The sequence below is a fragment of the Polyodon spathula genome, chromosome 6, assembly GCF_017654505.1.
Source record: "Polyodon spathula isolate WHYD16114869_AA chromosome 6, ASM1765450v1, whole genome shotgun sequence".
Taxonomy (NCBI): domain Eukaryota; kingdom Metazoa; phylum Chordata; class Actinopteri; order Acipenseriformes; family Polyodontidae; genus Polyodon; species Polyodon spathula.
This window is the reverse complement of record NC_054539.1, coordinates 22,898,279-22,968,921: the sequence shown is the minus strand read 5'-3', so window position 1 is coordinate 22,968,921 and position 70,643 is coordinate 22,898,279. Positions and strand designations below refer to the sequence as shown.

At 37.1% G+C, this 70,643-nt stretch overlaps 7 protein-coding genes across 13 annotated transcripts in view; 3 read left to right on the top strand and 4 right to left on the bottom strand.

Moving 5' to 3' along the window:
- The window catches only part of LOC121317037 (E3 ubiquitin-protein ligase TRIM9-like), a 19,334-nt gene extending 11,169 nt beyond the window's left edge, over positions 1-8,165 (bottom strand). Inside the window, exons 1-3 of the mRNA XM_041252584.1 lie at positions 7,390-8,165; positions 2,933-3,028; positions 2,496-2,618 (exon numbers count right to left, since the gene is read on the bottom strand). Of these exons, the coding sequence (XP_041108518.1) occupies positions 2,496-2,618; positions 2,933-3,028; positions 7,390-8,136 (966 nt within the window). The 5' untranslated portion in view covers positions 8,137-8,165. The remainder of the gene's footprint in view (positions 1-2,495; positions 2,619-2,932; positions 3,029-7,389) is intronic.
- A 2,295-nt stretch (positions 8,166-10,460) lies between these two features.
- LOC121317036 (exocyst complex component 8-like) lies at positions 10,461-18,435 on the bottom strand. Of its 2 annotated transcripts, XM_041252582.1 has the most exons (2): positions 16,227-18,435; positions 10,461-12,390 (listed from the first exon to the last, which is right to left on the bottom strand). In XM_041252582.1, the coding sequence occupies exons 1-2, from the start codon at positions 18,266-18,268 to the stop codon at positions 12,324-12,326; spliced, it is 2,109 nt and encodes a 702-aa protein (XP_041108516.1). In that variant the 5' UTR covers positions 18,269-18,435; the 3' UTR covers positions 10,461-12,323. The 2 variants fall into 2 exon arrangements, with proteins under 2 accessions (XP_041108516.1, XP_041108517.1); XM_041252583.1 differs by lacking the exon at positions 10,461-12,390 and having other exon boundaries at positions 15,600-18,274.
- Positions 18,436-22,329: 3,894 nt separating this feature from the next.
- LOC121317035 (protein FAM89A-like) lies at positions 22,330-25,377 on the top strand. The gene is made up of 2 exons (XM_041252581.1): positions 22,330-22,887; positions 24,733-25,377. Exons 1-2 carry the CDS (start codon positions 22,627-22,629, stop codon positions 25,003-25,005), a joined length of 534 nt encoding a protein of 177 aa, XP_041108515.1. The 5' UTR covers positions 22,330-22,626; the 3' UTR covers positions 25,006-25,377.
- A 3,335-nt stretch (positions 25,378-28,712) lies between these two features.
- arv1 (ARV1 homolog, fatty acid homeostasis modulator) lies at positions 28,713-32,856 on the bottom strand. Of its 2 annotated transcripts, none has more exons than XM_041252580.1 (5): positions 32,704-32,856; positions 31,898-32,014; positions 31,144-31,297; positions 30,397-30,618; positions 28,713-29,816 (listed from the first exon to the last, which is right to left on the bottom strand). In XM_041252580.1, exons 1-5 carry the CDS (start codon positions 32,797-32,799, stop codon positions 29,710-29,712), a joined length of 696 nt encoding a protein of 231 aa, XP_041108514.1. In that variant the 5' UTR covers positions 32,800-32,856; the 3' UTR covers positions 28,713-29,709. The 2 variants fall into 2 exon arrangements, with proteins under 2 accessions (XP_041108514.1, XP_041108513.1); XM_041252579.1 differs by having other exon boundaries at positions 31,898-32,017; positions 32,704-32,854.
- A 109-nt stretch (positions 32,857-32,965) lies between these two features.
- On the top strand, positions 32,966-57,347 carry LOC121317033 (tetratricopeptide repeat protein 13-like). Of its 3 annotated transcripts, XM_041252575.1 has the most exons (23): positions 32,966-33,148; positions 35,930-36,027; positions 36,644-36,719; positions 37,275-37,345; positions 37,823-37,888; positions 38,059-38,151; positions 38,383-38,499; positions 39,394-39,504; positions 40,897-40,979; positions 41,681-41,822; positions 43,348-43,522; positions 43,769-43,925; positions 44,358-44,488; positions 44,754-44,886; positions 45,246-45,338; positions 45,590-45,673; positions 45,978-46,062; positions 46,951-47,057; positions 47,505-47,640; positions 48,475-48,554; positions 48,765-48,843; positions 52,980-53,059; positions 55,269-57,347. In XM_041252575.1, exons 1-23 carry the CDS (start codon positions 32,980-32,982, stop codon positions 55,381-55,383), a joined length of 2,481 nt encoding a protein of 826 aa, XP_041108509.1. In that variant the 5' UTR covers positions 32,966-32,979; the 3' UTR covers positions 55,384-57,347. The 3 variants fall into 3 exon arrangements, with proteins under 3 accessions (XP_041108509.1, XP_041108511.1, XP_041108510.1); XM_041252576.1 differs by lacking the exon at positions 35,930-36,027 and having other exon boundaries at positions 33,014-33,148; XM_041252577.1 differs by lacking the exons at positions 48,475-48,554; positions 55,269-57,347.
- An 82-nt stretch (positions 57,348-57,429) lies between these two features.
- On the bottom strand, positions 57,430-66,782 carry selenol (selenoprotein L). 3 transcript variants are annotated; one of them, XM_041252572.1, is made up of 9 exons: positions 66,364-66,782; positions 63,220-63,298; positions 62,858-62,911; positions 62,504-62,549; positions 60,321-60,448; positions 59,218-59,332; positions 58,492-58,614; positions 58,254-58,391; positions 57,430-57,967 (listed from the first exon to the last, which is right to left on the bottom strand). In XM_041252572.1, the coding sequence occupies exons 1-9, from the start codon at positions 66,470-66,472 to the stop codon at positions 57,839-57,841; spliced, it is 921 nt and encodes a 306-aa protein (XP_041108506.1). In that variant the 5' UTR covers positions 66,473-66,782; the 3' UTR covers positions 57,430-57,838. The 3 variants fall into 3 exon arrangements, with proteins under 3 accessions (XP_041108506.1, XP_041108508.1, XP_041108507.1); XM_041252574.1 differs by lacking the exon at positions 63,220-63,298 and adding an exon at positions 63,368-63,516 and having other exon boundaries at positions 66,364-66,449; XM_041252573.1 differs by lacking the exon at positions 59,218-59,332 and having other exon boundaries at positions 60,380-60,448; positions 66,364-66,781.
- Positions 66,783-70,265: 3,483 nt separating this feature from the next.
- Positions 70,266-70,643, top strand: part of LOC121317031 (protein unc-93 homolog A-like) — a 17,463-nt gene continuing 17,085 nt past the window's right edge. Inside the window, exon 1 of the mRNA XM_041252571.1 lies at positions 70,266-70,450. Within this exon, the coding sequence (XP_041108505.1) occupies positions 70,364-70,450 (87 nt within the window). The 5' untranslated portion in view covers positions 70,266-70,363. The remainder of the gene's footprint in view (positions 70,451-70,643) is intronic.

Genomic DNA, 70,643 nt, shown 5'->3' with positions numbered 1-70,643 from the left:
GTATTAATGTTGGTGTATATGTACTGGTGAACGGGATATAATGTGGGGTTATGTAGTACGAGTGTTATAAAATGTATATTTGTATTTAGACACGAGATTGGCACAGCCACTTCACATGGAAATTAAAAGGGGTATTTGTATGGAAGCACAGGAAGTGCACAAAGTAGTTCACATGCAGATGTACTGAGATTCCAATTGAATGATTGATTAGCAATCCAATCTCGGTACAGCTATATAAAAAGGGGAAATGTGTCACTCACTCTGGGTTGTGAGTTCGAGAGAGGAGAACGGGAGAGAGACAGTAGTGAGTAAACTTTAAAGTAAAATAACAATTGCTATTTCGTGCTGGAAGCACCAGCACGGTACTTGTTTGTTCATCCACTGTTTGGTTTTCGTCTATTTATTTTGGCCAACGCGTCATTTGTTTCATGCGTTTTTCGTTTGTTCAACTGTTTTATTTGTTAATTTACAATAAACCAGCACAACCAGTGCAAGGGAGCCGGCTTTTTCATACAGCAGTATCGGCGCTATGCGTCAGAGCGGGAGGTTAAGGGTTCACATCCCACCTCCGCCAATGAGAAACCACTGCCTCCATGAGTCAGACCAGGGAAGGACTGCAATTTTTAATTATTTTTTTCAAAGTGATTTTTAGAAGGAAAAAAAAAGAGCAGTGTGTTTTTGGAAATAAATAAATACAAAATTAACAGCTGGGACCTCCGCAATGAGCTGGAGGGCATCCTCGGTGGCCTTGAGGACCAAGGATTTCGGAAGAGAAGTCCCACTGTCTCCAGCACGAGAGCATCCAGAGCCACACCAGTTCCCAGCCGCCAAGGGAGAGCTGCACCAGTTCCCTTCAACCAAGGGAGAGCCGCACCAGTTCCCAGTGACAAAGGGAGAGCCGCACCAGTTCCCAGCGACAGAGGGAGAGCCCCCTATAAAACGAGGGAGTTGTTGTACCGTATTTGTTTTTCTATGGGTCTCTCGCTATATCACGGCCCTCGATATATAGCAGATTTATATTGGACCCCAACACCTGCGATATATCAAGTGGATGGTATACTCTAAAGAACTCCATTGCAATCAGATACAGGTCAGTCAGCGATTGGATAAACCATGGCAACGAGATGAGTGCAGGGAGGAGTTTGTGGTACAAAGAGGATGCAGTTGCGTGACTACGGCCCCATATGCTGAATTTTGATTCAGTTTTGTTTGTTTCCATTGTTGCAGAGGAGTAAGACAGAGCTGCAGCCACGGAGCTAGTACTAACCCGACACCGTTTAACTGCACAGCACCGAACAGCACAGCCAAGCACCACTCAGGGAAAAGGACACTCACCACAGGAGCACAGTTTCGTGCATGGAGGACTGTGGTACAGGAATGTGGTTGTTTTGTTATTGTTTGGGACTGCAATCCACTGTGTTGTGCTTCCCCTATACCATTGTTGGTCTAGAGGCGACCTGCTTTGATTTTGGTAATGTTTTTTTGTTTTTGTATTAATAAACCCAGACCGTTTTTGTCTGGACATTGGATTATTACACCCTTTGCACATCCTGGTCACACCATAACATTAGCGTAGTAAATGAAAAGTTGTCTGCAGCAAACACTGGATCCCTTATAAAGGTTTCAGATGGTAAAAGCACAGCAAAATGTCATAAAGCATAGGCAAGCACTGTAAAGCACAGAGAGGAATGGTAAAGCATATTAAAATAAAAAAAAACATTGCACACCATAATAAACTATGCTAAAACTGCAAAAATACTAGGGTAGACTTTTATAGGGTGGTGAAACAGGATTTTAGGTCAGCCAAATGTTAATGTACAATTGAGAATGCATAAGTACTTATAAAGTTTTTTTTATGTTAACCGCTACAGCAGGAAAGGGGTTAGATATTGTGTGCTTAACAGTCTGCACAGACCTAGTTTAGCACTAACAGGAATTAATCACAGGCTGTCTGCATAGAGCAGAACAGGATGAAACCATGTGACTGCACTAAGAAACGGGGTGGGACAACTCCAAGAACAAAGAAAGAACTTTTTAGAACAGCTCGGCCCCGTAGCCGGTGAAGACCAGCCCTTTACAGCAGATTGGTACCAATCAATGGGTGGTAACTTGGACTGCACGCCTATGCGGCCGAACTTACCCAATAATGGGAAGGGGGTGGGGGCAGGACTGAATTTGTAATTGTAATGAGGTATAAAAGGAACTGTAACCTGTGAATCAGTGAGCTTACCTTGTGTTGCACCACCTGTGTAACATCCCAGGCTCGTGATTAAAGTTCTAACCTACTACAAAGACAACGGACTGGTGTGAATTCCTTCCTCCAACATCAGGTGGTTTCAATGAGAATTTTTTTTTCCTTTGATATTCCACATGCACAAGCAAAAAAACGTGGCTACCCTGAATAAAAAATGCCTGTTTTCTGGTTTAATATCTAAACACAGCCTTTAGGAAATTGCTGCTGTTCCTCCACTACAGCGAAACACAGTTTTACTCACCTTCAACTTATATTCACGCTCCTTGGTGACCTTTGTCAGAAGCTTTGCCTTCTGTCTGTTCAGTGCGTCAATGAGTGCATCACACTGTGCAACAAGACAAGCTTCAAACTCCACGCCGTTTTCCTGCAAGCAATAAAGAACAACTGCCAAGATAAGTCAATGGATAGACTGTGATAAAAAAAAAAAGATATGTTCGCCATATTTTCCTGTTTGCCACAAACACTTGTTATCCAGCTCAAATAATCAAGGTCCAGTAAAAACAGTAAATACAAGCTGAAATGCCTTTTACTGCAAGATGTGTAGTAAGACACGTCCGATAAATTGTAAAATGACACTGCAAATTTAGCAAAGCACATTTTTAAAACTGCCAATTCATCAAAGTTTCATCTGAGCCAAAAACATGACACAGTATATGAAAATAATATTAAGTCATTTACCTGTATCTGCTGCAATAGGTTTTTCAGCTGCACCAAAAACTCCTTAGCGTCCTTGGCTTTCTCAGATACACCATTCAAGGCTTGGGATAGTTGACCCTTTAAAATACAAAACAAGCAACTGGGTTTTGCTACAGTGCAAATAAAATAATTAATTAATTTGTTTTCTTATTATTTTCTTTAAAAAAATAGATATACATATAAACAGAACAAGTACTCATATTACTATTTATGATATTAATATTTCACCATAAACAGTAAGCCAGTAACATACAGTACATACCCCCCAACAAACATATAAATAACTCATTATGATGGAAAAGCAGGTCTCATTCAGCATGTAGACAAATACAAAAACCAAACAAGTGGTTTACAAGACATATAGCTTTCTACAGTTAGGACTCTGTATTGTTACTATGAAAATCTGCATTCCCAGCATGTGATACAACTGGAACAAATGTCTGTACTGTGTCAGCACTGTGACAAATGGAATTACGTTCACAGGATGTTGAAAAACGTGTCCACACAGTTTGATCAAATTTGGGTTAACATTTATTTTTTCAACAAAAATCTAACAAAGGCTGGGTCTTTTACGATACCAAATGGTCCCCAAATCAGCAGCACTTCGTCCTTTCTAGACAGAAAGATCCACAGTTAGGCACCATGACTACTGTCTCTGAAGTGATACTTACTGGAGATTGCTATAGAAAAAGATCCAACTGGTGATTAGCATCAAACCCAAATATGTCTGATCTACATTGAGCTTTAGGTCTACACTCTTGTTAACATTAACAGAAAGTCTATAGTGATTGATTACATATGTTTTACCCTTCCCGTTAAGACCTGCTGTTGTCCCTTGGGTGAGCACAGAAGAATCAGTTATGCTAGTGAATCATGTCACCTCCCTAGCTCATTGACTGTACCATCTGGATCCACACACTGGCTGGATGGCTAACTTGCTTACTAGGAATTCCCCATTGTTGCTGGCCATGGCCTAATGCAATGTAGATATGGATCACATGCTTCCCTTGTTTTGCAAAACTGACTCTCAATTCACATTTGAATAATCTGCTAAGTCCAATGCGCAATGCAAAAATCCTGTCTCCAATCCAGCTCAAGTTGCAGAGGGACTTGGAGGAGAGTGATATCTGTTTTGTTTAAAGATGCACACATTTGTTTTTACAAATGACGAGAGCTTTTGTGTTACAGTGCTTCCCAATGTGCCAATAACCTCTACATGCCAAAATTAATGAAGGCCAAGTATATAACGTCCAAAAATATCTTTAAACAAATATTTTATCCAGTTATATAAATTAAAATGACAATCTGAGTATTCAGAAAACCTTGATGAAAGTAAAACTTTTAAATGTATAAAACATACTCTTTAGAAAGCATCTGTATTATCATATAATCTGTTACTTAATTATTTTGCAAGGGATCCCGATTTGACAGTGTTGTTTCTAAAACTAAGGCTGCAACACAGATGTTAGGAAAGTTAGGAAAAAGCTACTGCTTCTGATGTCCCATGCAAAACCCTTATTTGGTCTGTACCATAGTAATAGCCTTTACATTGTAACATTATATTGTAATGTTATTCATAACCTGTTATAGTAATGTAAAGTGGCATTTCCGTGGGACACTTTTCAATGTGACATCAGACATCTGACGTGGGATACAGTGCCAGGAACAATTTTGTGAACCCCAATGATAATTATGGAAATTCCATAGTTTTACCATGATAGCTGCCTTGAATCAAAACCAGTCTTTTCTTAAATATCCAATAGGGTTTATAGTAACCAATTCCATGTCTTTTGAAACAAAATGTTGTATGAATTAGACAAATGACGAGTAATTAAGATTCAGGGTATGTGAAAAAGTAAGTGAACCCATAGTTTTATCAGTTCAATTAAGGAGATAATTAGAATCAGGTGTTTAAATAATTAGGTAGATCTTCAGGGATGAGTTTGGGAGGCCCCACCCTATATAAAGATCAGAAACTTTGTGAGTTTGGTCTTCACCATACAGGTGTGTGGAAACACGTCATGCCATGATCAAAAAAATCTCTGAGGACCTCAGAAAAACAGTTATTGATGCCCATCAGTCTAGAAAGGGTTACCAATCCATTTCTAAGGATTTGGGGCTCCACCAATCCAGTGTCAGACAGATAGTTTACAAATGGAGAAAGTTCAAGACCACAGTCACTCTACATAGGAACGGTCACCCTACTAAAATCTCTCCAAGAACAAACCAGAAAATCATCAAGGAAGTCACAAAGAAGCCCAGAGTAACATCGAAGGATCTGTAGGCCACTCTCGCCCTTGCAATGTGAGTGTTCAAGACTCAACTATCAGAAAAACACTGAACAAGAATGGTGTTCATGGAAGGATAGCCAGGAGGAAACCACTGCACTCTTAAAAGAACAATGCTGCCTGTCTGAAGTTCGCCAAAGAGCACATAGATGATCCACAAGACTTCTGGAACAATGTTCTCTGGACAGACGAGTCAAAGGTAGAACTTTTTGGCCTCAATGAGAAACGTTATGTTTGGTGAAAACCAAACAGTGCATTCGAATGGAAGAACTTCATCACAACCATCAAGCATGGTGGTGGGAGTGTGATGGTTTGGAGCTGCTTTGCTGCTTCAGGACCTGGACGGCTTGCCATCATTGATGGCAACCATGATTTCACAACCATGATTTCTGCATTGTATCAGCAGATTCCAGAGGAGAATATCAGGCCATCCGTCTGTGAGCTGAAGCTGACCCGAAAGTGGGTCATGCAGCAAGACAATGATCCTAAACATACAAACAGATCTACAAAAGAATGGCTGCAGAAGAAGAAATTCCACATTTTAGAAAGGCCTAGTCAAAGTCCAGACCAAAACCCCATCGAAATGTTGTGGCAGGACCTGAAACAAGCTGTCCATACAAGGAAGCCCTCAAATGTCACCAAGTTGAAGCAGTTCTGTTGTAAGGAGGAATTCCTCAAAACCAATGTGAGAGACTGACCAACAGTTACAGGAAACACTTAGTTGAAGTCATTGCTGCTCAAGGGGGTGCCAACAGTTACTGAATTTAAAGGTTCACATACTTTTTCACACGTGGATATTGAATGTTGAATCATTTGTGGATAAATAAATGTTGAAAAAGTATCATGTTTTATGTCATTTGTTTAATCAGGTTATCTTTATCTATTATTAGGACTTATTATAAGATCTAATAACATTTTAGGTTTGAAATGTGTGAAATATGTGAAAATCCTAAGGGGTTTCACAAACTTTTTCTCTGCACTGTAGATGCAACTGATCAATTTCAGGAAAATCCTGCCCAGTATACAGGGGGTTGCGAGGATTAGAATTGTTGTTTGTTTGAGAAACAGCCAATGGAATTTTGAGGAAAGCAACCATGACAACCTGTTCTTCTTTGAAAGACACTGTGGCATTATTTAAGGTGAACAGAGGGGACAAAATCTCCTTTATTAGACCTCTGCAGCACAGCACCCCCTGACACTGTGAATAGGTATTGAAGTGTCCATTTTTAAATTCACCCATTCCAAAACTGGACCTTTTCTTAATGTAGCTTCTGAGAGCTGACAAGAATCTTTTTTTAATTAAGATTGCGAATTGAATTCATTTTTCAAGTTTGGGCGAAGATCTATTTTTAATACAGGCTGAAATTAAAATGTTAAATATGCATCATCAAATAGCAATGAACATTTCAATCTCTCTTCTCATTGACAGCAAAGTTATTAATATTTTAGAACACGGATGCATATATTAAAAATAAAGAATTTGCTTTTGACAGCAGGGACCTCCCCTCCCATGATTAATTCTACATTCCAAAGGTGTTTCAAATTGTTTGTCTGAACATGGCCTTTGTTAGCCTGAAGCAATCAGCAACCAGAATTAATCAAAAAGATCATCATCATAGCCTGGAATAAATTGTGCTAAGGAATGTCCATACCAAGTTTCCTTAAGTTACATATGCTCTAAAAATGTTGTTACTCGTGAACATATGGATGCCTCCACTATATCACCCTCCAGCAGCAGATAACAAAGCTGCTATCTCGTTAAGAACATTGTTTATTGGGCATTACAGTATGACCCTACAGATTTAAAATGTTCATTGCCTCCCATGTGGTATTTTTCAATATAGAGTAAAGGCTTTTTAGTGGAGTTTTCAATAAATAAGGCTAGACAGAAAAAACCTCTCAATTGCCACCCCCTTTAATTAAAACATTCATAAAAATCAGAGTAGGATCAAGTACAGTTATACTATAATTTTTTAGGTGTGAACTTTCTACACTCTTGACAATGGGTCAATGTTAGTAGGCCTTGACCAGTAGGCTACAGCGCCTTTTGATATTTCAATATTTTTAACATCGGAATTCCACAGAGACATTAATCAATTAAACGCCAGACATTCTAGAGGCGCTGGGTGGACGTGACCCCGATGTACTTACCTTGTGTTGTTTCCACATAGCTCCCAGTGCTTTCACCTCATGCGCAGCGTGCTTGCCTTCCTCGAGGCACTGACAGCACACCGGGGTTTTGCAGCTGACACAGTACATGCTGTAGTTCTCCAGGTCGTGTTCTGTACAGGTGGCTAATTTGTGGGCTGCCTGCTGTTGACTGCCGCCGGTGGCCGCTTGGCTCAGCGGGACCAGGCGGTGCTTGGCGAGGGGTCCGCGGGATGGATGGCATCTTTGCTGGCAGGGAGCGCAGTAAAACACATCACACTGCTCGCACTTAACTGTGGCTTCGGCAAGGTTACGGACACAAAGCTGACACTTGATGGTCTCTGAACGGCTTTGCTGATAACGAGAAATGATCGCCTCCAAGAGTCGGTTCCGAGGAAAGCCTCGCAATCCCCGCTCTTCCAAGGAGACGCTCCGGTGACACAGCGGGCAGGTGATGGAGCAGTTACGGTGGATCGGTGCCGGGGGGAAGACCCGCACTCCGTTAGGTGATTTGAGACACGGGGTGAAAGATCCATAGCCGCTGTCTGTTTCGCTGTACATGCTCATTTTATCCATATCTAGATAATCGTAATCTGAGCTCCGAGATGCTCGGCAGTGAGGTGACTCGCCTTCTGGGGTCTGCACAATGATATTGCGAGCACAAGCCAAGCATATGTTGTGAGAGCAGGGTAGAATGATAGGATCCCTGAATATAGAACCGCAAACTGGACATTTTAATTCCTCATCCATCTCTGCAATAAAATACACACACAACAAAACTCGAGCAAGCTAGCAATGACAACCGACCAGCACCGTTTGACAAGAACAGCTCCCGTGGACTCTCTGTACGCAGGCGCCTAAGAGAGGTATTGTTGTATTTGTAGTTCCTGTCGCCTGACCTTGTCAGGATGCTAATAAATTTACTGCATTTTACCACTTGGGTACGTCTTAAAATAGAACTACAAATCCCATAATTCCTTCGAACAACACCCTTAAAGGCTTGGTTTATTATAGGCCTAGATGGCAAAACAGATTACTGGTATAGCAGGAAATGTGGATACTGTGCAACTCACTGAATTTGCGTTGACTGGGACGTGGGGTATCTGTCATTTTGGACTGAAATGCAACATTTTAAAATAACATATTAAAACAGCTTTTTTCAGAAGTAGAAACTGCCATAACTAAATTGAAAACTTGCTGTATCTTGCCGATAAGAAAGACTTACTGAAGAAGTCTTTTTTTTTTTTTTTTTTTGTCTTGTTATCTTATTATGTGAGACTTAAAAAAAAAAAAAAAATAGTAATAATAACCTAAAACAACAGAAAGCTACATTAGATTTTAATGGGGTTGATTTAAAAAAAAAAAAAAAAAAAGTATTTAGAATAGGTTGGTTTATAAGTTCAATCACAGCATTATTAATTATAGACGTGTCATACGAAGATAAATATTTCGTTGGGTTGTGCTGGGGTAAATCAGTCGTGAAATAACTATTTTTTTTAAAAAAAAAATAATGCCTGACCATAGTAAGCAGGCCGCGTTATGCTCGTAAATGCCATTCTGCAGTTCACAGGGTCAGCATGAGATTTCACGTCCCATGTTAGCCTTATTGCATGCGTCCTGCAAGCTGAATATCCATTGGATCAATACTTTTGCTATGCCATGGCAATGAGGGTTACTAACTTAATAACTGCATTTTATACGAAGTGATTACTGCATCTTAAATATTTAATGCAGACATTGTAGCCAAGTTTATTAAATATGGACAACATAGCTCATTTATTTATAGGTTGATAATCTCCAGGTTTCCACAAAGGGCACATTTTAAATACCGTAGTAGTTTGGGAAACCTTTTGATTTATTGTAGCATGTTACCCAACACCCCCCAGGAACTTTTAAATGTTTATGCAGTAGAGGTATTGTGGTATAGTTTTATTTTTTCTCTACACTGCACACAACTCCAAGACAGGAAGCTATTAAACCCTACAGCCTTTTTTTATTTGTATATGAAGTTCACCCATTTTCAGAATTAGAAACCTATAAAATACATGGATGAAGGCTATATTTGCATCCTGAGCCATTCGAAAAAAAGGCATAATACCATAGTAGTGATGTCATAAATTGATAATTCCTCTAGAGCAGGGGTGTCAAACTCCAATCCTTGAGGGCCGCAGGGTCTTCTGGTTTTCATTCCAACTTAAGCTGTCAATTAACATTATTTCAAATTATTTGTTCAATTTGACATATTTAATATGTTGGTGATGTTACAGATGTTACAGTTGGTGATTTTAAAAATGCACTTGATTCAAGGCACACTACCTATAAAACATTTTGAGGTCTGAAGAGAAGTGTTACATTTGTCCAGTTAATCAAATAATTAGACCATTTAAGTAATTGAGAGCTCGGGTAGAACGAAAGCCAAAAGACACTGCGGCCCTCCAGGAACTGAGTTTGACATCACTGCTCTAGAGGAAAATATGCTTGAACTTAGACTCCTCGAGACCATCACTTTCAATTCAAACACAAAATGGCTCGTTTTCAATCACTCGACAACACCCACAGTACAGAAATGTTCATTAATGATCAACAAAATTGGAATAACTTAAAAAAAAAGAAAAAAGATGTAAAGCTGGTACATTCGTATCTCAGAAACTGGAGAGGGACTGGAAATTAAAACAAGGTAAAGGTAATTATCCAAATAAAGCTAAAGCACTAACGGATAACGACACAGAATGTCTGTACATAACAGTATGTTTAAAAAAAACACCAACTGTACTGCTGAACCTCGTCTTTTTTAATATTAGCATCAAAAGGGTATCCATGTATTATAAAAAATAATAGATGGGCCTTTTCAGTGAGTTACAGAAAAATAATTCCATCTCAGGTTTCTGTGACAGTTTATAAGTTACTCGACCTTCGGTCTCGTAATTTATGACATCACAGAAACCCGAGATGGAATTATTTTCCTGTAACTCACTGAAGCCCATTTATTATTCTATATCAGTTTCACTGAATCACTTGCACACAAAAGGCATTTAGTCTAATGACAGTCAGATACAGTACTGGAATGTTGGCCTATGCATATTTTTTTTAAAAATGCAATCAATTGCAATCAATCATAAATCACAGTTCATCTTTATTAAGGAAATCATTAAAGCGGTGAAATGCCACACAGGCAGAGTACATTTGCCTTCTTACTTTAAACAAACATTGACAGCAGCATTACCCTGTGGCTATAACAATGGTGATCTACTTACATTGTATAAGATTTGTGTTTCTTTACACAGGATGCTGTAATAAGAATAGGCAGTGAAGTATTTTAAATGTCAAGATTTATCCACAGTTTACCTCCTGGCATATGCAGGTACATTAAGTTATATAGTCAGCATTATGTTAGCTCTTTTCTAAGTGTACACCAGTCCTTAATACAGATAAATTCCTTTTGGATAACAGAGGAAAAACTTAATTAAACAGAATGTGGGAACCATTACTAACTAACTGATTTAGGCCTATATGTTATACTGTGTGTATACTTGACATATGTATTTATGATATAAACAATATCAATGCACATTTCTTGTTAATGGCATTCCTGTTATAGGATATTATTTGAAAATTCGTACACAAATAATTAAAATACTCAATGGATCAGCACAACTGGGGATGCAGCACTCAGCGCTATAGTTTTATATAAGTTAGCTACACCAAGGCTTTGTGCTGTCAGAGTTCAGTAGGACAGCAACCATCTCATTATACTGCTCACTTGGGCTGGACTAACTCTTTTTCATCAGCGTGAGTCATTAAGTGATGCTGGAAATCACTGACTGCTCACATCAGAGCTGTAATATGGTCACAGTTACATAAACTGTCTTTCAGGATTAAGGAATTGGTGAATGATAAATAGAAACAAATACTGGCAATTGCCTCAGGACCTTAATAAAAAAGACACTCTTAGATTCAGTCACAGTTACAATGAAATGATCGAGAACATTTATAATGGAGTAGGCTCACAAGCTTTACTTATTTTATTTTTACATATTTTAGATCCATCCATTTTGATGTAGTTTTAGTGGGGAATGAGTTTGCTTAGGGAATTGCAATAAATGACTGTATTGCAGGAGTAATTGAGTGTGGATGCAGCTTTAATTAGTGCTTGTTAACAGGGGTTAAATAGTGGGTGTTCACCTCTCCTGGTAATTTGCAGCTTTGCAGTCTGGCCAAGGTTTGGAGAGGTTAACTTATATATTCAGGTTTAAAGCGCTGTCAGATTTTCCTGTAAATGATATTAGTTTAATGATGAACAAATGACATTTCCTATTTAAATGAATGGTATATATAGTGTGTTAATTGTTACATAGTAAAAACAAAACAAACTACATTGATTTTGACCAAAATTGACTATGAGTCCAATCTTTTACCATCATGGTTTACAAAGTTTTAAAATGATTTTCTGTATCACACAAATCTTCCTTTGTCACTGCAGCATCCTCATTGTCTGTAAAAATTGATTTGGGCTTATTGGTTAGACAAATTTAAATATTGTGCATTACACAAGGTTAAATATGTTCTTTCTATTAATAAAAACAAAAACTAAATTTAAATTATTGGGATATTGTGACGGTTTCAATGAATAAATAGTGAGAGGCATCTTTTAATATCTAATTTATCAGTGCCTATGTATTGCATCTCATACAAATAAATATACATTTATACAAATTAAATATGAATGGAACTCATGTGATATATTTGCTTTCTCTCCTTTTCTTTCAGGCTGTTTCTCAATGCATTCCTGTCCTTTATTTGCAGTGTTTACTGTTTGGATTCCCTGTGCTAGTGTGTCACACAAATAACTTCCTACAGCTTCAGAGAGTAGCAGGATATGCAGGTTTGATTCAGAGGGGCAAGAAGGCTTCAAGGAGGGAGTGTTTGAGTTCTCACAGTCAAACTACCATGGGGAATGATATGCCAAAACTGTTTCGGATGAAGCCAAGTGCAGAAGGGTAAACTCTGAAAAATGTAATAAAAAGATATCATCAGCACTAAAACAACTGAGTAATGCAAGTAACTGTTTATAAAGAGCAGCTGTTTTTATTACATTTTCTTACAATGATTATGTTTATTTGATTTGTAGGGTGCTTCTGTCTAGAGAAAAGAAAGAAAAGCAACAAAAAAGATATGTGTGTATATATATATATATATATATATATATATATATATATATATATATATATATATATATATATATATATATATACACACACACACACACACATATATACACACAGTACTGTGCAAAAGTTTTAGGCAGGTGTGAAAAAATGCTGTAAAGTAAGAATGCTTTCAAAAATAGACATGTTAATAGTTTATATTTGTCAATTAACAAAATGCAAAGTGAGTGAACAGAAGAAAAATCTAAAACAAATCCATATTTGGTGTGACCACCCTTTGCCTTCAAAACAGAATCAATTCTTCTAGGTACACTTGCACACAGTTTTTGAAGGAACTCGGCAGGTAGGTTGGCCCAAACATCTTGGAGAACTAACCACAGCTGTTCTGTTTCAGTTGCTTCTCTCTCTTCATGTAATAACAGACAGACTCGATGATGTTGAGATCAGGACTCTGTGGGGGCCATACCTTCACTTCCAGGACTCCTTGCTCTGCTTTACACTGAAGATAGTTCTTAATGACTTTCGCTGTATGTTTGGGGTCGTTGTCATGCTGCAGAATAAATTTGGGGCCAATCAAATGCCTCCCTGATGGTATTGCATGATGGATAAGTATCTGCCTGTACGTCTCAGCATTGAGGAGACCATTAATTTTGACCAAATCCCCAACTCCATTTGCAGAAATGCAGCCCCAAACTTGCAAGGAACCTCCACCATGCTACACTGTTGCCTGCAGACACTCATTTGTGTACCGCTTTCCAGCCCTTCGGCGAACAAACTGCCTTCTGCTACAGCCACATATTTCAAATTTTGACTCATCAATCCAGAGCACCTGCTGCCTTTTTTCTGCACCCCAGTTCCTGTGTTTTCGTGCATAGTTGAGTCGCTTGGCCTTGTTTCCATGTCGGAGGTATGGCTTTTTGGCCATAAGGCCACTTCTGACCAGACTTCTCCGGACAGTAGATGGGTGTACCAGGGTCCTACTGTTTTCTGCCAATTCTGAGTTGATGGCATTGCTGGACATCTTCCAATTGCGAAGGGAAGTAAGTATGATGTGTCTTTCATCTGCTGCAGTAAGTTTCCTTGGCCGACCACTGCGTCTATGGTCCTCAACGTTGCCCGTTTCTTTGTGCTTCTTCAAAAGAGCTTGGACAGCACATCTGGAAACCCCTGTCTGCCTTGAAATTTCTGCCTGGGAGAGACCTTGCTGATGCAGTATAACTACCTTGTGTCTTGTTGCTGTGCTCAGTCTTGCCATGGTGTATGACTTTTGACAGTAAACTGTCTTCAGCAACCTCACCTTGTTATCTGAGTTTGGCTGTTCCTCACCCAGTTTTATTCCTCCTAAACAGCTGTTTCTGTTTCAGTTAATGATTGTGTTTCAACCTACGTATTGAATTGATGATCATTAGCACCTGTTTGGTATAACTGTTTAATCATACACCTGACTATATGCCTACAAAATCCCTGACTTTGTGCAAGTGTACCTAGAAGAATTGATGCTGTTTTGAAGGCAAAGGGTGGTCACACTAAATATTGATTTGATGTAGATTTTTCTTGTGTTCACTCACTTTGCTTTTAGTTAATTGATAAATATAATCTATTAACATGTCTATTTTTGAAAGCATTCTTACTTTACAGCATTTTTTCACACCTGCCTAAAACTTTTGCACAGTACATATATATATATATATATATATATATATATATATATATATATATATATATATATATAATATATAGCAGCAATCTCACAGTATGATTCTAGCTACTTTGCTGACAACACTTAAAGTGTCATCTTCACTTCCCAATGAACCATCAAAGCTATCCTTTCAAATATGCAACCTCAGTTTATGACCCTGGTGTCACTGGTTTCCATTCACATTAAAATGTGATGACCTTGCAGTTAGTAAAGGCTTAGCTCTGCGGTAAGATGCCTCAGTAATCCAATAGCATAATTTGAAAACAATGCTTTCTACATGATACAGTAACTGTGTGTTCAACTTTTGATTGTATTATCCTGTTTATATACATATTAAAAGGAACTTTGGAAATGAAGATGCCATTTTTCTTCTAAGTACAATACTAAGTACAATACTATGACCAGTGCTGTTGCAAAGTGGATAGCGAAGGCTAATCTTTGTATAGGCTGCAAAACATTTGTAAACTGAATTATAAAACTGATTTATGATTTAAGCATGAGCTGTCCTAGCAGAGGAATATTTATCTAAGACAGCACAATTGACTGAACCACATGGTTTTGAAACAGATGTGAGAAATACATATATAAATGGAATAAAAACTACAAATATCTGGGATATATTTTTAAAATGTGCACAGCAGTGAATGGAGAAACATTTTTAATGACATCCCACCACAATTACAGTGATAGTAAAATAGTTATAATTCAGTGACACACAGGCTGGGTGCTAGAAGAAAACACTGACCCTGCAGTTACTATGTTCTAGCAGTTCTTCTGCTATACACAACAACAACACAACATCAGTTTCGACAGCGTACTCTTTTAGAAATTCAGGATCGCTGCAAACCCATGAATCAAGCTAAGCACAATACTATGACCAGTACTGTTGCAAAGTGGATAGCTACAGACTGCAGCCCCGTTAACATTGTACCTTTGTTTTTATTTCAAAAACCACATTTATTTTAAATTATATTACTTACAATTATGGAGGATATAACCAGTGAATGTTTTTGTTTTATTTAGGCATTTTCAAGTTATTAATTAAAGAGAATTTTTAATTATTATTATTTGTATTATTATTATTTAAATGGCAAAGAAAAACATCAGTTTGTGAGTAAAGGAAACTGATAATTGTAAATGCAGTAAGGTGAGTAATAAACTGACTCCACTGTGATTTAGCAGTTGGTTCAAACAATGTAACAACAATGCTGGATTGTAAATAAATATAAAACTATAAAGAGAATCCAGAAATAGCAAAACAGGGTTTTTATTCTGGGTTGTTCTTTGAATAACAATAATAATAATAATAATAATAATAATAATAATAATAATAATAATAATAATAATAATAATAATAATGTATTAGTTAAATATGCAATCAAAACCAAGATTAATTGAGATTAATCACTTGACAGCCTACAATTATATATATATAATTGGCTGTCAAGCGATTAAAAAAGTATTCTTGAAATGATGGCAGGTGGATAGACATTTAATGTACATTGTGAACCTCCTCCCTTATTGATTATTTGAAACAACTCCCAAGCCATCATAAGTCACTTAGGTAATGCAGCATCTCTGAGGCGGTCCTCAAACTAGTGCAGCAGCTCTGGTATTTCTAAGCCCCTCTGCATGGAGAAAAAGCTAAATCCTACTGAATAGCTGTACTGTTAATATATTCAAATCGTGTTACCAGCTTTTTGAGCTTTTTAAAGTTAGTATCTGGTCTACTGTAAGTGCGAAGGCTAATATTAAAAGCGGTTTATGCTTGCATGCAATTTGCACCATTTTTATGAAAGGTCAGCACAACTGGCAACTACTGAGAAACAACTCAAAAGATTAATGTTGAAACATTACTGGTGTGTTTTACTTTCACTCTGGTAATGTTTACTATATACTACTCAAGACTTTGTTCAAAATTGTGTGCTGTGCAACTGCAGTCTTGTTTGGTAAAACAACCTGTTTACACAACTGACATTGTGCTCTCCGGATTCACACGAATCAAACGGGATCCATTTCTCAAGTCCTGCAGCTGTTTTGCAGGCTTTCCAACTCCTTCTTCAAACCTCTTCTCCACGACAGGGAGGACAGTTTCATACAGGAATGAAGCATTGTGGCAAATGAAGACTTTCTTTTCAGAATCCTGCTCACATCGCAAGCTGTAGTCAACGTGTTGAACAGCAACAAGAATGATCTCCCTCAGGCTTTCTAGGAGGACCATGTGCAGCTCTGGGAAATATAGTTTCAGCCCTTCCTCTAAGAAGGCCATCATTTGTTTTGTAAAAGCAACAATAGTATAACTGAGGCTTACCCAACAGCCATCCCCAGTGTACTGGTCAAAGTTGCTAATCCCACAGTTACGCATTTCTTCTTTCAGTTTCCCCAGGGCCTCTGGAGTCATCAAGTTCATTTTTCTCCACATTTCTTCAGAATCACGGTGTTTGGTGGCCTCAATTATAATCTCCTTATAGCTCTGAAGTGCAGCTTTGACGTCCTTAACCAAAAGGGACTGGAGGGTAAATGTCAGGTCCAGCCCAATTTCACTTAGCTGTTTGCAGTGCTCTTTGGCAACTTTAACACATTCAGCAGCTGTGGATAAGCTCTCCTTGCTGTCGAAAACCTGCTTGCTGAAGGCGTCCACGAACATCTTCATGGCTGAGCGGGACCACACCACAAATGCAGAGTAGCAGCCAGTGTTCCCAGCAAAATCCATCTCAAACTCCTTGGCTGTCTCCAGGAGGCTGGTGAAGAAGATGTTGCAGAGCTTGTGAATGTACAGCAAAGTGGCACCTTCTATTCGCAACTGGCGAATGGCTGTCTGTACGGCAGCTGCTCGGTTTTTCAGGAAGAGCTCGCAAGCTTTGGTGGACTGTCCCAGACGGACTAACTGGGATACGGCCCTTCTGGTGGCTTTGGGGCCACCCCGCAAAGATCTATCAGGAGACAGCTCAAAAACAAGGACTTCTGTGAGCTGCCGAACCCTCTCCTCTACTTTCACCTTGAGCCCCTTCACAGGTTGAGTCAAAGGCTGATCCTTGAGGTACTCGTTCAACTTATCCAGCAAATCAACTGCGCCTTCAAAATCTCGTTGAGCAATACACACGTCTAAATCCTCAGGAAGCTCCTGTATCCACTCCATGCTCAGATCCACAATCTCTTCACAGACGACTTGCTCATCCTCATCAAATGGGTTCTTGGGCATATCTTGGCGCACAGGTGAATGTGGTGGCTCCTCTTCTTTCTTGTGCCTTTCTTTTATCACTTTGTTTTTCTTGGTTTCATCCAGGATCTCCAGCCACTCCTTTTTAATCTTGCTGTTCTCGGCCTGAAAAATTCGGCTGTCTGGGAACATCAGGATTTTAAACATATCCTTCATGGGTGCGTTATCTTTCACGTTGACAATAGCGAAACTGTCCAAATCATAAAGCGCATTGTACTTGTATCGCACTGCCCCACGTCTGTTGGGAAGCCAGGTGGCAATGAGAAGGCAATCATTCATCAAAAACGCATGTACCTTTTGGATTTGAGACATATTATCCACATCGTACTCAAACAGATCTCCATTATAAACCAAATACCTCCCAGGGGTTTCCATTATGTTTTTGCACCCCTCTACCTTTTCCAGCAGTGTGGTCAGGGTTCTCTGCTTAACTTCTTCTGTCTCCTTAGGGAAAGCTGCCTGCATTTCCTTCGCTGCTTCCCCCTTGTCTGTGGAAAGCAGGGCCTGGGTGATAGTCTCCATAATGCTCTTCTGCTCAGTCAGAATATGGCTCAGTTGGTACATTTCGCTTTCTAAGTAGGAAATCTCCTTGGCAGTTTCAATAAACTGTCTGTAATTTTTGTAGACATTTTTCTTCAAGTTTTGAGCCGTTTCGTCGGCCAGAGTCTGTATCTTTTGACGGTGCTCTTGCAAGTCTCGGTCTCCGTCTGACTGCTGGGACAGATGTTTTACATACTGTTTGGGATCGAAATTCGCAGATTCCAATTGTTTACGCAGCTTGTTCCCTGTATCTGTCATTTTCTTTCAGATTAGCAGCCGCCTTTTTAGATCTCTGTAACGTATTGGCCTTTTTTTACAAAAAAAATACAAAACAATTATATAATTGTAACAAACCGGAAAACCTTCGGCAAACCAGAAGATGACCAACTCCCAGTGAAATTATAGGATCGTGTTTACTTCCTTGATGGCCAACAATAAATTATTAAAATAAATATTGAAGCACTCATTCAAAGCGCATAGTATTACATTAAATACAGCGAAGGCACATGTGGATAGCTTGGTGGAGTTTTATTAAAAAAGAAAAAGAAAAAAGAGGTATAAGACAGAATTGTATTTCAAGTAGAAACTTCAATAAACGTTATAGTTGGACAGCAGAGAAAACGTCAGAACGGTGAAACACAGGGGAGGACCAATCAACACCAGAATACCTTTGAAAAAGACTGTATTATTTACTGCTTTTTTATAAACATGATTTTCAGATTTTAAAAATATGTTTTACTCTTTTGCCACAGCAGCAGCTAAAAGGTGAATTTGGCGATCCCGGGAATACAAAGCTAAACCTGGGTCATTAAAATGGTCAGTTTAAAGTAGAAAGCAAATACAAAAACAAGGTAGAGAATGATTATTAATAATAATTTGAAAGTCAAACTTCACAACAAGCTAGCAGAGGAAGCTTGTTTTACACAAAACAAAAACATACATTATGCAATACCTATTGATGTAACAGTACTTCAAATCTATCCCTTAGGTTTGTTTTTAGTAGGCTAATTATTTACAGTGTTCCAATTGTAATCTGGATTCTTATCCTTTACCTTAAACAAATAACAGTGGGTTTGTTTTCAATAGTTTCATCAGTGAGTTTGCCTTAAAATTGAATTCCTTTTATAATAAAGCTTTCTTAACAAATGAAAATATTTGCTTTGAAATGAAGATGTTTATATGATAATTCAGGGTACAACTCAATGTGTGAAGTAGTCTGTAAATACATCTAAACTAAGAACACTGTATTGGTTTGAGGAGGCCTACAGCACATTAGAAATGATCGTTTGATTGTAGTCTGAACCTGCCTTGGACATTCATTCCCAATGAAACTAAAAAAGTGTTGCTGGGTCTTTGCATGGAAAGACTTTCAAGATAGAAACTGTAGATCATTAGTTTAAGGTTTTATTGTTTTATGTTAATGTTTGTGTTTGTGTGTGTGTGTGTGTGTGTGTTGTTGTTGTGTATAAATAAATATAAATAAAATTAAACTTTATTAAAAAAAATGAAAGTTGTGTCTTTTTTATTGTGTTTTATTTCCCAGGATAAAAATGGCAAATCAACCTACACTGCAGAATTTAAGTAAAACCTGTTTGGAAATCCACATAGCTGAAAAGGGGTAAATATCTATTCTGTGCTGGTGCAGTGGTGCTGCCCTGCCAAACTATTTCAAATAAATTACATTTTTTACTATATATTTGTAACTTCTCAACACAAATTGTGGTCATCAGTATATTAACTTTACTATTGTCTTGTTTTACCTTTTGAAGTGTATTTTAAATTGTTTTACCTGCAGTAGTGCCAGAAGTACCCTCCACTGGGATTCTAAAAATTCTTAGACAAAGATAAGGAGATGTGATACCTTTTATTGGACTAACTAAACACAAATTAATCATAAGCTTTTGACCTAAAAGGTCTCTTCTTCAGGTGAAAGTAAGAAAGACAGATTGATGAAAACTTGTGATTAATTTTTGTTTAGTTAGTTCAATATAAGGTATCACATCTTCTCTTTGCCTATCATCTGTGGACTAGTATGGCTACCATTTCATATGTTAAAAACTGTTAGAAACTTTTTGAAATATTCCATGATCTGAATGTAGCAATTTTAAGACCACATTTGTTTTAACCTCTGACCATATCTCAGAAATAATTTGAGATATAGTTTCAAATGTGCAATGCTCTAAAAGCGCCCCAAGCATAATATAAATGACCTTGAATACCTATCCCAGTATTGATTTGATCCTTGCAGTTATGTAATCTTTCCAGAATCACAGTCTCGATCAGTAGAATTAAAGCTGCGTCAGGACATTTTAAAAAAAGGCATAGTGTTACATGCCCTTTGCCTAGGACAGAAAGGCGCCTTTAACAAATATGTTTTTGTTTTACAATTAGATAGCCACCTAAATGTGGTTGATTACCCAACAGCCAGGGCACACAGAAGACATTAGATGTATGATCTATTTGATTTTAAAAGCCCATGTTCCTGAAAGTGCTTTAATGTTGTTGATGGCAAAATATACCAAAAAAAAAAAAAAAAATCTGTTATATAAGGATGTGCTTCAGTCGTAAAGCAACAAACACACACAAACCAAGTTATTTTTAGAATACGCCTTCGCATATATTTGTAATTGCTGATGACAGAACCTTTTAAGGGGCTTAAGTTTTTCAGGATACGTACAGCTGCTTGGAGGCAGAGGGTGTTTCTAATGGGTTTGGAAGTGGAGATATATGCTGGACTTCTTTAGGTACTAAACTTTGTGCCAAGAAAGGCTGCCTGTCACAACACTTTTAAAGCCTCTGCTCATTAAAACAATGTAAATATTACAAGGAGTAAAGAAATAAACACTGAACTGATAAAGTATGAGAAAAAAAAGATTTTGAAATGGAAGGTGTACAACAATGTGTGTAATACATTTGTTAATCCTACATCGAACCTATAATATAATAACTAAAGAAACTGTATGATCGTTGTATGAATATAACATTTAAAAAATCTGAGATATGGAGTATACCGTCACTGTTTAAATACTACCCATGAACACGAAAATTAAACATCGAATGATCCAATAGTACACGTTAGTCTCTCATTTATTTCTGTCTGTAACAATATGAAAAAATGAATTAATAGTCATATTTTGATATGAATATTAATGGAAATTCTGTGGTAAGTTTATTAAGAACCCATTGTGTTTTTTTGGGTTTTTTTCCAGCGATTATCCTCTGTCTAAAGCCAAGGGCAATGGGGACACATTCAATAAAAACACATTTAAATCAGTAGACACTGACCAATACACTTCCCTAGAAGATAAAGACAGAACCATGTGGGTGTTGAAGAAGAGCCGCACATCCTGCTATGGGTCCTCATAAGCCTGCACACTGTCAATGTTACCATAGCAGTAGATTAATTCAGGCCATTGTGATAGTATTGGCACTGTATGTATTAACACTTCATCCAAAGTTTCATTAAATATCAGAAAAAGATTATTTAGCACATGTTTTTGAGCGTATGAGAATCTGGGAATATAAGGAGGTGACTGCACAATGTTTAATGATAAGAATGAATGTCGCACTTTTAATTTGTATGGTTACAATGTCAACAGGTTAGAGTGCATTGACCCAGGTATTTTGTGGTTTATTCGTCTTGGCATAGTTGCTTAGTTACAGTTTCTCCTATGAACCTATGATGTGAAATTACATACTTTGCATCAATTTATTTTTAACTCTTGCAATTGGACACACAAGGTAAAATTACTCCCCTGTCATGGTTTTTTTTTAAAAGTCAATGCAATTTTCCAGGAAGTCTGTAATTGCAATGAAGCTTTTGAAATGATCTCCTGGGTACTGCCATCCCAGTACAACTATGAAACAACTATCTATCTCTTTGTCCTGATTAAACAATACCTATATAGAGAATGTTGATTTGTACCAGTAGTTCTGGGCTTTATACAGTCCCCCTCTGAAAAAGGAAATACTATAATAAATATGTAATATTATATCATAATATGTAAGAAATAACGTTGTTTGGTATGGTTTGTCAGCAGTTGAAGCTGTATTTAAAAAGCTGTATGCTTCACGTGCTTTTTGAGTTAATACAGGGAATAGAGATAAACATTGCGTTAGACTTGTTAATTTTGTGCTCTTTCAGTTCAGTGTATGTTCAAGGTGTAGACATAGGCAATGCCCAACAGCAACACTGCTATAAAATTCATCGGTTCTTTTTTACTCTGGGTACACATTCATTCTGAGGGGCTTGCGTCGGGTAAAGGTCAGTGGTAATGTGAGAACTCGCGACCTGCAATGTAGCCCTATCTAACAGCTGTTAAAAGGAACTACAGTAATTGTAACCAACTGAATTTAAAAGATTACATGCCCAGCGGAAAGTTGAAAACAGTATTATGAATATTCAATGGGCATCGGCTGTTCCTGAGAGTTACGCCCAATGATTGCACAGGGCCTTTGGGCTGGCCAAAACAAGACAGGAAATGTCATTGCTGGAAAGGATTAGCTTTGATGTGACGTTTTTAGTTCAGAAAGTTTAGACGAGTGGAGCTGTGTGTGAGATTGTACGCCCGGTAGTTGTCCACAGCTTTTACTTTAATTGCAGTGAAAGGGCAATTATGAACGGCAAATCAACTAACGCCAACCCGGGACGCGACGGTGTGTTGCCGGCCTGTTTCGAAGGGCTCCCGATGCTACCGAAGAGTCTCAGCGGCTTGCTGAACTCCAGCGGTGGATCCTGGAGGGAGATGGAGAGAATGTACGCAAAAAAGACCATGATCCAAGATGACCTGAGTCGCGGCCGCAGTAACACCGATAATCTAGTTTCCAGCAAGCCTGCCAACCTAGATGCTGCCCTGGCACTCCTAAGGAAAGAGATGGTATGTGATCATATCAGATAATTACTGACTGTCTCTCACTGTTTTTGTTTAACTGCGGGGTACTGTGTTTCATACTAAATGAAAACCTGACTGAGTGGAAGTAACACCAGCTGTGATCAGGATCATACGATTATTATAACCACTCCTGCTTTTTAGATAGTCCATCCATAGTCCTTGTTGTGTAAATCCTTTTATTTATTAAGCTTGCAGTGCACCAAATTTGCCGTTTATCCAAAGACAGACCCCTTTCTTGTTGCATATACCACCGCAAAGTATCTTTGTACGTAACAAACGCATGTGACAACAAATGCCCTCTGGGCTGAACAGCACAATACTACATTTATTGCCTAAATCTTTTTAAAGGATGTTCGTTCCACATGGGTAGATTGGAAAAACGCAAACAGGCGAGGAAATTTTATATTTGTTCGAATTCATTGTTCAAAAGCTGTTCTCTCTATCCGTTTTCCTGTCCTGTCAGGGGGGGAAAGAGGAAGAGAATGTGAAACAGGCAGGATGGCCCTTTCCACAACACAAACAGAGACTGTCGACATTTTACATGCAAGGGGTTCATTACACTACAATATTTTTTTTTTTTTTTTTTTTTTTTTTTTTAAGCACAGAAGTTATTGCATGCGTAAAAATTATGACTATGTACGCAGTAGTTGGTTCTGCATGTTCTAAGTATCATTAAAGTTACGTTGTTTAAATTATTTTATGTTTAGTAAGGAATTGGATACACCCTTTATATATTGTCGCGCTATGTTGTATCAAGCAGAACAACATTGTAATTGTCAGAGGAAACAACGAGACACGCCAGGAGCTTCGTGACAGATTAATGATTCTTCAGCGATCATACTAACTTAAAATGGGATAGTAATAGATTCACATCAGAAGTGTATCATTCATTGTTGCCATTGGCTACCATGTGGGCAGTGCGATGCCAGCAATGTCATTCATGAATCTGTCAACCGTCAACACAGAGGATAAATCCTATTTAATAGATCAAAATCTAAACTCTCTCTCTCTCTCTCTCTCTCTCTCTCTCTCTCTCTCTCTCTCTCTCTCTCTCTCTCTCGCGTGGCAAGTTGCTGTCTCATCAGAGAGAACTATGCCTCTCCTCTCTCTATATATGATATATATATATATATATATATATATTATATATATATATATATATATTAGCCTGATAAAAGGATTACACTACCGTACCGTTCGTGCAAAAGCCCGTTTTGGAAGTTGGCAGCTGGTTCCAAAAGAGGAAATACAGTTTGTACAATGTCTCTCTCTTTTTTTTTTTTTTTTTTTTTTTTTTTTTTTAAAAAGGGAAATGTAAAGAAGGTTGTAAATGTACTGCAGCTAGCTTTTTGCAACAAAACTATAATATTCTTGTGCAGCAATCTCAAAGAGCCCTTACACTGTTGTAAGTGACTCTACAGCAGCAGATGTCAAGCATTTCTGAAAGCAATTCTGATCTGCAAGTTCATTTTCTTATTTTTATTTTTTTGCCCACTAGAGTTTTGTGGTTTGCAGCTGTGAAAAGGGGTCCTCATCCTTTTGCTTGTTGTTCCCTGTCTAACTTCCTCACCACTGCTGATAGACTGTCTGATGCATACATTAAAATCAATTGCTTTTGTTGTCGCACACAGGACAGTTTTCACTTTAACTTTTATTTGCTCTTCTAGCCATCATGTATTGCTTCTGTGAATGTATGTGCAGGAGGTGAATCCTTCCAGAAAAAGCAACTATTGTGTATGCAGTGAGAATACTGTATTGGTTCATTACAACAAACGTTCATCTTTTATCTAACTATGAATTCACGTCAACAATTTCTCTGTTTTTTCATAGGTTGGGTTACGGCAGCAGGATATGTCTCTGCTGTGTCAGTTATGGTCACTCCATGAATCGATTCAAGAATACAAAGGCAGTTGCCAGGACATGTCAGCTGTATCCAATGCAGATGGCACCTACAATATGGAAAATGGCTTCTTTGATGAAGAAGATGAGTACTACCAGGACACAAGTATTACCCCAAATGAACACATGGATATGAATGCATCAGTTCCCAAAACTCTAAACAAGAACAAGTGGATGCAAGACTCCATTCATATGAGCATCTAGCACAGTGATGTACTGATCTGTGCCTTCTGACTAATTATGTGATCAGTTCTAGTATGCTAATGTAAAACTGGCTTTTTATAAAGAGGAATTATTCACTCTTCAATGCCACTGGCCTCTAATCTTTTTCTAGTAAACTTTTCAATATTATACATTTCTTATACATTTATTATACATTTCTGGCCAATTGACATACCACTAAGCACAGTGTTTTGCAAAGGTATATTGCATGTATATAACCTCGTATAATAACACTTATAAACTTGGTGTAAACTTGGACAAGTCGTGTTGAAGACAGTGTATTTGTTTGCGGCGATGGAAGTCTAAAATGTGCTGCTTGTTGGTAGAAACCTAATAAAACATTTGACTAACAAACTGACTGTTGGTGCTACTATAAAACACTCGCATAGGTTTTATGTGTTACACAACTGGCATCCCATCTTGTGCTGAATATTTTACTATATGAAAACAATATTTTGAAATATAATTTTGGTTATTATATTCTCAGGTATGGGACTTTGTATTAGATGTTAAGCTTTTTAGGTTAGTTGTTATTTTATGTTATATAAACAACCTTATTTTATTCTAAGTTGTATTTATTTTCAAGTAAAAAGAACTTGCAGAAAAAAATGCTGGCTTCACTTTTTTACAAAATCTATTTTTATGCGCTATACTACTGTACCTGTTGCTTTGCACAACACATGCTACAGATTTGGTGGGCTCTATTGGTGAATACGCAATTACATTTAAAAAATCTCTAGATCAAAAGCAAGTGCAGCAACAACTGGCTAATAGATCATAGCCAATGTTTTTAGATATTCCTTAGACTAGTGGAGAACAGAGGCAATTACCAAGGCTAAGGACAAGTTTTTCCATACTTGCCAAACCAATCTGTAATCTCTAATAATACCTTCTGTACCAGGCTATTATTGTGACTATAGGAAGTACCTGTCAACCACGTTTTAGTCAATAAGATTGTGAGTTGATTATAACACACAGATTTTAATAACTTACAAATTTTAGGGTAACATACCAACTATTGTTGGAACTCCCATAGTGCCACTGTGGTTCAGATAAAATGCAAATCACATTTTGGATATGTGGTTTAGTTAGTGTAGCTGTTTTATAGGTACAGTATGTTACTAATCCAGCTAAGGTAGTGATTTATTTGTTTGCTTTGGAATGCTTTTATAGAGAATCTGATCAAGATTGTTGATCTCATAATCGTAGCCCACAACCCTACTGAAATGTGCCAGATGTTCCTACATTAACTGTGGCAGAGCTTGGTACTTATTATTTGTAATCTTTTCAAGGCTGTACCTTTATGTTGACTCTGCGGTTCTTACATCTCCATTAGTTTAATTTGTCTTACTGGAAAGACCAACTACTTATAAACAACTTAGCAGATCAAACTGTTGACGCAAAAAAAGTGGTCTAATTAAACTGTTCATGGGTCCTTACCTTGCTGTACAGTATTAAGAAGCTGCCTTCCATGGGAACACTTGCACACATGGTTGAAAAACAAATATAAAGACAGATGAAGGTGCAGTGCTCCATAATGTGGTTGTTAATCTATCCAAACATAACTATAACACAACCCATTGTCAGATACATAGAAATCTTACAAAACAAATACATTTCTAAAGACTTTTTGCCAAGACATTTTCTATTTATTTTTTTTGTATTACATATGTAAATAAGATTATTGTAACCCTATTGAAAATATCCGGTATTCTTTTGTTTTGCTTAGCAATTGTGCAGTTTGCAAGATGCGTTAAAGGAGAGCTTGTGTGCATGCAGCTGAGACTGCGTTAATGGAATAGAAACAAACTGGAAAACCAACCAGGTGAAATTTAACAGGTTTAAATAATCCTAGAATGTAGTAAGAGTCTAATTTTACATAAAAATGATCGAGGGACAATGAGTAGTGTATTCCTATACTGAAAATATTTGCGATGTGAAGAGTATTGTATTGTTAGGTGTGTGTTGCATTTATTTGGTTTTCAGGGCACCTGTTTAGAAGATTTGACTGATTTACAACAGAGTAACTTAATCATACATGTAGAAAAAAAGACAGGGTATGTGTTGTCTAGTCCTGGAACAGTAAGCAGTGAATATGTGCTTAAAGCTGTGTTTGACATTAAGATTACAAGATCTGTTCTTGCAAAGAGGAAAGATGTATTTAAATTGAAACATACAAGCTTGCACATGGAGATACCACGGTGTTTTGTTTGCAGACTGGTACGTGTTTTATAATTAAGGCAGGGTCTGCATCAGACAAAAGATGAACAAGATTATCTGTGATTTGCTTTTAAGTATCTTTATTGAGCCAGTCCTGCCTCCCCCTTTTCATTCATAAACCTGAACTTGGCTGCTCCTGGAAATGTAACGAGCATTTCTTCTCTGACAAAAAAAACAAAAAAACTTGACTACACGGCATACATTTTAAAGGAGGACAAACAATAAAAGTGATGTATTGTTGGTATAAAGAATAATATTGTATACTGTTCAAATTGAAACCATTTAATTTAGCAGGGGAAAAAAAGACATTACAGAATCCAATACAATAAAGTCACACAAATAAAAGGAGACTGACAGCGATTTATGAGGGCGTTCATCTTTACATGCAATACAGGCAGCATTTATGTCAACTATAAACTGCATTTATTAATCAAGAACCATTTAGTGGACTATGGGAAGATAAGACGTGCTATTACCAACAGCACTATCAACTTCCACCAATTGGTTGGTCATGTTTCACTATATCAATACAATATGTGGTGTAACACCAAGAATAATGTCACCTCTACCCAGTAAGAGGTGATTCTGTGCTTCCTGAAATAACAGACACAGCAGTTTTTTTTGCTGGGATGTAGAATAAATGATCTACATAGGATTAAGGTCAAGGACACATGTATTGATCTCTGATACTCTGATTCTAACATATTTTATTCAGTAACATTCGTATTATTTTAACTATTTCAGAACGGTCTGATTAGCATAAAATGGATAAGCTAATGGGTGGATAAGCTTTCAGTCCCAACATATTGTTTTGAAACCTTTTGCAAGTCTTCTGCTACATGTGACAAGATCTGAAAATGGTAGACTTAAAAATAAAGACTGAGAAGGTGAAACACAATATATAATAAATGTATTGTATATTAGTATGTCAAATAATGATTTTCATAAAAGGTGCTGTATTCTTTAGCATCTGAGGAATATACATTATTAAAGAAATTGTATGTATGTAGCTATAATACACAGCATTGTTCAAACAAGTGAGAATGCACATTTGGGTGTTAATGGCTTAATTGTTTTATTGTTTAGTAATCCCCTGCACCTGGTGTTAATTGTAAATTAGAGCCAGGTGCAGGGTATTTAAAGAATGCAGCCAGTCTGTTCGGGACTGCTGAGAGGTAGGAAGCTGAAAGTGTGCGCTGGTTCTGAACAGTCTAAAGTAAGTGTTTAGTTAAACCTGTGTGATTTGTAAACAGGTAAACGGCTTGGAAGTCCTGTATGAGTTAGATTACGGCTTGTGTCAGTTAGTGCTCCAAGAAGGAGCTAGGTGTTTGTCTGTTTTGTTTATTTTTATTTGTGTTTATTAAAAGTGCGCGTCAGCGCTATTAAAAACCATTTCTGTGTCCTGGGTCTGGTCTTAAAGGGGCAACGAACCGTGAATTGCGCAATCTTGTATACTATATATATATATATATATATATATAGTGTGTAGGGGTCAGGGTTGGTACGTGACGCAATCAAATATGAAGACGTAAGCCCGATACCAGCTCCTGCAAGGGAGCTGGCTCTTTTGTACAACGGTATCAGCACTATGTTTCAGTGCGGGAGGTTCCGGATTCATGTCCCACCTCTGGCTGTGAGAAACCCCTGCCTGCAGGGAAGCAGTCTTCCACAATGTTATTTCAGTTTGGTGGTAGTGTCAAGTACTTGCAAACCCAAACATATGTTTTAGATTACCGAAGACACCCCTGCATAGATGTTTTTTGTTTGAATTTCAATGTCACAGCCCAGAAGAAATCACGCCTGATGAAAGAGGGTGCTTTATTTAAAAGTAAAAATGTTCATATTTTAAGGGAGAATGAGTTTATATGCAATACCTGAAAAACATTTGACCTCTTCATTATTCACAAAGCAAAAAAAAAAAGGTTCATACATTTGTATTCAATAAATCAAAACACTGATTTCAACAATACCATCTATTTGTTTTTATGCCAATACTAAGCATCAGACAGTAACTCTTTGTCAGTTTCAACAAAAGCAATTGCCCCTTTTTCTCCACTGGAGGTGACATTTGTTTTGTATAACTTTGCAGCAGCCTAGTATAAAACACCCAGCAAACATATAATTGCAAAAGTGCACCAACTGGTTTTGTCATGTACACACTATGACTTGATTTGTTGAGAGTCAGAGTGTTTGAAGTCAGTCACAGTATTTGTACAGGGTTGACAAATATCAACGATAACATGGTAAAAGCTTAGGCCAACCCTAAAGGATGTCTTCCAAAAAAAGATGTGTTTGGACAAGGATAACCCCATTATTAAGAATGCCCACAGCACCAGACACCCACCTTCAGTAATAAAAAAAAAGTGTTTCTGCTGACAGCCTCAATTGAAGATGTGTTTCCTGAAAAAATAGTAACTGAAGACAGCAAGAACAGGAAAGCTGCCGAGAAAGCTGGAACCACTTGTCCTATGTGCTCCACTCCATTTTCTGGAAGATGTAAGATGCAGATGTTTCCATGAACAAACCAATGAAGATAACCAGGAGTGAAAGTCTTCTGCTACAGTTGAGAATAACTGAAACACAAAAAGCAAATAAGAATCTTTAAAAGTCCCTCACATGACTATTCTTTAAATTCAAAATCGCTGTTTTTCTATCTCTGAGAGTGACTGTATTGTTCAATGCAGAAGAAAAATGCTGGACAACAACAGTCAATAGATAACAGTGCCCCTATAATAAAGCTTGAAATCATATTTGTTTGTTTATGCTGGAAAACCTGGCGTTAAATGACTCTACTAGACTGAAAACAAGAAAAAAACAGGGACCATGTTGCTTATCTGTTACAGATATCAAGCTTTAGTACCAAGTTGCTTGTATTTTTTACTGATTTTATTGTACTTTATAACTGCTCTTATCTGTAATGCGGTACTTTGTATTGTGATGTTTTGTGATATTCAGTAGTGCTGACTAAAGTGTCTGGTTTCAAAATTATTACTGTCGTGGTGTAGAATTATGTTAGATACTTTTTAGAAGTACAGAAGGCAATATGAAGGAGGAATTTGAACGTTAGATTCTCAGTGAAAAGCCAGTAGCAAATAGTTTTGATAATATTAATGAAGAAATACAATATATTAAGAAGAAAAAGCACAAAAGTACCTCTAACTGCTTGTGAATTTGAAGTGAGCACAAACACTTTTATCAGGTGAAGGCACAGTGGGGAGTAGTCATGTTCCCAGATTACAGCTGGGATGACTAACAGTTTGCCATAGCTGGACAGCAGTAGTGCTTTCAGCATCATGGCTGGTTCAGGAATTGTTTTCAGGTAGCCTTTTATTAACCACAGGAAAGTAAACACCCCTACTAGAAACATTATTAGCTCTGGAGACAAAAAAAAAACAAACAACAAAAAACAAAACAAACCCATTAAATTATGCATTAAAGAAGAAAAAAAAAGCAAAAATAAAATTATCAGCAGCACAACAATAAGGGGAAAATAGGCCCTATTCATAACACTTTAAGACTGTTTCAAGGAATGTTTTGGGATTCATTTGATCAACTTTGCAGATCATGAAACCTGTTTTAAACAAGTTTAAGAAAGGGTTGCAATTTACAAGTACTCACATTTTTCAAAGACATTGAGAAAGACTTCTTCTGAACCACAACTGCTATGATTTTTTTCAAGCAAATCAGTTGGGTCAGCCACAAATATCCTGAAAGTTGCACTGCTTTGGCATGAACCCACATCTAATCTAATACAAGCAAATGAAGACTAAGACCCTGACTAAATATCTATAATTTGCGAATGTTACTGATCAAGTAATCAGTGCAGTGTTAGACAGCAACTGACATATTCCACGCTTATGAATTAAACACTTGTGTGAGAGGATGTGAGTGTCTTCTTACCTAGAGCAGCTAGTCCGAACATTCTGTAGAAATCCCATTCTTTTGTGTATCGGATGATGTCTGCTGGGTCACTGCTTTGCCTGGAGCCCTGCAGTTGTGACCACCTGAGGTAAGCCTCACATAGCAGGCAGAACACAAACAGTTTCCCATGTATCTAGAAATAGAAATATATTTGATCAAAAAAAATATATATATCATGTTCCAATCAGTGCAAGAAAAGTATAGCGCAGTGAATATTGTAGGTGTCACAGTAGGCAGAATTATCTAGGCTGATGCTTTTCATCACTGTATTTGAATATGACTCAGGTCACAGTATGGGCATTTGCATAGTATTCTGAGCCTTTCCATCTTGTGTGAGCTCAATTTTTCAAAGGTACATGTCATTAGAGCTACAATTTATTAGTATTTAATGAGCTGCCTGTTTAATATTATATTATGTGTATTTTCTACCATCCTCTATTGTTGTTTTTGCTTTATTAGATATACTTTAATGGAAGTTTGTGAAATCCTAAGTGGTACAGATAAAGTTAACCCAAGCCACTACTTCAAACTACTGTTAGATGTGGCAAATAGTGTACTGGTTAGGGATAATTCTCAAAGGACTGAATGGTATCTTGTTGTCCCCAACATTTCTTATGTTCAACTAATGACGTGGCACCAATTACTGTTTAAATACTAGTAGGCTAGCTGTATAACTGAATATAAAAAATGAAAGCATAAAAATAATGACTAAAATGTATAATAATCAACTTACATTTAATGTTGTATTAAAAATAATATGCCTGTAAGCTTGTGCTTTGCATAAAAGCGTATCAATCAAAATTATTACAGGGTCATATTCAATGTACTTGTCCACTGGCTTTTGGCAAGACTTCTGAAAATGAATTAAAAAAAAAAAAAAAAAAAAGTCAAAACATTTAGTACAGGCATTAATATTCAGATAGTTACGTAATGCCACCTCTCAAGTTCACTTCTGTTGGTATTCTCCCAGCCTATGTTACTCTGTATTCGCCATCTTCAGTTTTCTCTTTACAGATTGTAAACAACTTTATATCGCATTGTCCCATCTAGCTAGAATGAGTCCACACATTTTAGAGAGCTACATAGGATATACAGTAAGCGTTCTGCATGTACAGATCTGCATGACACAGAAAAGGTGACTTAATAAATACTCATAAACCGATTATGCTTAAAGGCGTATCTGCATAGCGATACCAAAGGTCTCATGCTACTAGAAAGATCAGAATTCAAAATATGACAAACATGCATTACAGTACAACCCAAAAATGTATCACTAATACTACACCAATTGATAATATTATAATACGCAGTCTTTCTTCGTAATATGTCGAACAAAATAGCATAGATAAGGGCTGGTAATTTAGTTGTTTAAAGCTAAAATTTATTAGAAAGAATTGCTCTCTGCGCCTCTTTCTACTCTGAAGCGCACGAAAATAATGGCTGTGTGTGTAGGCGACCGTAAAATGCCCACAATCAAGATACTAAACAGCAACACGGGAGCAAAAACATAGCTGATCTCTCTTGAATGAAATTACATACACATATGGTAATTTTTAACACGCCATAGCTGTAATCTCTGTGAAGTTCATTTGCCTCTTGATTGCACTCAATACATTTATACGACACTGCTGCCATCACGACTCGTTTCCAAACCGCCGGCTTCGCTCCCCACTTCCTGTATTTTGGGTCCTTCCGATTTGCATTTTGGGCGTTGTAGTTTTACTGGCTTTGTGTTTCTCCTAGATTTCTTGACTTATTTGGTAAACAGAACTACATTAGCATAGTTGCAGCGCTTCTCACCTGCACAAACACAACATGGCACCTGCTGGTCGGGGTGTTGTTTTGCTTGCACTCTCACTGCTTTACGTATATCGACCGGCTTTTTCATCGGAATTTTTCTCCACGCTCACTTTCTTCAACAGTGATCTGCAGAAGCATGGATGTAGCTCCCACTCTGACTGGGAAGATTACACAGCGGAATGTGGTGAGAATTGTTTTACATGAGTTTGTGCCACGTCCTATTCGTAACTCGCTGGACAAGCCTGCTTCCGCACCCGATGACAGGAGCGGGAGATGGGAGATGTGGGATGTGGCTGGTTGTCAGCAGGCCAGGATGGGGGATGAGACCCCCCCAGTGTCACATAGATAGATAGATAGATAGATGTCATTTGTGTATTGAAGGGTCTGTGTTTATATTACAAATAACTATGTGTTGTTGTCACAGAACCATGTACAAAACGAAAACTGCGTATCAGTCAATGAATGAAAAGTTGTCAAAATAAGAAAAAAGGAGAGACCGTTGTAATAAAAAAAAAAATATGATGGGAATCAAAGCTTTAGCTTGTTTTTTTTTTCTATGGTCATTATACAGCATCTTATGTTTTTTATTTGATTTTGTTTTCATTTCCTGTTTTTGTTTTCAGTTAGAACTAAGCAACCAATGACGAGTATACACATTTTGCACAGGTCTTACAGTTTGTGGGTTTCGTTTCCGGAGCCACTTTCACACTCTAGACGAGAGAAAGGGGAGTACCAGAACTACACATTTTGTCGATACTAATTGCTTGTTTTCAGTCAGTCTGGTTATTTAAACCTTTTCTTTCCCGATATTGTAAACCTATAGTTAATGAAATTAATGCTGGCTAGTCTACCATGGAGAAAAAACATACTGTGAAGAGGTGTTTGTTGAGGTATGGTAGATTTAGCCACTGCACTGGTTCAGTTACCATATTTATCATTATGTACAGGCGGTGGACAAAAAAATGGAAACACCAGGGTAAATGAGGGGCATCAAGTACACTGAAAGCAAGGGCTTCCACATAGGTGTGGCTCATGTGTTAATTAAGCAAATAACATCCCAGCATGCTTAGGGTCATGTATAAAAATGCTGGACAGGCCTGATTGCCTATAATTATGGCTAGCATGGCTGCAAGAGGAGACCTCAGTGACTTTGACAGAGGGGTGATTGCTGGGGTGCGTTTGGCAGGAGTTGCAGTGACCAAGACAGCTCAACTTGCTGATGTTTCACAAGCAAGAATGTCTAAGGTGATGTCGGTATGGAAATCCGAGGGAAAGACATCATCAGCAAAGGGCAACAGCGGGCAGAAGTGCATACTCCAGGATTGTAATATCCGTGCATTAATTCGAAGTGTAAGGCAAAACAGGCAAGCAACTGCAGATCAATTGACTGCAAATTTCAACCTGGGGCACTAGCAGCCAGTTTCATCAAAAACATTCCGCAGTGCACAAACCGCTCATCACACCTGGCAATGCACGTTTGCGAGTCCAGTGGTGCAAAGAGCACAGACAGTGGACTAGCTAGCGAGCAGTGGAGAAATGTGATATGGTCAGAAGAATCATCCTTCACCATGTTCTCAACAAATGGATGGGTGCACGTGTGGCGCCAACCTAAAGAACTTTACAGCCCTGAGTGCTTGGTTCCAACAGTAAAGTGTTCTGGTGGTTCCATAATGGGGTGCATTTTCCTGGCAAGGTTTGGGTGCATTCATTCCCTTAGAAGGCAAGGTCAATGCTAATCACTACTTAATGGTACTGAGTGATCATCTTCACCCCATGTTGCAGCATTTTTTTTCCTGCCGGGGGTGGGGTGGGGGTGTCTTCCAGGATGACAATGCCCCCATCCACAGAGCATGTGTGGTCGCCCAATGGTTTGATGAGCATAACATTGATGTTATCCATATGTCATGGCCTTCTCAGTAACCAGATCTGAACCCAATCAAGCATTTATGGGATATTCTGGAACGACGCTTGAGACGGTGGTTTTCACCTCCATCAACCAGGTGTACGTGGGTTGACTTTCTCATGGAAGAATGGTGCAGCATCCCTCATGCTAGACTGGTAGACTCTATGCAACGGCGCACACAGGCCGTACTGGCCACACGTGGTGGCCCAACGCCCTATTAAGTGACTTTACATTGGTGTTAACATTGGTGTTTTGTCCACTACCTGTGTGTGTGTGTGTGTGTGTGTGTATATATATATATATATATGTGTGTGTGTGTGTGTGTGTGTGTGTGTATATATATATATATATATATATATATATATATATATATATATATATATATATATATATATATATATTGTGTGTGTGTGTGTGTGTGTGTGTATATATATATGTCTATATATATATATGTATGTATGTGTGTACTCTCCTTTTAATTCCAGGTCTGTGGGTTTTTTTTGGTTTTTTTTTGTTATTCCTTTTTATTGGACCAAATTGAGAGACACGAAATGTGTACAAGCGTTTGGTAAGACATGTCACTACACCAGGTGAAAATGGACTCCTGGAATTCAAAATTGAAAAGTGCACGACACATTAAAATTTAAAGTAATAATTGTGCCTATATGAAATCGACCAAGAAAAGACTAGACTATCCGTTCTTCCCAAAAGTGGATCGAGATGGTAAAAGGCAAAAAATAGATAAATTAATTGAGTACCTTTTGAACCCATTATAGAAATTGGACTGCAATGGATAGACACATTTCTTTGCCATTATCATAATCCCCTTGGAATCTGGAACTTTAATGAGGTTATTGTGTTTTCCCTATTTCTCTTTTTTGTCAGTGTCTGATGTCCTCCCAAGGGCTTCCATAGCAAAGTCAGATGTGGGCTTCCATAACAAAGTCAGATATGCACCTGGCATAAACAAATACAGTACTCTGTAGTAACTTAAAATAATCCGAAGAACACATTCTAAGTAACAAAATTTGGCCATATGTAAAAAAAAATTTTTTCCCCCAGAGTCTTCCATTTTGAAATTTGATGATGACCCAGACTGTAAAAATGGAGGAAATCCACCCTGTGCGTCAGTTTTTTCCCTGGATACCGAAAAGATTCTGGTATGCATTTCTTATAATCAGAAGATTACGAAATGATGGTTTCAGGCTGGAAGAAGTTGCAGTTTCCTGTCCTAATTTTGTTAATTCTCAAGGCTACACATCTAAAATGCCAACTCAACAGTTTTTGAAGCATAATAATTAGAGCCCCATTAAATTATTTACATTTTTTAAAATCTTTTATTTTTTACAAATTTCGTTTTACTTTGTTTTATACTCTAACATTTTTTTTTAATTTTGTTTTGTTACAGATACACATTAATAAAATAACTCCAATAGATGTGTATAAAATTTTGTAATGTGATACTGTGTAATGTGATATTTTGTAACAGTTGTAAGTCGCCCTGGAAAAGGGTGTTTGCAAAGAAATAAATAATAATAATATAATTAAAAACAAAGTATACATGTTTTAACTATATACATATTTTCTATCAAATATCCGGTTTAAAAAATAACAACAAAAAAACATTTTGACATAAACAGACCTAGCACAGAAAAATAATTGTTACCATAATTTCTCATTAGCGGCAGTAATGGAAAAGAATGGGAAGTCCCCCACTCTTTTTAATTAACTGTATGTTGCAAGTTTCAAATATATGACTTGTCTTTTTGCTTGTAGAGCCAAGCAAAGCTTTTGGCAGAACAAAAGAGGTTACCTTTTGCTATTGACAACCAGAATACAAATGAAGAGTTGGGTATGTATAATGTTTATCTTAGATATGATATCTCATAATGCACACACCCCACAATGATGGGATTGTTCCCTCAGGATTAAAAAAAAAAAAAAAAAAAAAAAGTTTTATGGTTGCTGCTTTAGAAAATAATTGTTTGCTGGTGTTACGGTAACTAAACGATTTTAAATATGTCTTTGTGTTCACGTTAGCATTTACAAAGGAACCTGGTTTGAAATCGCCCAGCTTTGTGCAGACAGTAAATTCCAAAGTGTCAGTTTAAATGTTATTTATCAAAATGTTGAATATAGTTAGGCATTGAATTAATGACTTCAACATTATTTAAATCTCTTCTAAAGGGTATTCAGCAGAATAATGCATTCTTTAATATGTAGTGTAACTACTTGGTTTGCAACCCACCCACCATATATGGTATACCGAATTGAAATTACGCAATTAAAAATACTTAAGTATAGAATCTCCAGGTAAATGAATGACCCGCATATTGTAATCACAAATTCACTCACTTTGTTTTTCAACCAATGCCAATTGACGGTTTCTTAATTTTTTTTTAATTAGCAATTGGTTATGTGCTGATTGGAAGTGGTTTGTATGATGAAGCAATACAACATTTTTCATCACTCTTGCAGGTATGTTTAGGAACAATCTTTTCACAATGATATTTTAATAGATGTCTGTCATTGGACGTCAATATGAAATATTCAAGTAAAAAGAAAAAAAAAAAACGTTAAACTTAATCTGCAATGAAATGTCATGCTCAGTGGAAAGCAGTATGCACTTGGAGTTGTGTTTCATAGTGTTCCCCAGGACAAATCTGAGGAGGAAAAATTTGAGGTCCTTTACATTTCAAGAGTCTGCTAAACAGTTTACTTTGTACTGTCCGATTGTTTGTTGTATTTAAATGCTGATTGCACACCATTCCAGTGGGTTGGCCTAAACACATTTTTAATAAAGAAACACGTATGATAGGTCTCCTATATGATGATGTATTGATATAGATTCATGTGCATGTTCAACTAAATATTTACACATAATATACAGACCTGTAGAATAGCGTGGATTTTAAAACAGATTGTACATTTTGTGCTTTCTTTTTTTCCGTGTAGGGAGATCCAGCGTTGGTTAGTGCTATTTATGGAAGAGGGATTGCATATGGAAAGAAAGGTCTGCAGGTAATTATTTCCAAGCAACAGTGCAGTTTTCAGTCTGCTCGAGCTCACAGTTATACTGGCATGTACAGTTTTCAATCAAGACCAAATCAAATAATAAAGTGTACTGCTTTTGGTTTGTTCTGCTGTACATCTCCTTGAATTACTTTACATCTCTCTTCCTGGACCCACAGGATATTAAAAATGCTGATCTGGCTCTGTTTGAGCTGAGTCGAGTTATTACTCTTGCACCAAATCAACCAGAGGTGTTTGAGCAGCGAGCAGAGGTGAGTTTTCATCAGGATCAGCAATTGAAGTTAATACGGAATACTGTAGGTTAGAAGTTTTTTTTTTTTCTTTCTAAACCTTTGGACACGATATTTAGTCACTTTAATAACTGTAACTTTAAAGATGTTTTACCAATATGACTTTCATTACTGCTTCTGCTTTGCTTTTAATATTTGTCTATGTACTATAAAAATAATTGTCTTTTCCTGTGGTTTGATGGGGTTTTACAGATTCTGTCTCCGTTGGGGCGAACCAGTGAAGCATTAAGTGACCTGACCAAAGCCATCCAGCTGCATCCGTCTGCTCGACTTTACAGACACAGGGGTACTCTTAAATTTATCTCTGAGGTGCGTAGTACTCTTAGATACTCTTCAGCAGTCAAGATCCCGTTCTTCTGACTTAATCTCACGTAATTTCCATCAGAAAGGCCGTACAAAACACACACACCACACACACACACACACACACACACACAAGCACATAAATATAACATCTAATTAGTAAAACTTGTACTTGGTAGCAGTTGTATTTTATATAATTGTGTGTGTGTGTGTGTGTGTGTGTGTGTGTGGCAACCAGACAAACTGTAGTTCATCAAGTACGCGTCGCATTAGTCTTACGTGACAACAGTTGACTTTAAAGATGAACAATTTGAACAATTTCAGAGGGGTCTTGCCTAAGTCTCAGCTAGAAAGGGATGAATCATTCGTCTGTGACTGCAAATTTATAGGGGAAGGGATTTACTGCTACTTAAGTCATTAGACGTAAAACCATGCCGGTTTTAAAATGTAAAAGCACAAAATTATTTCTCCTTGACGTATCTTTTCGGAAAAGTACGAGGCATGCCGTTTTGCGGAACATCCTTTTCGACAGACTTGAACACGTACATTGTACGGCCTAAGAGAGTCTCTCAGCTATGAGTAAAAGAGAAAGTTTTCAAACACACCAATATGTTATCCTTAGCAGCTTTGGAAACCATTTTAGTATTTAAAAAATTTCTTTGGAAAATAAATATTGTACTGTATTTTAGTGTATACTTGCACATTTACAACTAAATGCCCATTCTCCTGTATGACTCAGATAATGGTCTCAATTGCAATCTACAGGCCAGCACTTCCAATGAATATTATGAGATAGCCCCACTATTACATGAATTGCAGTAGACAAAAATACTTCCATACTAACAGTTGTTGCTAAACATTTGGATCTGCTCTTCAGTCCAGCTGTATTCTGTGTTCTAGGAATATGAACTGGCCCAGCAGGATTTCCAGCAGTCTCTGGAGTTAAAGAACAATCAGCCAATCACAATGCTGTATAAGGGCTATACTTTATTCCACCGGGGAATGCTGAAGGTAAATCTGTTCATCACAGCTCCGATAACAAATAGTGCACACTTTGAAATATGCTTTCAAATTCAGTTCACAACAGAATGTTATGAATTTTAGTCAACTTTGATTGTGGGTATCATCCAGTAAGTATCTGTGTTTTGTGAGGACATTTGTTTTTATGTGGTCATATCAATGATTGAGAAATTGTCTTATTTTGAAGCAAGAGCACTGGCACGTTTCTAGTGGTGAATACATCATTTTTCAGCTCCTTTCTGCATCCAAGTTGCTTTTTGCTAGTTTTATGCTTTATAATTGTTTTATTCACACCAGAAAATTTGCCCTCGCATTAAGCTAAAGAAAAAAAAGCACCAATTTCACATTTTATGCAAACTGTGTGATACCCTCACTCACCTTTTTATTATGGGTACCATCCAATACAAATTAACCTTTTTGTGGCCAACCTTTTTTTTCCCACATTTTTTTCACAGAGGTGCAATTTCACATAGACTATATCATGGGGTGTGCTTTGTTTTTTTTTTTCCACAAAAGTTCCAATGCCTTAAACCTGCTGCAATGCAGACTTATTTTTTATTTGAGGTGCTTATTTATTCTGCATGCTACTATGGGCAGGATTTTCAAAAAACAGTGTTATTGTATCGAATAGTAACGAGAGCTTTAGTAGCAAGTGATTTTCAAACAAAATTTGTTAATTAAATCAATCTGTTAATGATTTGAAATTTAGTCGATGAGGTCATTAATGAAAGCATTTCTCGTTGAAAAGCGTAATTGTCGCAGGTCAGCAACATCGCTTCATGTCTCGGCGACTAGATAAGGGTTATTCGTTAATCAAAGTGCATGTTATTGAGATCAAGAAAAATGAATGGAAGTATAATTCGCTGTTATGGAAACTGCCAGCATACAGGGAGACGGCTCTTTCACCAGCGAGCAGCAGCCAAATAGAAACAAAAAATAATAGGAATGTCTATTTTATGTATAATTTGTAACTTAATTTAAAATTGTGCATTTTGTCATCCAAAATGTACATTTATTTAGAACACTTTACATATAAAATGCTGATTTGTGATTATCTTGTGTGTGGGTAAAAATCGGACAGCACAGATTAAAATAAATAAATAAATAAATAAATAAATAAATAAATAAAATTAAATTCCACTAATATTTGACCCTCTTCCGGGGGGGATATGCTATATACCGATTTCTTGATTAACACTGGTGTTATTTACAACCTTTTGAAAATCCTGCCCACAGTGCTTTGTTTTTAGATTACTTTAGCCATTAGTTACAGTAATGGCTAAAGTAATCTAAGAAGTTACAGTAGGTTGTGGTGAAATTTGATTTTGTACCTGTAAAGGTTATAGGAAGTAATTGTTGACTTGACATTGCTGTCTTTCGCAGGAAGCTATTGAAATATTCAAAGAAGCACTCAAGCTTAAAACAGATTTCATAGATGCATACAAAAGTCTCGGTCAGGCCTACAGGTAAGAGTGAAAACGCAGTGTGGAAAGAGAAAATGCTTTCTCTGTGCTGAGCAACAAGGACTATGTGAAAAACTTGGTGTCAAAAAAACTAGTGTTGGGATAAACATGGAATTTTCATGTTCAGATTTCCATTCAAGATTCAGACACGTCTTTTAATATTCGTTTATTTTCAATATATTGTCAAAACAACCATTTGTAACACTTAAAGTTGAACAATATCCCACAAGTAAGAATAGGTTGTGAAGGCCTTACTTTAGTGCAGCAACTACAAAGCAAAGGATGCCATACAGTAGTTACAGTTAAAACAAAAAATCTTCTGTGGATTTCGGGTCAAAACAGTACATCAGTAGACAAGGCGTTTTTTATAATCCCTGCCATTGTCGTGTCTTTGCAGTGAACAAAATGGTCATAGACACATTTAAAATTCTTTTAAATTCTGGCAAGGTGGTAAATCGGTGATTTGGATGTTTTTCCCAGTACTACAAAAACACAACTTGGAAATGACTAGTTAAAAGCAAAACAAATGTGAAACGATGAGATTACACATAGACTGTATTGGTGGAGAAAGGTTTGCAAAGCTGTCAAACATTGTAATAATAGGAGGAGAGGTATCACAGACACCACACATCAGTTATGTTGAACCAGGGTTACTTTTTTTATGAAGATTTGTTGATAATGGGTGTTCTTTATATTGTGAACAGGGAGCTTGGCGATTTTGAAGCTGCCATGGAAAGCTTTCAGAAGGCTTTGATGTTAAATCAGAATCACATTCAGTCTCTTCAGCTCAGAGGAATGATGCTTTACCATCACGGCAGTCTGCAGGAAGCTTTAAGAAATTTTAAGGTAATTGGCGACAGACACAGAACTGATCCAGAGTTTAGCTTGTATTCATGTTAAAAGAGTACAAACAATTTCCTAGTTCAATCTTGATAACATTTTAAAAATGCCTTCAAAACATATCTTCTAATGCAGGGCAGGTTCTTTACTATGTAATTCATAGATTAACACTCTCAACAGATTTGGAAGTGACAGTCATTTTCCAGACTAAATTAAATTATTTTGTCGTATCCTTAGTATTTGTAAATGGTAAGATTCCAAACAGTAGATATGCTGAATGGCAGTGCTTGTAGGTTTGATATACTTATATTCTGGTCTTCATGAGTTCAAAATATGCTTGTGAATGTATTGCTTTTTTGTTATCAAATCACTGACACAGCTGAGACTTTACTGTAGTTAACTTAAGCTCGGAACAGACAGGTGCGGTCATTTTCACAGTGTGAAACCGCCAGTCCGCACCCGGCACACAGGAGCGGTATGCACTACACAACTGACTTTTCTTACAGTTTTGTAGAAAAATTGAATGGTACAGTACAGTAGTTGTCATTACCAGATAGTAGGCTATGTGCTTGAATATATTTAATGGCTAAAAGTTTTACATCACCTAGTAGAATATTAGGACGCAGACATAATTAAAAAAAAAAATATATATATATATATATATATATATATATATATATATATATATATATTTATAATATTTTATTTAACATCATGCAGTCACAGAAACTAAAAAATGATATTGCAGAAGTCTATTTCAAAATATCCCATTTTTCAATTTTTGGAAAACTACAAATCAAAGCAATTCAGTATGTTAACATAACATTATTAATTCTATAGGGCGCGATGCAAAACTTATGGCCATAGCTGTAATTGTTTTGTTTATCAAAGTTGTTTTTCTGCCATCTTTATGCAGATGTATGAAATGAGCGCTCAGCTTAGTAAAGAAACATACAATACATTGCTGACAGCAAGTAGCCTACTACTAATTGTTGAAAATATATCCTTTTACATCCAGTTATTTATTAAAAAATAGCAGTGAACTACAGAAATAATAAATATAAAAAGGGCAAAAAGTGATAACAGTATCACATTGGCTAGAGGAAGGATGCTTATCAGAGGCAATGTAAAAAATACTAACCTGCCTGACCTTGCATGAAATATGGGAGGGATCATTCATGATTTTTCCTGGCAAGCGCGTGTTGTCACCACCTGGCTGTGATTGGTTAATCCACCGATTGTACCATGCGGCAGCCAGAAAAAACTCTTTGGATTCGCTCAGCGGCACTGCGGGACTAGCGGTATCGTCCCGTGCTGATCTGTCCAACTCCATAGGAAAGCATTGGCATCGATACAGGCAGTAAAATGCCACGCATGCCTCGCCGCGCCCGTCTGTTCTGGCTTTACACATTATTTTTTATTTTCTACATTTGCACTGTACCTTTTAACTCGTCTGGAAACCTGTAGTTTACCTGCATAATAAGCCAGCATCTGAAATCTTGTATATTGAATTATGTTTCTCCCCCCATAGAGGTGTCTCCAACTTGAACCTTACCATGAGGTTTGTCAGTACATGAAAGGCCTTAGCCATGTTGCCATGGGTCAGTTTTATGAAGGCATTAAAGCTCAGACAAAAGTAATGTTAAATGACCCTTTGCCAGGCCAGAAGGCAAGCCCAGAATATCTCAAAGTAAAATACCTCCGAGGTAAGTTCCTGTTTAATTTTGAATGTTTATTACTAAATCTAAAAAAAAAAAAAAGATTTGTGTGACTCCACAGTTACTGAGAGTATTATAATCTGGGGATATAAGAAGATGCCTATCTGGCTGTGTATCAAACTTTTTAAACATGTGGGATCTACTGTAGGTCACATGATCTTTTTTCAATGATACTTTAGCTCTACTTTTGAATTTGCTGCTATAAAATGTTTCTAACATACTTTTCATTTTTAGAATACTCTCGCTATTTGCATGCACATCTTGACACCCCAGTCACAGAATACAATGTAGATGTGGATCTTCCTGGAAACTTCAAGAACCACTGGGCTAAAAACCTTCCTTTTCTAATTGAAGAGTATGAGGAGCAGCCCGGATTGCAGCCTCATATTAAGTGAGTGTCTATAGTGTCTTTAGGGATTGGGAGCGTAGTGTTCAGTCCTCAGTCAGGAGCACCTTACTTGACATACTCGGCAAGCTGCTTTTTAGTTAAAACATCAGATGAATTGTACTTCAGTGGAAGGAAAACACCTTATTTTGATATCTCATCTTGGTGACAAAGTGTTTAATATGTTTTCAGCCATAAGTGCCCTCTGTGCTGGAAAGAATGTCTTCAGAGGAAATGCATGTATCTGTGTCATTGACCTCCCCCATAGTTTCAGTGAAATGGCACAGCATGTGTTGTGAGGTTTTAAATGAAAAATTCACTTGCATAAAGCGGTCCAAGTGAAAAGGGTACTAGGTACAAACATTTCAATACAGACTTTGGGTGTCTTCTGTATAGGAAGTACCCCAGTTGATGATGGTTTAATTCTTGTTGTTTAAGGGATGTTCTGCCTCAGAATTTTGAAAGCTATAACCCAGAAATTCAGAAAGTGATTTGCACGGCTGATCACCTAGGTGCCCTTATGCAATATGATACACCAGGATTCCTTCCCAATCACAGAATACACAGAGGTAAGTGGAAACCCACACATATGGGGAATTAAAAATAAAACAATTCCAATAAAACAGAAAGTGTCATTGTTGGTTATATTTATAATTTTATTTATTTATTTATTTTATTTAGCTTAATTTCAATAGGTTTATTTTGCAAACCTTTAACATCACACAGCTGTGGTGTCTGTTGGGTCATTATGAATTTTTAATAAGGAACATTTTTTTTAAAGTAAAAGTCTGTTAAACCACAAATGTAACTTGTCTGTAAATTGTTGATCTCTAGCCATGGGACTAGCAACATTAGAAGTGATGCAGGCCATTCAGCGAACATGGAGTAATTCCAAAGTCCGTGTCAATGGCAAAACGAGACAAATGCAGTGGAGAGATATGTTTGACGTTGCAGTTAAATGGAGGAGGTACGTTTGTACATCAGTTTTCTTTTTTTAAATTTTTAAATTTTACATTTTTTCCTTTAATTTACCAAAGTCAACACTGAACAATTATAAAATGTGACTTTTTCAAAACAGTGTATTACTGACCTATGGGCCTTCACTTTCTCAACAGCTCTTATCTCATAAACCATTTGAGATGTCAACTTCATATTTTCAGTGGTTCACATTTTTTAATTTCTGGATGATAAAGCCCAAAAGCTTTGAGATACTGGATTCACATTCAATACACAACTTCATTCTGTGATTCTCAACGTCCTGTTATTGGAGGTTTATATTGAACAGGAACTGTTTTGTGGCAGTAATTGTGTTGTATCTTGTTGTAGGATTGCAGACCCTGACCAGCCAGTGCTATGGCTGGACCAGATGCCAGCTAGAAGTCTCAGTCGAGGCTTTAACAATCATATCAATCTAATCAGGTACAAAAAGGCCTTTTGGTGGTAAAATGAAACAGAATCGATAAAATGACAGCATTCATCATTGTCCTTATTCATCAATGTCCCTGTTAATTTTACTGAAAAGTGAAATGTTTAACTGGTTATCCTGCAATCAAGTTGCTTTAAAGACTGGGTTTTAGTAGGATAATGAGGAAAGCTACAGTAAGTATTTATTTAAAAATGGTTATTGTTGAATATTACTGAAAACATTTTTTTTTTTCCTTTGTTCACAGGGGACAAATAATCAATATACGTTATTTGGCATATTTTGATCAAATCCTTAGCTTCATCAAAGACAGGATCCTTGTTTATCACAGGTAAGTGGCTCATTTTCTACTAAGATGTAAAAGTAGAGACTTGAGTTGATCGTGTGGCTCTTAGTTCTTTCTTTAGTCAGGGTGTATTGTCTAAAGATTAGCCTTTAAATAGTACCTAAGACCTGACACTAGAGTCAGTCTGAAGTTTGCAATATAAGTGAATTGCTCTAAAAAATACTATGGATGACAATGAAGGAGGGGGGAGGAAAAATGGGACAGTCAAGACAGAAGCTTGAGCTTCCTTACAGCTGTTCTGCATTTGTCTTCCTGGTAATATGCCCGACACATCCGTTCATTCTTGCAGCGCCTATAACCCAAGAGGACTTTCAGAAGTAAGACAGGCCTTGGAGGATGTTAATAAAGTTGAAGACCTTCTTCCCATAATGAAAGTAAATTTAGTTAATAAATTCATGAAAAAAATTGGGCAATGCCTTGGCTGTATTTTTTTCATGGTAAAACATTGCTTCACAGTATAAAAATATGTATTTTATGATTTAAGCTTACATTTATTAAAGCAGAAAAAAAATATCCTTGTCAGATTCAAGTGGACTATTATTCTTTACAGTTATTATACAACAAATGTACTCAAATACTGACTTGAGTAACAAAAAATGGTAAATTCCAGAATAATCTGTTTATATCACCACCCTTTTAAAGACATTCTATTCACCAAATTATCAAACAAAAAAAAAAAAAAAAAAAAAAAAACATAAATAATAATAAAAATGTCCTCTTTTACTAGACGGTGATCTTTAGCAGAAATATTTCCAGTCTTTGATGCAGCTGGTGTCTTTTTCGTTGAAGATACTTGAAAGAAATCATGCAGACTAAACTGGTTGTCAGGTTCCTGAATGTGACAGGTAGAGCATAAGTAAAGAAAACATTTTCTAGGGATTTTCACCGGGAACTACCTATTACATGGCATTGAGAAAATATCACGGAAATCATGTAATCCGTGATAACCGTGAAAAAAATACAGCCTTAGGCATGGTTAAGCACAATGATCCATAAAGTCTAATAATGCACAGGAGTGATAAAAGTTATCTTGAACGTAAATTAATAGAAAACAAGCATTGTAGCCGTTGTACATTTGATTTGAACATGCTGAACGATCTACATGTGCCACAAATACATGTGCCAACCTGTCATCTGAACAAACAGCAATGTATGCATTTGGAAATATCTAATACATCTGTGAAGTATTACATTGTAGTTCTATAGTTTATTGTCTATTTTAAATATAAATCATATTTTTCCCTATTTTGTATATAAATCAGTTTAACAGCAAAACCAGAGACGGATTTACAGTGAACACAAAGGTACCCAGTTTAAACGAACCAGGAAAGGAGTATGATGGGTGTACAATAACTATTACAGGAGACAGGTAAATTCAGTTACAGTGAACAGTGTTCAGTCCATGCTGTATGTATAATGTATCTGAAAGGTATTCTGTGTTTATAATAATGTCCCATTGCCAGATGTAAAGCAGGTCTATTTTTTTTTTAAAACATGTACCAAATTATATTAAAAACTGTGTTGGCAACTGATCTCATAAATAACTTTCTATTTAAAACAAAATGGCTTGTGAAGTGTGAATTGTACTTGGACATTAACTTGTTATTTCTGGTTATATAACAGCCAACATGTAGGTGCCCAACCCCAATATCTCTGCATACATGCAGATACTGTTTTTGCTTTACTACTGTTCTGTCTGCTGTGGTCACAAACAAAAATCCAACAAATGTGGTTTTATTTTAAATGGAAAGACAGATCACATTATATATATATATATATATATATATTTTTTTTTTTTTTTTTTTTTTTTAAACAGAGTTGGAAACATGTTGTTTTCTGTGGAAACACAGACAACAGAAGAAAGGACACAGCAGTATCAGTGGGAGATTGAATCTGTGTACAAGGATCTGACTACAAAAGGAAAGGCACTAATGCTGTCTACTGAGCTTGGGGTAAGAGTTTATGTTTTCTTTATGTCTCCTTTCAAAAATTTGTACTAATAAAATGCGTTATATATTAGTGCTGCTCCGATTAACAGATTAATCAGACCCTTTAATCAACTGTTTTTTAAAATGTTTATATATAAAATAAAATAAAATCAACCAATAGGAGATCATGCATTTTCTCCACGGCAGTTTAATCATAAGTGAGCGGGACATAAACAGTTGGAAGGTCTGGAGTAGGGTTAACCAATGGGAGAGTGAAAGATCTGCCCTGGTTTTGCAGCTGTCCAATCATTACTGGGCAGAGGAGGGACATAAATATGCTAGGGTACGTGGTGTAAGAATTTTGCGCAATGTTGCTAATATTATAGAGACCATTATTGAGAATTATTTTTAGAATTGCTTTTTACAAATAAAAAAAAAATGTCATCAGACAGGAGACATCGTAGTCGATTTGTTTACAAATCAATTTTCCAGAACTTTCTCAGAAAAATTGAACTTAAAGGGAGGTATACACAACAAATGTGTTTGTGCAGTAGACAATTTCTAAACAGATGTACACTTTTCTACAAAATCTGATGTACTTAGACTGTTTAACTCATGTCTCAAACTATTTGATAGAGGGACTTCATATCTGTAGGCAAAATTCAACCTTTCACAGGTGCACGGTTTTAACCTCACATACACACTCTGAAATAATAAATTGTTTTTATAGCTGGTACACTACTGTGTTCTGTGATTCTCTCAGTAAATTTCCATTACAGGTAGTGTCCAGTAGAAATTAAGTATTTCACTGCAACATTGTTTCAACCTCAGACATTTTTTTTCCCCTCCCCCATACAGGATGCAGATGCTGTATGCAATCTAATCCTTTCGCTGGTGTATTACTTTTATAATTTAATGCCTCTCTCTAGAGGGTCCAGGTATGTTACATTTCCAAGCCTTTGATTACAGTTATTAAAAACTGAGCCACTATTATGAAACATCTGTGAAAGACTTTGATCTGTGTGGGGATGCTGTCAGTGTTGTTGATCCACGTGTGTTTCTGTTAGTTACAGTAGTCATCTTGTGCAAGAGCTTTAGATGGAATGATGTTAGTAACTTATTGTTTCCTTTGTGTGTTCTGTTGACAGTGTGGTAGCTTATTCTGTGGTTATGGGTTCACTGATGGCTAGTGGGAAGGAAGTAATGGGAAGAATACCCAAAGGAAAGGTAAGCTAGTCTCTTAAAGTGCTGTACACTGAACACATTAAAAAAAAAAATACATTGCTAATAGAAGGTCAATTGCAACAAACAAGTAGATTTAGTGTGGAGCTGTGTACTAAGTTGCGGAATAGCTAATATGGTACTATCACTGGATCATCCACAGCTGCATATTAATTTTAGTACCAATTGCAATGAAAAAAGATGGGGAACAAAGTTGGGGACTTTTTTCTGATCACCAGCTGTAGTACGGAGTTCTGGGTTAAGCTCTTTGTTTTAGTGTGCTACCAAACAGGAACTGAATGGGGGGCTCAAAATCTGAGTGATTGGTTCCAGCTATTATATTGTAGGAGTGTTATATTTCGTTACAAGGTCGACTTTTTTTTTTCTTTTTCTTTTAAGAAACCTAACATCTTAATTATTGTTTTTTAATTTCCATTTTTTTAACTTAAGAAAATTATGTACGGAAATGTATTTATGCACGAAAGTTAATACTAAGGCTAAATTGCATAAGATTATTTTCCCATTTTCTTGAACCAAATTCACATGTATAAACTAATTTTCCTAAAACACCACCAAAGTTAGTGCTGTGTTAGAGGATAAACAAAACTTGTATATGTCCTCGTTATTTAAATGTCAGCCTTCAGGGAAAATTCAGGGGGTGTCAGAGGGACCCTCTCTCACTACGATCTCCAATTCCTACCTCAGTCCTGTCTCAATCCTGTCTCAATCCAGTCTTCCTGCGTAGTCCGGATGAGGCCAGACATGTGTAGTTCTGGGTAGCAAGGTTCTGCCTTCACTCCTGAGCTCGCTCTTGAAACCTGATTCAGGAACTTATGCCCCGCTGATGCGATAGTCAGTCTCAGGTGGGCAGAACAGGAGCTTCTCTTTGGCTGTCATATCTGTCAATCTATATTCACCTATATAAGCATGACTCTTACTTCAAGACTGTATTGCCTTTGCTTTTTCTTTCTTGCAAAGCACTCTGCAACCAATTAGCCTTTAGCTATTTATAATATAAATAAGCGGAAATAACATTTCCTATACCAGAATAACATCTCTGAAGAATTACCATAATGGATTCTGATATGTCTTCAATTGAATCTGAGGATATACAGCCTGGGCAGCTATCTCCAGCAATCAACATTGCACCCGGGCTCGTATCATATCGTATCTGCCATCGTCACCAAGCCATGGCTCGGCGTCCTCCCGACCAAAGCAGAAGAGCCCCAGGCAAGCACCAGTTCCAGCTCAAAAACAGCTGCTTTTCAAAGACTGGCTGATTGCAAGAATGCTGGAGGCACTCTTCGACTCTAATGTTTCTAGCTTATTTCCATGTGTGCAGCAAGCGGTCATTCTCTTCACGGTGAGGTTTGTGGAAGCCAGGGGGGCAGTGAAGCTCACTCCCCCCTGCCTTGGGTTCGGCTGTGCTGCCCATAAGCCTACACGGCTGAGGTTCTCTCAGGAAGGCAGAGGGGACCCCTGGCCACAACTGTACTTTCGCATCTTATGCGCTTTTGCCTCTACATAGGCCCTCTATCCTAATCTTTCTCCTCTAGCCAGCTATCTGTCTTAGCTCTGGCCTCTAAACTGTCTCCTATTCACAGGTTCCTTTGGGGCATGAATTCATACACAAAACAAATGCATTTGTTTATAGGACCAAAGGTGTATTGTATACTATAAAAGGTGTAAATTGAATCAAAAGTGCTAATTACATATTTCAGGTATAGCCTATAAGAGCGTAATTTCTCAGTACATCCATATGAAGGCAATCATGGCCAGTGGTCGTGTGCAAAAATCATGTATACAATGGAGCAAAAACTTTATTTCATAGAGTATATAAAAGATTGTATTGAAACTGTGGAGGATGGCCGAAAGGGTTCCACAGCAATTCTGCAGCGTACAACTGCCTTCCCTGTGGAAGAGGCTGAAAGTAGAGACACTGGAAATTCGTACTGAATTTTTTTTTTTATATACAGTGGCCCTCAAAAGTATTCACCCCCCTTGGACTTTTCCACATTTTATTGTTTTAAAACATGGAATCAAAATGGATTTAATTAGGAGTTTTTGACACTGATCAACACAAAAAAAGTGAAAAGTAAGTTCTACAAATTGTTCTAAATTAATTACAAATACAAAACAGAAAATAATTGATTGCATAAGTATTCACCTCCCCGAGTCAATATTTGGCAGAGGCACTTTTTTGGCAGCAATTACAGCCATGAGTTTGTTTGGATAAGTTTCTACCAGCTTTGCACATCTGGACACTTTTTGCCCATTTGTCTTTGCAAAATTGCTCAAGCTCCGTCAAGTTGGATGGGGACCTTTGCTGAACAACAATTTAACTCTTTCCACATATTTTCAACTGGATTGAGGTCCGGGCTTTGACTGGGCCACTCCAGGACATTGACCTTTTTGTTTTTAAGTCACTCCTCTGTGGCTTTGGCTGTGTGTTTGGGGTCGTTGTCCTGCTAGAAGATGAATCTTCTCCCAAGTCCCAGGTCTCTTGCAGACTTCAGCAGGTTTTCCTCCAGGATTTCTCTGTACTTTGTACATCCATTTTGCCCTTTATCTTCACAAGCTTTCCAGGCCCTGATGCAGAGAAGCATCCCCATAGCATGATGCTGCCACCATTATGCTTCACGGTAGGGATGGTGTTCTGAGGATGATGTGCGGTGTTAGGCTTGCGCCAAACATGGCGCTTAGCGTTGAGGCCAAAAAGCTCTATTTGGTCTCATCAGAATGGAATCTTCTCCCACTTGATCTCAGAGTCTCCCACATGCCTTCTGGCAAACTCTTGCCGAGACTTAATGTGAGTTTTTTTCAACAATAGCTTTCTTTTTACCACTCTCCCATAAAGGCCAGTTTTGTGAAGCACCCAGGCTATTGTTGCCATATGCACAGTGTCTCCCAGCTCAGCTGTGGAAGACTGTAACTCCTTTAGAGTTGCCTTAGGCCTCTTGGTGGCCTCCCTGACTAGTGCTCTTCTCACCCGGATACTCAGTTTTTGAGGACGGCCTGTTCTAGACAGATTCACAGTTGTGCCATATTCTCTCCATTTCTTAATAATGGACTTTACTGTGCTCCGGGGAAAATTCATTGCCTTGGAAATGTTCTTCTTTCCTTTGTTAGGAAATGTACTAACCAACTGCGGGACCTCCCAGAGACAGGCATATTTAACCTGAAATCATGTGAAACACCTTAACTGCACACAGATGGACTCCATTCAGCTAATTATGTGACTTCTAAAGACAGCTGGTTGCACCAGAGCTTATTTGGGTGTGTCATAGTAAAGGGGGTGAATACTTATGCAATCAATTGTTTCCTGTTTTATATTTGTAATTAATTTAGAACAATTTGTAGATTTTATTTTTCACTTTGACATTATGGACTTTTTTTGTGTTGATCAATGGCAAAAACTCCTAATTAAATCCATTTTGATTCCATGTTGTAACACAGTAAAATGTGGAATAGTCCAAGGGGGTGAATACTTTTGAGAACCACTGTATATATAAAATGGGCCTACGTTAAGTTGAATTAGTTAAATAAGGATGGAATTGGTTTTGATGCAAACATTTTGATATGTATTCCCCCCCCCCCCCCCCCCCATAAGATTTCAAATCATTTTATACAATTTGTGGTTATGAATAGTTCTGTTTAATTTTAGTTGTCAATACATTTTGGGATTTTTTATATTTGTTCCAGTTAGTATGATACCACAAGTCTTTAGTCTACAGAAAGTGCTAGACTACCTTAGTATTGTGTTTTAGTATCCTCCACAGGGCAGCAGCAGTTACTTGTTACTGGATTTGTTGCAATTGAGACTAATTAATATGCAGCTGGGGACTATCTTGAGCGGCGTAGTTCATTTGTATTTGGTATTAACTTATGTACTAGTTTAGTACCGTCCACCGTACTAACCATGGGATCATCCCCAGTCAGTACGCTCCTTTCAGTTCCTTGCAATTGACCCAGAGGGTTTGGATGACAATCTTGAATTCAAAAGTTTGATTGTTGTAGAGGACAAGCAACCAAAACGCAGAATATCTAATACAATTGGCAGATTTGTACACTTCTTTGGTTTGAATTGCATTAGCATAGAACATGTGTGATGTGTTTAAATAATGCTTACATTTTGTTTTCAGCTGGCTGATTTTGAAGCCATGACAACATCTAGCCCTGAGGCTTTTAGCAAAATTGCAAAAAGCTGGATGAAACTGAAGAGGTAATTCTGTTGCTGTTATAGTTTGATTTAGTATAGGTCTGCCTTTCATACATATGTCACACATGCATTCTTACAAATACGTACTGTGGATGAAGGTCTGGGCGGTCTGTTTTGGAGGATGCATGTTACTAAAATACTTTAAATCTTGCACACAAATGTGTACATAGAGACCAGTGGCAACTGGTGGTCAAAACAAATGGGGAGGCAGAAAAAAGGCAGAGGGTCCCCTTAAGCTCCCAGCAGCAGTAGGGTCTTATTATATTCGGACTGACAACACTTTTCATATTATTATTATTATTATTATTATTAAGGTTACTTCAAGGTGACTTAAAGGTGTTACAGGGTAGTACAGGGTTACAATGTAAGATACATATTTAAATACATTATAGTTTACAGTAAGTGCAAATAATACTGCTAAAATACAATATGAAATAGGATGCAACAAGCTAGGATTAAAAGAGGTTATATTTACAATGATATTATAGTAGTGCAGTACAGCAAGGATAGTGCATCAACTGAGGATCTCGTGATGTGGTGCTTAGATCAGGGAAGCCCAGCACATAGTAGGAGAGGTAGATCAAGAGATCTACAAGTGCAGTCTAGATTTCATGAAATATTTTCTGAATGAAATTGTTACGGCAGGAGAAAGGCAGACAAAAATCAAGCACATCCTATATATGTGTAATTTGCTAAACTGAAACAAATGTTCAACAAAATAATGACACACTGTACAGAAGAAAAGACTGTGAAAGAGATTACCTGCACAGGGGAAAAATAAACAGAGCTGGGGAAGGGATAAAATAATATTCTTATTACACTAACAGAGAAAAAAAACAACACTAGCAACTAGATTTGTTCCCAGAGAAAGGAAGTGGTATCATAATATTGAACTTTGAAAATATATCTACACTTTACTAACGCTCCGGGTGTCACAATACAATAGGCGTGTGGGCGCAGTCTTCTGGGAATAGTAGTTATCTGACACACCCTGAAAGGTGTTTCCAATCAGCAGAAGTGCGGACGACAACTACAACTCCCGTCATCCATGCATGTCAGCAACATGCTGATTTTGTGTTTAACTTTCTGTCAAGTTTGTCCTACTGTTCTCATTGGTTTAAAAATCTCCTTCAGAAAATTGAATACATAACCGAATTATGTCATTTCCATTATTCAGCACTTCACTCATAATCGAGCACACTCTAGCAGCGGTTCAGCAGGGGGTGGGAGGGTATGATTTGTTCCTCCAATTAAAACTGGGGCTCAGATCATGTGATCTGCTACTGCTAGTACTGTGGTTAATAGCAGATAGGGGTTTATAACAGACTTGCCTTCTCTGAGGTGCCAGTACTGCTTGTTAATTTAGGAATGTTGAATCTTGCGTTTTGGTTAATGTCATTTTTTCTTGCAGATATATAGCTAGACAATATTTTTGTTTTTGTTTTATTGAACATTATTAAATTATAATGCTACACAACTTTAAAATTTTCGGGGGGCACTGCCTCCTCTAAAAAGCCTTCACTAAGACATACATATATTTATATGATCTTGTTTACTCTGGGAACTAAAACCATACCTGGAGGAAAGCACTGCTGCCTATCACTTTATGAAGTATGTGCATACAGTCATTGCCACTTAATCTGGCCATTGATAATCTGGATTTCTACCGAAATGGGAAAGAACTCTGGGAGACGTTTTTTCCCCAATGCTATTAATGTTTAATTGGGATGTCACTTAGTTTAATTGGGATACGTTATTTTCTAATCGTGAATGCAGATCGCTTTTCAGAGCAAGACTGGTTTGCGTAGCACACTGCAGTGATTACCCTACATAAACCAGGTTGAGCTGGAGTCTCCTGTGGTTTCTTGGGCTGCTGTTGCAAAGAAAGTTGGCGTGTCAACCGCGCAGGTGTCTTGCCTTGTGACAAGATGCGATTTTTATTTATTTTTCATTCTAGAAATAAAAAACAGATTTTATTTAGGAATAATAGAAAAAAAAACAACAATGGACTATTTCAAATGATGCATTTACATTTATTCATAATGTGATGTGATTTCATTCGTTTTCATTTAGAAAAACAAAAACAAAAAAAAAACACTAAAATACTTCTGTCTTCGGCATGTTGTAAATTATGAATAGGTGTGAATAGGGTCCTGTAACAATAAATGTCAGAGTAAAGTGTGCCATCTACTGACTAAAACTTTTTTTAAAGCCTTCCAGACTGGTACCAGAGTCTTCCATCTGTAGCAGAAACATTTCCAACAACAAGAACAATGATCGAGGTTCTGAACACAGACTCCACTTCTCAGTGCCCTAAAAAATCCTAACAGTAGGTAACGCAGTAGTGAAGGACCAGTGTGTTACATGCACTCTCTTCTCAGAGTCCACGGAGCTCCCATCTCATGGGAAAATGTTAGACTCAGTAACAGGTAATAGGAAAACCACTTGCCATACAATGGATCATCAGTGTACATTTTAAGAAGGTAAATTCACCCATTCCTTCACTTTTTAATGGTTCTACACACTCATCCACATCCAGTCAATTACTAAATTATACGTTATTAAACCTGAATCAACTCTCTATTCTGGTTCAGTCCAATATGAGGGCTTCCATATATTCTGAGCACCAAGTGCATCTAAAGGTATTTTAGCCATGGGTGCAAAGAAATGAATGTCCTTTGCTACTTTTTTATATGTTTTGATAAAAAAAGGAATACTTGAAAAAACAGAGGTTTGAGTTTCTCTGCTCTAAAACAATTCTAGTAGGTACATTAAAAAATGGCGGTCTTTGCCACATTGGAGGTTTCCCTAATTGTTTTGCAACACTGACAAAAACAGAACACCCTTACAAGGAGTGCCCTCAAGTACAATCATTTCTGCATTTGCACTTCAAACACTGTATCCTTTTTTTTTTGTATGTTTTGAATTAGGAAATATGCCACTAACATGGAACATGTTCAGGGATTATGTTTTACTGTAAACAGGACAACACAACGTGCAGCTGTTTCTTCATAATGCTGTTTTCGGGGGTGAAGGAAACACAAAATGACAACATCAGTTATCTCAAGTAGTACTTGTGCATTTTTTTATTTAAATGCTATTATTCAAATCAGTGTCATCACTGTTTGGCAGAGAATTTGCATTGTGCGAGTTCACATCATTTTACAGGCAGTACTGTTTTCTGAACAAATTAATGTAGTTACGAAAATAACAGTTTGTCATCGGCCTTGTACCTTATTGTGTGGGGGGGGGGGGGGGGGGGGGGGGGGGGGGGGGGGGATCGTTTTAAGAGAGTCTTCATTTGTGGTCAATAAAATGTTTGACAATTTTTGTTACTGTCTTTTTTTATTACGGGAAATAATTAAGTCATTACAAAATGATTTACAAAACTCAAAATAAGCTTTTAAGTGGTTTGTTTTTTTAAATACTTCCAACATTTTAGAGTAATTTTGCTAAATGACCAACCAACTATAGTAGTCAAAGAATATGAGGGAACATAGATTTGGAAATGTAACAAGTTAGCACTTAAAAATGGCAAACATGAAATTGAGTTAAAGTGTTTTTTTGCACCCTGACAAAGGCACTAATGTGTCGAAATATTGGCGATGTTTTCAGTCTCGTGAATTTGCACCTTGTCTATTTCGATGTGTGGACACTTTTTTTTTTTCTTTAAAAACCACATTCTGAACATGATATCTGGCTGTTAGTTTGCAACCATGGATTTTCTGTAATCAAACATGAATGACATTGAAGCATTATTCTGTCTGCACAGGGCTGAAGAAGACTGATTCCAGACTCTCAAAATAGTTTACAGTATGTACAGCTTGAGGTTTGCAGTCCTTCGGAGTAGTTCTGGGTTCTGATGCTCCCATACTGAGTTTATATAATTTTCTTCTACATGGCTTTGAACTTGCTTTAAGCTTGTCTGGATAGTTCTACCCTACTAGGACTGAAATACTAACTTATTCCATTCAAACCGTATGACCTTTCTATTGGCTCAACCTACAATATCTACAGAGGGTAAGTCGGCAGGATCAACCAAGTTGAAGGGACATTTTGTCACATGGATTTAGAAGTGTGTTTAGTGCTAGACAGTCAAGATGACCAGCCAAGCTCACAGACAGAAAAAAAAGCTTTGCATCACCCTATAGAATTAACACATTTTGCTTAATCAAGTAAAGTGAAACCTGCTGGTAATGTTATGGAAACATTTTATTACATAACGCTTTGTAATTTAACACACACTTAACAAAAAATTGAAAAATGTGACATTTTTAAATCTAGCATGAAATCTAACTAGTATTATGGCTTCCGGTAGACTTTTGCTATATCATTTTGTAGTTTCTTTGATTACATGATAAATAACATTTTAAAATTATATTCATATAGTTTTTTGTGTTTTTTTTTTGTTTAAGAGCAAGTTTCCATTTTTAAATCAAGCACGAATAATTGTTTATAAAAGCAAATGCAAATATGACTACAAAAATTCAGCAAAACAATACCATTTTTTTTTTTTTTACTTTTCAATAATCATCATTATGAATTGGTACTTTTTATGAGTCTGACTCGTAAGCACCATTCTTTAGATCTGCGTTTTAAAAATCTACTCAAATGATGGGAAAGAAGTCCTTATCCCTCAGCTTGTTTATCTATCATACAACACTTTTCATAAATATGAGTTCAAGCATTGTTTTCATGGATACAAGCCAAGAGTAACATTCTTTCCTTTCCATTTTCAAACGTGTAGTCTGTGACCCATCACATTTTTGTTACACAGTTGGATCAGGGTTTTTTGGGTGCTTCACCAATGGCATTCAATAATTCTGTCACTGAAGGTCTGTCAGAAGGATTCTCGCTGGGGTGAAAATAAATCACTTTTCCATGCTCATCCAAGACAAAATCGCCACCAAGCTAAAAACAATAAAGACAATCGTCTTATGTATTATGCTGAAGTAGGTAGAACAGTGTTCCAACATGCGTCAACTGGCCTTTCATAAAGAGGGATCAAATTCAGTCAAGAATGTCTACCAACATTAAAGCAATAACTGCAATTTATTTATTATATTACATTATAGCAAAACTTGACAATTGTAACATTAACTATTTTGTATTTCATATTAATATAAACATATCTGATCAAGTCTTACCTAGAGTAAACCAACCTTTGGCATTCTATTCAATCTACTATCTAAATTACCTGATATATGTTGTCTTTAATGTTAGCAGGAGTTCTGGGAAACTGTCGTTTCGAAGCTTTATATTCAGCGTAGAGAAACATGTTACTGAAAGACCAAACTTTTGCTATGGACATCCCTAAGCCAAATGCATGGTACATCTGAAACCACAAAAAGCAGGAATAAACCTTGGTTATAGTATTTCGCCAATGAAACAAATACAAGGAAAACCTAAACGTCATTCAGGAAGAATCTGCTGACCTCCCGCTGTTGGTCCAGCAACATGTCATATTTGAAGCCTGTGTCTTGAAGCCAATACAAGCCTCCTTCCCGACAGCCAAATGAGATCACCAAAACACGTATAGGCACAGCGTCTAAAAGGTTCTGGAACAGAGAGATATCAAACTGTTATTTAATTAAAGTAATTCTGACATTGTGTGCAGTAGGATGTTTTTTAAGCACTGCTGAACTCTTTAAGTGTTTCTCTTTAAGTTCCTATTAATACGCTAATATTCAAAACTGATTTCAATCCTGTCACTTCAATAAGTACCTGGATCTTGATGGAGATTCCAAACACCTGAGTAAGCACTTCCCATCCCCAAGTTAATATTGTCAACTCTGTGTCGACCAGGTCAGATAACTCATAAAAATTGAGCCAGTATATCAGGGGTACTTTCATATAACAGCCTTCATTGAAATAAACAGAAACCCACAATGCAATCATTTAAGGACACACAACCTATTTTGTTTTTCTTGCATTTACTATCTTAACCATTAATTTTCCAGTAAATACACTTTGTGAATATTCATATAAGGTTCAGTAGCGGTGTCCCATATAGATACTGGTTTTAACGCATCATTTTGATCAGAGACACCATGGACCTCTCTGTCAAGACAAACAGGTGCAGCCAAATTAGTAATCTGCAACAATTATACAGACCTCAGAAAACAATTAAGTGATTCTAATACACAAAGTTAAACTTATACCTGACTCCTTTCTAGCTCTGCCACGTGATCTCGTCATGGAAGTCAGGCAAAGTGCCTCAGCAGGACAAGCAGCAGCTTGGTGCCTTTCCCCAAGTAACTGCCCAGGCTTACAGACCTAAATAACAACGCCAGTGAGTTAATAAACCCACACACTTCTGTGATGTGGATGCTTTTAATGCAAATGTCAAGCAGACATCTGTGCCCCATAGTGTTTAGTTCAGACGAGCTGATCTTTCTCATTCTCATTTGTGCAATTATAACTTGGCATGGCTTAATACAGCTGGATTAGAGTTTTGTTACCCTGTTAGGTATATTTGTTCCTTGTCTAATTTAGAAAGCCTAATTGCTAAAGTAAACCAAGGTTCTGGCAATTGGTTCAAAATGTTGTCTCAACCATTATCCATTTATAAAGCAGCAATGTAGCCCTGAGGGGTGTTATGTTATAACCCCAGAGGGGTTTTATGTATTTGTGTGCTTTATGTTATGTGCAGGGGCTGGTTGCATAAAACACCTTAAGTACTATGAATAACACTTTTTGGATACATTTTCCCTTAACTGGGGTATTGACTCAAATGTGTTAAGCAGCTTTCTCCCCTAAACTCAAGGAATAGTATTCAATAAGTAATCAAGCATTCAAAATTCTAAAAGGTATTGACAATGTCAAAGAAACAAGGACCAGGGGTCACAAACGGAGATTAGACAAAGGGGCATTCAGAACAGAAAATAGGAGGCACTTTTTTTACACAGAGAATTGTGAGGGTCTGAAACCAACTCCCCAGTAATGTTGTTGAAGCTGACACCCTGGGATCCTTCAAGAAGCTGCACGATGAGATTCTGGGATCAATAAGCTACAAACAACCAAATGAGCAAGATGGGCCGAATGGCCTCCTCTCGTTTGTAAACTTTCTTATGTTCTTATGAGGAAACATGAAGGGGAAATTTAATTTGTTTTATGCAACTGGCCACTGAGCCTTTGAGATGTCTGACGTGAAAGGTAATGATGTATTCACTGGACCCTAGCATGTCATCTGAACAAGCCTGCAAACATTCTGCAATATCTACAATCAGATGCTTTTCAGTATATGATGTGCTGTTCTATTTACTCATCACTTCGAACATCCTTCAGCTTCAGTGCACCGGGCATGTATCCTCCTAGTTGTACCTCACCATGGAGATTGTCATTGAGGTTCAGTTCAGAATCCACGCCTTCAACAAACTCATTCCAATCCATCTATGGAAACAAAAACGCAACCACAGGTTAAACTGAATTAAGTGTAAAGAGCAAGTTTTGCTTCATCAAAGCTTGAGTGAATCTATTGAACTTGCAAGAAGAGATTCTTACCCTTCCAAATACCCATTTACCACTATATTTGATTGTCATTCTCACCCACATATTGAGGTAAATAAAATAAAATGGATTCCCAACTTTTTTTTCTTATTTATTTATTTCTGCAGAAGACTTATCAATTGAATTGCAAGGGGTCCTGTTAGACAATAAAATAATTACAAATACAAGCAACACAATAAATACATGTGTGGTTTGCACTTAGTCAGCAGCCTACACAAAAGAACAAGATAAATAGGGCACGTCTATATGTTAATGTGGATTAAAGGAAAAACAATGGCCAGAGGCTCTAAGCAACTCCCAAATACAATCTCTTAGCCAGAAAAGGAGAGAGTGTCAAATTCCATCTTCACACTACAGGTAAAAGAGTTCCACGTTTTTGGGAGCTGATAGGTGAAAGATAGTTCTCCCAAACGTGTGCGAACCCTTGGGACTGCCAAGCTAACAGGGTCCCGAGAGCGTAAAATAGCCAGTGTTAACCATTTCCACCAGAACATTCAGATAGGGAGGTACCAAGCCTTTAAGAACCTTACAAACAAAACAGTACCAATGAAAAAGCCTACGATTTGTTAATGAGAGCCAGCCTAGTTTTATATACATATGACAGTTGTGTGTCAAAGAGGGACAATCTTGAACAAATCTGCAGCATGAATTATATATTACATCCAATTTGTGTAAAGACTGCTTGGAAGCAAACTGGTAGATATAGCCACCATAAACCCAGGATATTTCTAATCCTCCTCCTATTAGAACAGAACAGCATTACTAAAAATCCTATATAGCCGTAGACTGTGAAATGTAGCTTTCTTCCCTGCTGAAATGTTCCATATTTGGTAGGGAATGGACTGAGTCAAACATTATGCATTCTACCACAGAAATCAAAAAGACATGGGCCTGAACCAGTGAGAAAGTTCCTTTACTTTTCATGTCCAGTTGGTGATGGTAAGGACTTTTGACAGAGAAAAATCAGTAATTTGATGCAGCCTTCCATATTTCTAAATAAAAGACAACATAATCAGATCAGAATTCTTAAATATTTATTATAACTATTATACATGTACATATATAATATACACAAGTTTTCCTACAGAACTGTAGCTTCAGCAATTCTGATCCTTATAGTCTACGAATGGAGCTAAATTACCAGCACTAAGATCTCGTAGTTTATGACATCACAGAAACCCTAGATGGTAATTCATAAATGAAGAAAAGGACGTGGAGTGACTTTTGGTATTATTTCCTGCCCTTTTCACATCACCCTCATGTGTGTGTGTGTGTGTGTGTGTGTGTGTGTGTGTGTGTGTGTGTGTGTGTGTATATATATATATATATATATATATATATATATATATATATATATATATATATATATATATATATATTATTATTATTGTTGCTGTTATTGGGCATCCAGTATATGAGTTCAACAAATTTCTAAGTCAATGCTAGTACACCTGTTATGTATTATCTTGCAGCAAGATAATATTATGCCCTGTATTTGTCTTTTGAACAAATTCGAGGAACCAACTTTTTTTTTTTTTTTTTTTTTTTTTTTTAAACGTTTAAATGCTTTCCTTCTTCCAAAACAAATCTTGCTCAATGGATTAGGTTTAAAATATTTTACTTCAACTGTTATGTGGTCACTCAAGCCTGGTGCAGCTACTAGCTCACAGAGACCACTGGCACCAATTCCCAGCTATGCTAATTTAATACATTTAAGGGTACAAATGACTTTTTGTTATCCTTGCTGGGTACCCATGAATTGTATTTTACTGCTAAGGACAGAAAAGTCTAGACTTAAAGCAATGACAATATTTTTTTATAACCTTGCCTATAAAACATCTAAATTATAAAAGCACAACGCTATATCCTCACAACAATAGAGAGAGAATTTGGAGCTTCTAATGACAATCTGCTTATCTTACGCGAGAAAGAACTTACTTCAAGTTGCAATAAATCTTCAACATGATCTCGGACATCAACATCACTGTTAAGAAATTAACAAAATACTTCATTTAATTTTGGCATTCATAAGTTAGGAGTAACTGTGTATTACTAACCACTACTAAGAAATCCTAACTTTCATTAAGTTTTTTTTTTTTTAATTTTTTTTAAATAAAATCATTTGTAAACAAGCATAAAAAATGTATAACATAATATATGTAATCTACCGTTTAAAGAGCCTTGCAATGTATTGAAAACTAATGTCATTACTGTATTCTGCATGTTGCATATACTGGTCTCTATATGACTCTTGTAACTAGTCATCTCTCATGTAAAACTTGACATTCTTACTGAAAATACTTCTTCCACAACTCCTCAGCTTCAGTTTTTGTCTTCACAGACAAGCTAAAAAAAAAAACAGAACATGCACAATTATTAAAATGGAAATGATCTTTTAAGTATTAATTTCCATACCTAACTATTACATTAAATAAATTATGCTGGACAGGCCTGTCTCTGGGGCAACTTGGCCTTAGATGATACTATATAGTTTGGCTTTCAGCAAGTCCCCATTGAAAAAACAAATATAAGTACAATTCCAAATACTTGAAATACTCATGTCACCAATCTAATACAACTTCTAGATACATACTGTAGAGTGCAGAATACTTCTCCCCAGTCTTTCAGGGGTTTAAATAAAGTTCTTAATTTACCTGCTAAGAAAATGTGCACCCATATCAGTGAATCCAAGCAAGAGAGAAATTTTCTTTGAAGAAAAATCCTGCAAAGAACCTGTTACAAAAATGTAATATAATGAGACTACATAAAGAAATAATGACACATTACAATTCTTGGACTGACTTTTGAAATGTAGCGCTTGTCCAATTCACAGGTTTCAAGTTTCATCAATTGGAATGCTAGTTCAGTCTATTGGCTGTGGATAAGTGGGGGCGGGAACATTCAGGGTATTCCCCTTCCCGAAGAAAATTCTGGACAATGATTAATCTGACCTAAATTATTAAAATAAACAAAAAAGAAAGCAATAACAGTGGTTAATTAAAAATAATATAATTTGCAACTTAAGTAGTGGCATGTACAGTAATATTAAGTGATATTTAGTATGAAAATTTATATTATGACTTGTAAGGAAAAAAAGGCCTTGTTTTATAGCAGATATTTAATTAAATGTTGTTTCGAACTAAGAAACAAGGCAGACCACATGTAACCACACCAGGCCAGGACCTCCACATCCAGCTTCTTCACCTGCAGGATCGTCTGAGACCAGCCACCTGGACAGCTGATGAAATTGTGGGTTTGCACAACCGAAGAATTTCTACACAAACTGTCAGAAACCGTCTCAGGGAAGCTCATCTGCGTGCTTGTTGTCCTCACCAGGGGCTTGACTTGACTGCAGTTCGGCGTCGTAACCGACTTCAATGGGCAAATGCTCACCTTCGATGGCCACTGGCACGCTGGAGAAGTGTGCTCTTCACGGTTGAATCCCGGTTTCAACTATACCAGGCAGATGGCAGTCAGTGTGTATGGCGTCATGTGGCCCACAGAGCGCCCCATGGTGGCGGTGGGGTTATGGTATGGGCAGGCATAAGCTATGGACAATGAACACAATTGCATTTTATCGATGACAATTTGAATGCACAGAGATACCGTGACGAGATCCTGAGGCCCATTGTCGTGCCATTCATCCGCCGCCATCACCTCATGTTTCAGCATGATAATGCTGGCCTGCATACTCGCCAGACATGTCACCCATTGAGCATGTTTGGGATGCTCTGGATCGACGTGTACGACAGCCTGTTCCAGTTTCCGCCAATATCCAGCAACTTTTCACAGCCATTGAGGAGGAGTGGGACAACATTCCACAATCAACAGCCTAATCAACTATGCAAAGGAGATGTGTCACGCTGCATGAGGCAGATGGTGGTCACACCAGATACTGACTGGTTTTCTGATCCACGCCCCTTCCTTTTTTTTTTAAGGTATCTGTGACCAACAGATGCATATCTGTATTCCCAGTCATGTGAAATCCATAGATTAGGGCCTAATGAATTTATTTCAATTGATTGATTTCATTATATGAACTGTAACTGAAATTGTTGCATGTTACGTTTATATTTTTGTTCTGTGTACATACATAAAATAACAAACAGCTTAGTGAAAAGTCCTTTTGTAGTATGATGCAGTGAGATTCCAAAATGTTATTATTTTTGTATTTATTAAATATTTACTGGCCAAACAACCTCTGGTATGAGCCTGAAATGTCCACATTAGTGTATGCTGACAATGCTCTGAAGAAGACTCATGGGTTGAAACGTGTTAGCTATGTTTACTGTGAAATTTTAAAGATATGAAATAAAGACTATTGCTTTTATTGAGAACTCCGTGGACATGGACTTGATTCTAACGGGAGTTGCTGTCTTTTTTTTCCCCTTTGTGGTTGTCCACTAGAGGAGATGTAAGTGTGTGTGTGTGTGTGTGTTATACTTAGTCAAGTTTTGGTTAATCACCGACAAAAATATCAATTTTGCGATTTGAGCATTTACAAATTATCAAAAGAATGAAATGAAAGGTTATTTCAATCTTTCAGCAAATTATTTTGGTGAAACAGAAAATATCAAACAGCCTAAAAACGAAACAGAAGAATGTAAATTGCGAAATGTGCTGTGAGCAAATGCAGTTCCCGAACAGGTTTTCAAGATGCTGCTCAATGATTTTAAGTTGGTCTTTGTCTCTGCTGTCTCTTTTACTGTTTTGTTCTTTGGTTGTTTGATATTTTCCATTTCGCAATTTGACCAAAATAATTAATAATAAATGCTCTAATTTTAATATTAAATATCACTTAATAGTACTGTTCATGCCACTATGCACCATACTGTATTCGCAAGACAACTGCTTAACCTTCAACATCACACCCAGCTTGAGGCAGCAAAGCCTCACAATATGTGATACATGCAGGAAAAGAAGTGTGTGTGTGTGTATGTGTGTCACGGAATGGCCTGTGAATGTCTACTTGTGCCACTCTATGTTGAAGAGAAATGCTCAAGCTTTAAAATTATACCCTACTTGAGGTGGCACATCCAGACTATCTATGTGATTTCCCCCTTAGAATGTGAGCTAATATTCAATACGTGACTGCTCTAATAAGTCACTAACTTAAGCCCTAGAAACGGGAATAAGTAACTAACTTCAGCCCGGTCCTTCTTTAAAGCTCGGAGCCCCCATCCAAAACTCGTCTGTTGAATGTCAGTTTTGGGTTCCAACTAAAGTTAGCTGTGATTGGCTGAACGAGTCGGCAGACACAAAGAGAGCAAGCCCCGATTTCCTCCACAGAAGTGAGCGAGCTGAGGCGAATGACTGACACAGCCAAATAAAACGTATTTAAATAAACTGTGGAGCAGAACAACACAGCTCAAATAAAGATCTTGCGCACCCTAGCGTAAACTGAATTTAAATTTATGGGAAGCTGCTGCTGTTTTTTTTTTTTTTTTTTTTTTTTTTTTTTGTGCATAGCTCAAATAAAGAACTTCCGCACCTAAATTGAATTTCAATTTAAGGTATGCTGTTTTTGGATGAGTTTGCATTTTATTCTTTACTTTCAACTCTCATATTTCATAACCTAATACCGTATGTAAACATCGTGTGACAAATCACGCGTTTCTGTACCTGATGTAGCAGAATTTGTGTTTGAAAACGAGAATAATAATACAAAATAATAACAAACCAACCAACCGCCCCCCCCGGCGGAAAAAGACAAGATATGTTGTTATTATGTTTATATCTTTTGTTCTGTACGTTTAGCTGTTATTGTTATTGCGAAAGCGACACAAGAACATACATACCGTTTCTCCTTTCTACAATAGCATTCTCGAGAATTTGTCTTCCAGAAATAACCAGATCTTCTAAGCCTTTAACAAGACCATCTTTCTGTAGCAGTCTTTCTTCTGCCATTTCATGAATCAAGTAGCATCAAAGTTGATGAATTCTGTTTACCTTTTTTGGCCTAGTCAGGAACTACAGGCAGTACATTTTAATTCATTCAAGAAGCCTGCCACCTACTGGACGGATTACAATAAAGCCTTTATTTATTGTGTGGAATCGTGACTCATAACTGTACTCCAGGACTGACTTACTTTTTCATCCGTCATACATTCAGCTGGTACTGTTAGCTTCACTCTGCACTTTTTGTCAGACGAAAAACACCACAAATAGGTTACTACATTTGTTTTCTTCTGCAAGTATTACATCACTAAAACAAACCACACACAGCAGCACTGAATCTACTTAAACTGTAGTGCAAAGAAGGATTACAACATAATGGTTAATGGTTGACTGATCTCTTGCATAAGTAAGATCTAGAAAGATGGAACCTGTAGTGACTAGTTAAATAATGTTTGCTCATGAAACTGACTTTTAATGTTAGCTGCAAAAATGTTTTTAGCCATCAAGTTTTTATTATGTTTTTAATCAGATTAGATAATTTAATCTCGACATGTATTAAATTCCTAAGAATAATAGTGTATGTAAAGTTTTTCAAGTAGGCCTACATATCATTTAATTCAGTTATAAATGAATGATTTTGCATAATAATAATAATAATAATAATAATAATAATAATAATAAAAAACAAAAAGAACAAACTATGTGATGTGAAGATATTAAATCAAGTTGAATTGTTTTTTTATTTACATATATATTTTTTCTACTGTCGCAAAACTGTCTAATGAGGGTGGATCTAACATTTATTCCCAGCAAAGTGTCATTTTCACTGGAAGTCATTGTCTTCATCATCATCATCATCATCACTGTCTGACATCTCTTCTGCCTCAGACAGATATTGTGCAGATTTAGACATGTGCCTATTGTTCTGACTGCTCTTACAGGCCTATATAGTAGACACTCTCCCAATTTGTATTTCAATGATGCATGTTCCTTTCTTGTAAGCTGCATTGTAGCGTTCCTCGGCTCTGCTGGAAGGGTGTAACATTGATGTAAACAGCCAAGGTTTTAGGTGATACCTAAAAACACAACCAAATCATCTGAGAATATACGTTTGTGATTTTTTTGCGTTAGTGCAATTTTGAAAATAGCCTATATTATGTTAAATGTCTTTTTATTTTTCTAAAAAATACCAATGAAATCAAAGAAAAAATACTTTTTCTTGTGGGCTGTGGGCATGTGATATTGTACTGTTGCTTTATATGTATATTGTAAAGGAATTTACTGTGGTTTGTTAATCAAAAACTTTGTTTTTCATTAAGTTTTATATAACTTTATTTACTTACACGATTAAAAAGATGTAAGTCATTGTTAATAGAGAAAAACAGGCACATAAATAAATTTTAAACACATTACTGCAGCAAGACCAATAAAATGCCTAGGGGATGAGATCAAATAAAAGCAACTTACCTACTTAACCAACTGATATGTTGGAGTTTGCCCAGATGAAGCTGTTGGTGTCGGTGTCGGCATCCCGACCCATTGGGTTTGGCCCGATCGGCTGCATTTAAACTGTCTGGGTTTGTCTAATACGGTCATTGAACACCCTGTGGTGCCTGCCCGGGTTTTGACCCCACGACCTGTCCAATGGCAGTTATACTGCAATTTTTGCAGGACCTGTTTGACAAGTTAAAAGTCTACCTGGCAGCTGATTCAGCTCGCCATGTCAAGATTGACTCGGCTTCACCAGGAGCTCACTTCCTGGCAGGACCATTTTTAAAAATGAGCTTGGCAGCTTTGGCTGCCTGTGAAGGATATTATTCCTCACTGGAGGCCTAATGTGATGCTTGATGCACTCACTCATGATACCTCCGTTTGAGCCCTTGCATTCAGCTGAGCATGAATTATCACTCAAATAGGCTTTGTTGCTTGCAATCACCTCTGCAAAGCTGATGTGTGATTTTTTGCAGAAGCCAGGACTAGGGTTACGCTTTGTAGCAGTCCTGTTTTTTTGCCGAAAAACTATCTTGGCATTTAATGTGGAATTAGAGGCTTTCCAACGACCTCCTTTCCAGTCTGACAGGGAGCGGCAGCTCCATATGCTCTGCCCTGTGCAGGCACTAACGTATTATGTTGACAGGATGAAACCTGGAGGCAGTCCAAACAGTTTTTGGTCTGTTATGGGGCGAAGTCCCATGTTCAAGCCCTGTCTAAATAGACGCTGTCCAAGTGGATAACAGACCCAGTCAGGACTGCCTGTGAGCAAGCCAACTTGCCCCATCCAGAAAAGCTCACTGCAATTTCAACATTGGAAACTTTGTGGGCTTTGTTCCAGGGTGCATTTGTCACAGACACTTGCAATGCAGCAGTTTGGGCTACTCCCCATATCATAGCCGACCGTTTGTTTTTGTTTTTTCACACTGCAGATTTACAGTGCATCCACCTCAGAGCTACAGCGTTGGAGGACAATGCAGCTCTGGACAGCTTACAGGCAAGCCCGCAGGCACCCAGTCAGACTACAGGGGTCGCTGGTGCGCGGTGAGCCGAGGACACGCTGGCTGATCTTTATACCCTCTGAATTATAAACCCGTGCAAGGTCGTGATTGGCACAATTGAAATTGAAAACAACAACAACAAAAAATAATAGAAAAAATAAACTGGAAACCTGAAGTAAAATGCGAATGTACTCATATCTAATAGCTTTTAATAACTTAATAAACTTTTAAAGAAAATTTGGGACCAGCTATCAAAATCAAAAAATTTTCCAATACAGGAAGCGAATAACAAACCTGTCAAACTTGTATAGTTAATTGTAAAGGATGTTATTTAGATGAAACGGTAAAAACTCATATAGAACAATCCACCTTCAATCAATTAAATATTCTTTGCCTAACCTTTAGTGGAAGAAAATGGCCTTGATTTTATTGAGACGTGTAATAAAATACGTGCTATTGCGTTATAGTTACTAGCCCATATAGCTTGGTATCTATTGCATTGGTGAGACCGCACTTGGAGTACTGTAACCAGTCCTGGTCACCATAGTTACCGTAGAGAGAGTTTAAGAAAGAGCAACCAGACTAATCCCATGGTTTAAGGAATGAGCTATGAAGACAGGCTGAAAAAATTGAATCTAAGTATAAGAGAGAGCTGATGTAATTTGCAGCAGAAATACTCACATTTGGATTGGCCCATAGCATTACCTCTCAACTCCATACCCTTGTATTGGCTAGTTTTCAGTTGAAGTGACAAGGTTAAAGAGTCCTTGCTGATATTGAGATTATCCTAAAACCATCATCAAAAATATTCAAACAGTCTAACAGTCTTCATCCATCACTAAAGTTTTATAAATGAATATTCATGAAAGCAAATGATGCCGAGTTAAATATAGTAACTGCTTTTACAGGCAGGTGCTTGTTTCTTAACAGGAACATAATGGAAAACTCACTGTAGAGACCCTGATAATTACATCTTTAGTTACATGATTTAGGTAAATTCAGTAAATAGTTTTGTGTGTCATTGTGCATTCTCTCTCTCTCTCTCGCTCTCTCTCTCTCTCTCTCTCTCTCTCTCTCTCTCTCTCTCTCTCTCTCTCTCTCTCTCTCTCTATATATATATATATATATATATATATATATATATATATATATATATATATATATATATATATAATCGTATATATATAAGAGATTTTGGATGCTATGCCAACTGGTAATCAGATTGTGGATGACACTTGCACAACAATATTGAACTTTGTCTCTCAACAAAGTTTGTTATCAGAAAGCCTAAGGCTGTGGGTGTAGTGACTGTTTTTAACAACCAGAAGAGTTTTTGCCATTATCATGTAGACATTCTTCAGTTTGGCTGCCTGACACACAGATTAATTGCCTTTTAAACTGAGAAGAAATGGGTAGCAATTTGAAAAATATCCTAATCGTTTCCTTAGGATTTCTGTTTTTATTTACAGCTTATGGAGGACTTCAGAGTCTACAGGTACAGTAACGTGCTGCTGGGTGTAAATGTATATTACAACTGCTTTACATTAACAGTTGATAGAAAAAAGTTACTAGTGTTCCATAGTCTTAACTGCAGGACAATGTAATACCTTACTGTGATAACTTACGGTACAATGGGCTCGATTCATCAAGGTGTCGGTTTTCAGTTTTAGTTGTCATTTTTTTAGGAT

Excerpts from the sequence above, each read along its gene's own strand:
- LOC121317036 (XM_041252582.1), bottom strand. The coding sequence starts at position 18,268 with ATGACAGATACAGGGAACAAGCTGCGTAAACAATTGGAATCTGCGAAT. Across the intron at positions 12,391-16,226 it reads GTGAATCCGGAGAGCACAAT|AGTTTACCCTTCTGCACTTG; the intron begins GTCAGTTGTGTA and ends TACATTTTTCAG.
- LOC121317035 (XM_041252581.1), top strand. The coding sequence starts at position 22,627 with ATGAACGGCAAATCAACTAACGCCAACCCGGGACGCGACGGTGTGTTG. Across the intron at positions 22,888-24,732 it reads CACTCCTAAGGAAAGAGATG|GTTGGGTTACGGCAGCAGGA; the intron begins GTATGTGATCAT and ends GTTTTTTCATAG.
- arv1 (XM_041252579.1), bottom strand. The coding sequence starts at position 32,799 with ATGGCAGCAGTGTCGTATAAATGTATTGAGTGCAATCAAGAGGCAAAT. Across the intron at positions 32,018-32,703 it reads TGTTAAAAATTACCATATGT|AAGTCTTGCCAAAAGCCAGT; the intron begins GTATGTAATTTC and ends ATTCATTTTCAG. Across the intron at positions 31,298-31,897 it reads TTTTTAATACAACATTAAAT|ATACATGGGAAACTGTTTGT; the intron begins GTAAGTTGATTA and ends TTCTATTTCTAG.
- LOC121317033 (XM_041252575.1), top strand. The coding sequence starts at position 32,980 with ATGGCACCTGCTGGTCGGGGTGTTGTTTTGCTTGCACTCTCACTGCTT. Across the intron at positions 40,980-41,680 it reads AGTCTCGGTCAGGCCTACAG|GGAGCTTGGCGATTTTGAAG; the intron begins GTAAGAGTGAAA and ends TATTGTGAACAG. Across the intron at positions 46,063-46,950 it reads ACCTTCTTCCCATAATGAAA|TTTAACAGCAAAACCAGAGA; the intron begins GTAAATTTAGTT and ends TATATAAATCAG.
- selenol (XM_041252573.1), bottom strand. The coding sequence starts at position 66,472 with ATGGCAGAAGAAAGACTGCTACAGAAAGATGGTCTTGTTAAAGGCTTA. Across the intron at positions 60,449-62,503 it reads AAGATTTATTGCAACTTGAA|ATGGATTGGAATGAGTTTGT; the intron begins GTAAGTTCTTTC and ends TTGTTTCCATAG. Across the intron at positions 57,968-58,253 it reads TTAAAGACAACATATATCAG|CTTGGTGGCGATTTTGTCTT; the intron begins GTAATTTAGATA and ends TATTGTTTTTAG.